We start from the raw sequence: 72,089 nt of genomic DNA, 5'->3' as shown, positions 1-72,089 counted from the left end.
TACTGCAAAAGAATGTTTGGCAGGCATTGACTGAATTGAGTATTTTTTTTTAGGGATTTAACATCGAAGAATATATCATGTGCCTATATGATCCATTTGGGGGCAAAAATACCCGTCATTCTTTGCAAACTTGAACGTATATTCCTACCTAGTATTTTTTATTCCATGGAGCACTTGTCGATCCACTTGCCTTATGAAGCACGCATAGTTGGCCCTGTTCAATATAGATGGATGTACCCATTTGAAAGATTCCTACGGAGACTTAAAAACAATGTCCGTAACAAAGCTAAGTGTTGCGTATTTTTGTGCACAATGTCAAGTTTTATTAAAATGTGAGTAGATTATCGTTCTCACGAGGAGTCTATTGAAAATTACTTAGTACTTGTAATTAAAATAGTCCTAATTTTATTTAGAAAACCAAATTTTGAGAGATTTGCAGAAAATTTAAATAAGCAAGAACTTTAGCTAGCACGCACACAATTTCAAAGAAAATATCAATGAGAGAATAATGGTCTATAGGTTTAAATTTCACCTGATTTCAACAACAACTAATCCTAATTAACTTTTCTTCATGAATTCCATTCAATTAATAGCCAAAAACACTTAATTGTATTATTTTCCTCTCCCGAGCAACAAATAATATGTATCAACTACAGTTCAATTTCAATATCCCTATTAAGAATCTAATCGTAGTGATATGTGTAAAACAATGTTCTTCATAAAGCTCCATTAATATTATATACTCTTCCGAACTATATAAACAATTAACGGTGTAATTTCTATTGGTCCTATTCAAAATCCACTCTCTCGCGCAATGATTTAGAATAAATATAGCAATTCAATTAGTGATCAATTAATTGAAACGACAATCAAAACTAGAAAAAACAATTAATCTAGAAAAATTCAATCAAATAAAATTAAAAACTCGTAAAAATGTCTACACCAGGTTCCATCATCCCTCTAGACTAATAAAAGTTAAGTTCATAATTAAATTCTGATAAACACAAATCATATGTAAAAATCCAGACATAAATTCAATAATAATAAGTTCAGAAAAAAGAAAACAAATCCAAATATTCGCTCTTCCGTGTTCGGTCTATCGATCTTCGTATTTGTTCTTGAAGCTCTTCATGTTGTTTTTCCCATATGTAAAAAATCGAGACATAAATTCAATAATAATAAGTTCAAAAGAAAGAAAACAAATCCAAATATTCGCTCTTCCGTGTCCGGTCTATCGATCTTCGTATTTGTTCTTGAAGCTCTTCATGTTGTTTTTCCCAGAATTCTCCTCTCCAAATTCACGATCAAGATCTCTCGATTTCTCTTGTGTTGTGTGATGGCTAACTCCCTTCAATTCTCACGTTTAAGTCTCTTTTATACGTTGCATGAAAAGCCCAAAATCAAGCCCACTGCTTTGAAAGTTTCCTTCCCGAGAAATAAAAAACTCTGATAGTAGCGATGGCGCGGGCGCGCAATAGGAATGGCGCGGGCACACGTTAACTTCGCACTTTTATTTTCCAAGCTTCTCACATCAAGCGCTACTGTGCTTCAACACTTCTCTTCCAGTTCTATTGCGCTCAAAAGTAGCGCTACAACGTTTCATCTACTTTTCTTCTTGCCTTGTTTCTGCTTCTGCTGTTATTTTTCCTCTCTTTCAATCTTATTTTTCTCCTTTTTCTCACCAACTTAATAATTCCCCTACATGCACACAAACAACAACAACAACAACAACAACGCATAAATCCGCTCGAAACAAAGCAATTTGCAATTAAAATCATAAACATATTAAGTGCAGAAAATGCACTTATCACTAAGGTCGAGGGGTCTATATGTTAACACATATTTGGTTGAAGAAGCGTCTCCATTTTGTGCTCATTATTTCAATGATAGTGTGAGAACAAGACATATAAAACTTCCAAGAAATGATGACGGTGGGGAAAACTCTTGCACAAGCTAATCCATTATTTAAATTTTCATATCCTGGACATGCGATGGGAGCATCACGTTCTAGATGGTTGGATGATGAAGAGTACAATGCTGCTAGGACATACGTACTACTTAATTGTGAGGAGATAAAACCATTTATAAAGTAAGTTATAAATGATAATTTAATTATTGTTTGTTAGTATCATTTTTATGGTTTATATAATAGATCTTTCTATGATAAGTTGTTTGAAGCAGAAATACATTTATATAATCTGCACAAGATGGATCGAAATTGGACAAGAGACTGCATACTGATTTTGCTATGTAGTTTGAACAACATCTAAGTATTTTAGTACATTGATAATGAGTTACTATTGGAAATGATGCTCACAAACTATTTGTTAATTTTATTAGACACATTATCCAACTCAATCGAATGTAATGTCCAAGATTATGAAAGATCTTGATTTAGTCCCTTTGCATAAGATGAAATCGTATGCTGGTTATATTATTAATGGATTTAGATTCCACACGGAGCAACTTAGTTCAATGAGAACAACCAAGAATTCAGGTGTCTGCGTCAACGGTTCAAGTAATGGTAGCAGTGAAGCTGATTACTATGAAAATTTGGTGGAAATCATTGAACCGGAATATCCAGCATTACCTATATATCAAACGAACTGCGATATTCAAATTCTCATGGTTTGACCCTACCCCCAAGATAGGTACTAGAGTGCATGTAAACTACCAGCTTGTGGATGTCAACAAGAATAGAAGGTTCAATGTTTACGAGCCATTCATTTTTGCTGTACAAGCACTTCAAGTTTTCTACGCAACATATTCAACTATTAGAGGAGGTTCGAATGAATGGCTTGCCGTTTCTAAAGTTAAGGGAATGTCTTACATTGAACAAGAGATGACCAACATATTAATCTAATGGATGCGTTTCAAAGTGAAGAAGTTGAAAATCATTCGATTGCTAGTCAATGTATAACAACCTCGGATGTTCTTGTAGATGTAAATGTTGTTTAATTATGATGAAATAGATGATATGGATCTTAGTGAAGATAGCGAACATGAAATTATGATAGATTCCGACGAAGATGATATTGAAAATTGTGTTGTGTATTTTGATGATTTCTCTGATGAACTCATTAGTTGGTTTTCAATTTTATATATGTATTTTATGTATTTTTTTATTTATTAATTTAGTTTGTTGCTTCTACTCTCTATGATAGTTTACTGCAGGTCAATAGCATCAGATTCGCACTCGCAGTCACTGAAGACCGAGACTAGATCCCCATCGACGTTGAAGCTGGGAAGTATGGATACACACACACACACAAATTTTACTTATATATATATATATAATTTAAATTTTTTACCTATCAATTTGAGGTAATTAACTGGTTCAATATTTATATTTCATTTACATTATCTTCATGTAGGTTTACTCCTCATGGACATGCAGTTGCATCGTATATTACGGAAAAATTTTCAGAAAGACAGTGTGGAGGGGGTCACACTTGGAAACATGTGGATGCTAGAATGAAAAAAATCTACTGAGACGAGTTTGTGATAGAAATTTATAATTTTTTCATTTATTAATAAATATTATGTTATGTCTTAATTGATTTCAGTTGTTAACAATTATTTTTTTTCTCATTTATTGTTATAGAAAAATTATAGTTGGTCACTTTAGAAAAAAGAAGCAGTTAAGACGGCATGGGAGAAAAAATGTAAAAATTTGTATAGAAAGACTTTGTACACATGGCGAGAATCATCCCGACCACCTAGTGGTGTGAATTCGACGGTATGGACCACATGGAAAAGAGTTTGGAGAGTTCATGAATGACAAAAAAAATCTGAGATTGCAAAAAAGAACAAAAATAGTGAGCCAACCGGTGCAGGAACAGGTATGGTAAAGCATACCAGTGGCTCACGTTCATATGTTGAGCATGTTATTAATTCAGATGGTAAGTGAAATACTTTTTTAACTTTAGAAATGTATTATAAGTTAGATTTGAAACGATACAACCATTTTGTAGAGGAAGAATTTGAAACGGGATATAAAAAGTTATGATATTTCCAAGCATACACACATAAAAAAGATGGAACTTTCGTAGATGTCACAAGCCCTTGATGTGAGAGATTCTTATACTCTTACTCTATTTTCATGTACTTATGAATAGGGCTAGGATACCGAACCAAAATACCGACGTTTCGGGATACCGTACCAAAATTTTTTCGATGTATATACATTTTTTTGGTATATTGAATTTTTTTTCGGTATCTATAGGTTATTAGTATGAATTTTTTCCATACCAAAATTTCAAAATTTTGATATCAGTATCGATATGAATTTTTTTCATACTAATAATTTTGATACGATATACCGAAAATCCACCCCTACTTATGATTACTTTACAATAACAGTTAATCGACAGATATTGCTATAACGAGAAAATATATGTTAAAAATATAATTCTAAAAAATACGGTTTCTGAAATATGACGGCAGTTGCGTCTATCTATTGATTTATTGTAGAAAATGGCATTCAAGTGAAAGAATGAATTCTTGTATTACACTTGATAGATGGTGTTGGGCTGAATATAATCTCCATATCATTCTCGTGTTTCTGAATCCCACCATTTTTGGTAAAAACTAGAATATTGCATTATCTGTCTTTTCATCACAGTTTGCATTCCCTGTTCTCGTAAAGTTTGTTTGTGGCTGGAAAAAATATGTGGGTTTTGGTTGGTTGTTCTGTTTTGCTTTATTGGTTGAACTTGCTGATCTTGCTAGCTTACAGTTGATAGATGGTGTTGGGCTGGAATTCGAGGGGAAAAATATCACAGTTTGCATTCCCTGTGAAAGTATATTGTATTGTTTTATATATATTTGAATGTGAAATTATGTTGTGTAAAGGAATGGGGGTTGCACATAAATTATTTGAGGTGTTGTCACAAGGTGTTGACAACACCTTCAATAACACCTTGAATAATTTGCAGTTGAATATAATTAAAGCGTAAATAAAATAAACAAGCAACCAAATAAATAGACCCAGATAATTAAGCAAGAGTATAAAATACTCTTGCAGCGCCTCAGGACAAAACTTCACTAGAAAATAATTCAAAGAGTTTTACAAACCCTAAAACTAGTGATTATTGTAAAATTCAATTTCTCAAAACAAGTGAGAAAATAAATAACAAACATTTTTCTAAAAACATTCTATATGAAATAGAATAATGAAAACACAGTAAGGAGAAAAACTATATTGAAGCCAAAATCACACGAGCAGCACACTTCTTGATCTCCAATCTTCAAGTGTTTTACACGGCTTCAAGTTGTCACAGCTTTAACTAAGCTTCAGAGAGATCTTCAGCTTTTTACAATGTATGTACTTAGGTTCTCACGTTTTTCTCTCTTTTTTAATCTCTCCCTCTTGTGTACGCCTATCTCAAAATAAATAGGCCAAGAATCCTTCATCAATATGTTTCACGTAGAATTTCTTTTATTTGATCATATCAAATCTACACAAATAAAGAAAGATAAATATTAGATATGATATGATAAAATATACTAATCAACTTATCAATATAGCAAATAAAGATTACTTCATGTCCAAGAAAGGCAAAATATATTAAATAAAATCTTTTTCAAAATAGGATGATTTTAAGAAATAAAATATTCCTTTTAATCTCCCCTTTTTGCCTTTCTGGACAAAACACATTTAACTCACATACATATCAACTAAAACTCCCCCTTAATCAAAACCACCCCTGAATAGATTCTCCCCTTAAGTATATCCAGAGGTGTTGTCGCGAGATGTTGACAACATCTAGCTATGACACCTTAAATCAGAAACCATAAGAGCAAGGAGAAACACAATCAAGAAATCATATTAGAGTTAACACCACATAAAAGAAAGTTTTGATTAGGATCAGAGAACAAAAACAATACTAAACAAATAAACAAAAAAAAATCTAAACTAGCAAAATCAACAAAAACTAAAAACGAAGATTAAAATTGATTGCTCTCAGATTCAGCTTCTTCTGCTTCACTTTCTTCTCACCCTTTTTGTTCAGAAGGGCCAGCTCCGCTTAGTAGTGATTCATAGTGAGCCTTTAACCCTTCATAATAGGCTAGGTCAGCCTTTGCTTGAGCAATCTTCTGCTCAGCATGCACCAATTGAGCTTGTATGAATGCAGGATCAACATCATGAATAGTAGAGGGGAGTACAAAAATAGCAGTGGCAGAGGAGGTGTTGGCAGCACCTGCCACAACACCTGCGACATCAGCAGACTCAGACCAAGGAAGGTCTATCTTCCAATTTCCTTTGAGCAAAGCAGGTGCGATCTTTAGCAGCTCTCTTGGAGCAATAAGTGCTTCATCATAATCCTTCTCAATCTCTTGACATAGCAGCATAGAATAGATGAGTGATGGATAAGGCAGCTTCAATCTTTGTTGTGCACAGTTTGCAAAGGCCATGACTGTGTCAAACACAAGTCGACCATAGTTGAAATTGCTTCCTGTGCCAATGGCATACAAGACTGGAGCCTGATGCTTGGTACCAACAGTGGAATTCCCAGATGGAGTCCATGTCTTGACAGCGGTCTTGTGTAAAACAGAGTAGAAGGAGGTGAGTTTGGCAGCCTGCAACTTCTTAGGGTGTGAGGGAAAAACAATGACTTGACCACCTGTAATGACAGAGGTCATCTCATCCATAGAAGGTAGTGCAGCATCATCTGTAACACCCGGTATTTTTAAATACGTAAATCCGCCTGCATAATTAGGATATTTAATTATTTAAATTTATGATTTATGGGTTAAATAATTATGTGAATTAGTTATGCATGATTTAATTTATTTTTAAGCATTTAACCCATAATTAGTGATTTTTATGATTTTTAGTATTTTTATTATTTAATCGCGTAGACGGGACCGTGGACGGACGAGATGACAACTTTCTAGCCAAATTATTTTATGAACCTTTTTGGAGCCTTAAAATATTATTTTGAGTTTTATTATCTCAAAATTTTAAGTATTTAATTTTATTTAATTTTAGGGGTCATTTTTATCCAAAATTAGTCAAAATATTGACTTTTTAGTATTTTTAAAATTCCCCTAATTTCTAATTTCGGGATTTTATAAATTATAATTTAAGTTTCTGATTTGAACTTTTATTTAGAATGTTTAAATTTTATATTATTTTTTTAAAAAAATTTTAATTATTATTAATTAACCTAAAAACCTATTTTCTTAAATATTAAAACCTAATCTACCCAACCCCACACACACCCACACGTCACTTTCCCATCAGTCGCCATCCCACCCCTCCACTCTCCTTCCTCGACCCAGCAGCTCAAGAAGACACCATAGCCAAGATCTTTGAAGCTCTAAAGTTCATTTTTTTTGTCGCCCCGTCGTCCCGGAACCGTCCCACGCCCGTGTTTCTCGTCGTCTACGGTGAAAGGCATGATCTTTTTCTTATTTTTACGCTATATCAGTATATATATCATGTAAGTTATGGTAGGCATCTGAATCTTTTAAGTATTTTTCAGAAAATCGATTTAATGTTGTTGATTGCACGCATGATTCATGATTCACGAAAATTTTGTTGGCATGGCTTGGTTCGTTGCTGAGGGTTCGGTCAGGTAAGGTCCTAGGGTGCCTAAGGATCGAGCCATGGCAGGTTTTGGGGCTGAGAAGGGCTCGGCCGAATGGATTTAAGCTAGAAAGGTGCAGACGGCGCAGGCTAGGGTTCGGGAGAAGAGGGCTTCGGGTTCCTGGTTCCTGGCTGCATGGGGGCTGGGGCCTGGTCAGGTTAGGTCCGCCCGGACGTGGGCTACGTCCGGGCGGCGGCGCTCCGGCCAGGGGCGGCCGGAGCCGGCCGGCAGCAGGCCAAGAAGGCCTGCTGCTCTCGGCCGAGACGTAACAAGAGAGGGGGAAGTCGGGCTTAGGGTTTCTGGTGGTTTCCGGGTCGGGTCTTGGGTCCGGGTCGGGTTAGTAGGTTAGTGGGTCGGGTTAAGTGGGTCCGGGTCTGGGTTATTTTAATTGGGCTCGGGTATTTTTATTTTTAAGTTTTTAAGTTAATTAGGAATTAAATGGGCTAATTAAATTCCCAAAAAAAATTAATTAGTACCATTTAATTTATTTGGGTTCCATTAAATTATTTTGGGTTATTTTATTTATTTTTGGGCTTTTAATAATTTTTATTTAAATTTTTAAGTTGGCCAGAAATTTTTATGGGCTTGGGAGCCCATGAAAGTTATTGGGCCTGTTATTGGACTTTAGGGCCCATTGGGCCAGGGACAGTGTTATTGGGCCTAATTTAGTCTTAATGGGCTTTGGTTGATTTATTGGGCCAAGTCTTAAGTTAATGGGCTTGCATGTCTAGGGCCAGCAGCTGAATCAAACCATGAGAAATTTGCATGTGTCCTGAGTTTATATTTAATTATTTTTATGCATGAAAAGTTATTTGAATATTTATATGATATTAGAAAATAAATTAAATATAAATGAAGGACACACAATTTATTTAAGTACATGCATTCATGAAATCAATTTTTATGCTATGATTGAAATTCTATGGTTGAGCAAATAAAAATATTTTAGGTGGAAATTGAAGTAGTGTGGCCATTTATGTATGGGCAGTTTCTGCCATTTATGTATGGGCAGTTTTCTGCCATTTATGTATGGGTGGTTCGCCACCAGCCTCGTACGATGGTTTCTTAGACTGATCAGTCGCACTATAAGTATGGGTCACACTTACGGATAGGACCATTCGATGTTAAGAAAATAAGTGCTCAACAACTCAAATATGTATGATATTATGTATGTTATGTATTATGTTTTTTATGTTTATTTAAGTAAGTTATGTTATGTAATTTTAAGCATGCTCATTCATGTATATGTATGTATTAGTATTAAATTGATTTAAATTATTTTAAACCCTTGTTAGTATGCATGTTGGGCCTCTAGGCTCACTACACTGATATGGTGCAGGTGAGTACGTAGAGGAGCAGGTTACTCCTACCGGTGGTGAGGACGTATGAGCAGTGCTGCAGTAGCCCCGTGACCGTGACAGCTTCTGAGTCACCATATATGTTATGTTATGATACATTTTAATATTTTCATGGGTTGAGGTGATTGAATATTTTATTAAATATTTTAGTGCATGCACACTTTTTATTTATTTTATTTATGCAGTACATTTTGAATTATAGAGGTTGACTCAGATAATTATTTATTTCAAAGATGCATTTTACTTAAGTATTTAATTGTTTATTTATTTAGTCATGTATCTATTTTAAATATTTTATTCTGTGCATATATGTATGGGCATATATGTACATATTTTATTTAGTAGTAAAAAAAAAAAAAAAAAAAAATTTCCGCATATTTATTTATTATAGAGTTAGGGTCGTTTCAGTTGGTATCAAAGCACGGTCCTTGGAGGGGTCATTACTGCTATGCTAGCTCAAAAATCCACGCTACCGGTCTGTAAGTTTTAAGTGTTTATAGCATGATTTAATTCTTTGAATTTAAGTTAGCATTACTTTTAAACCACTTAGTTATGCATGGCGATTTACGTAAAGTAATATGTGGTGGTGCAGAATGCCTCCCAGACCAGTGAACCGACGTGGGGGACCTCCACCTCCACCTCCGCCTCCACCGCCACCTCCGCAGAATCCTTTATCAGCATTGGAGCAGGCCAATGCTAATATGATGGCGGGTATTACTGCTCTGTTGGAGCAGCAGGCTGCACGTCCCAGACTGTCCCATGAGGAGGACGTTGCTGAGAGGTTCCAGAAGAAGGGGCCCAAGGAGTTTGTTGGTACCACCGATCCTTTGGTGGCTGAGGGATGGATTCGCTCTCTTGAGTCCATCTTTGATTATATGGGGATCACAGACGCCGACAGGGTGAGCTGTGCGACGTACATGATGCGAGGCGATGCAGCCCTTTGGTGGAAGGGTGCAGTTAGAGGGGTCCATTTACCTACACTGACGTGGGCCGAGTTCAGGCGTATCTTCTACGCCAAGTACTTCACTGAGGATGTGCGCAGTTGCATGATCCGGGAGTTCATGAGTCTCCGTCAGGGGGACAGGTCTGTTGTGGAGTACGTGAGCCAGTTTGAGAGGGGCTGTCACTTTGTGCCCATGATTGCTGATAGTCCGCAGGAGAAGCTGCGGCAGTTTGTGGAGGGCCTGAAGGCTGAGATCAGGCATGACGTGCGTATGGCAGACGTCTTTACATATGAGTCTGCAGTCAGCAGGGCCTTGCGTTCCGAGGAGGGACGGAGAGAGATACAGAGAGAGCAGCAGGGTAAGAGGCAGTTTCTGCAGACAGGGTATCAGCGACCATCTTCGCAGCCACCTGCGAAGAAGCAGTCTACAGGGCCATCTAAGGGCCCGAATCAGCAGAGGCCTCAGGGGAAGCCACAGCAGCAGACTAGGGGCGGGACCCCTACTCCAGGGAGATATCCAGTATGTCCGAAGTGTCAGAAGATGCATTCCGGGCAGTGTCTTATGGGAGCAGGAGTCTGCTATCGTTGCAAAGAGCCGGGGCATCAGATTGCCAACTGTCCGCAGAGGCAGAACGTCAGTGGGCGAGTATATGTGATGCAGGCAGAGGAGGCTGACCCAGATACCTCCTTGATCACCGGTATACCTAACCCCTAGACCTTTTTCAATTCTTTGCTTTTGTTTATTGCGATTATATTTGAATGCCTGTTACTTGAGTTTAACTATCAGCATGCTAGAATAAGAATTTTGTTTCTTTGTGATTAGAATTAAGGGTTGTAGTGTTTTAACCTTGGGAGCGTAGTGGTATGAATTGTTGGGAATCTTCTGCGTGCAGGGAGAATTCTAGTTGGAGGCAACTCCACGTTTGCGTTGCTAGATTCAGGAGCCACGCATTCGTTTATCTCCCGAGATTTTATCAGACGGATAGGCATTACACCGGAGGTTGTCGACTGTGGTTACGATGTTACCATGCCATCCGGACAGACTATCACTACCACTAGTGTCATCAGGGATCTGGAATTGGAGTTGCAGGGACACTCCATTCGAGCAGATCTAGTGGTTCTTCCATTGACCGGGTTTGACTTGATTTTGGGTATGGACTGGCTATCAGTTAATGGAGCTTCGATTGATTTCCGACGTAGGACAGTGTCAGTAAAGCCAGCGGAGGTGAGATGTTTACTTTCTTTGCATCTCAGTCTAGCAGTATTCCTCAGATGATATCACTTGTTCGTGCGAGGAAATTATTGCGCCATGGATGTCAGGGCTTTCTTGCTAGTGTGGCCACTACCTCAGACATTTCTAGCAGATCTTTATCAGATATAGAGGTGGTACGTGATTATCCAGATGTTTTTCCTGACGATGTTGCAGGAGTTCCACCAGTGAGAGAGGTGGAGTTCAGTATTGAGTTGTTGCCGGATACTGTGCCTATCTCTAAGGCACCGTATCGACTTGCTCCTACAGAGATGAGAGAGTTGAAGGAGCAGATTCAGGAGCTGTTGGAGAAGGGCTTTGTTCGTCCTAGCTTTTCTCCATGGGGAGCTCCAGTGTTGTTTGTGAAGAAGAAGGACGGCAGCATGAGATTGTGCATCGACTACCGAGAGCTCAACAGAGTCACAGTGAAGAATAAGTATCCACTACCGAGGATAGAGGATTTATTCGATCAGTTGCAGGGAGCTTCGGTATTCTCCAAGATCGATTTGCGATCTGGTTACCATCAGCTGAGAGTCAGAGATTCAGACGTGTCTAAGACTGCCTTTAGGACACGATATGGGCACTATGAGTTCTTGGTGATGCCCTTTGGGTTGACCAATGCTCCAGCAGTTTTTATGGATCTCATGCATCGTGTCTTCCAGCCGTATCTAGATCAGTTTGTCATTGTATTCATTGATGACATATTGATCTACTCGAGGAGCATTGAGGAGCATATACAACATTTGCATACAGCCTTGCAGACTTTGAGGGAGCATCGACTGTTTGCAAAGTTCAGTAAGTGTGAGTTTTGGTTGGAGCAGGTGGCGTTTCTAGGCCACATTATTTCTAGGGATGGGATTGCAGTGGATCAGTCCAAGGTGCAGGCAGTGAGGGATTGGGGGATTCCAAAGAATGCTTCGGAGATTCGCAGCTTCTTGGGTTTAGCAGGATACTATAGGAAGTTCATCAAGGGTTTTTTCTCTATTGCAGTACCCTTGACTTCCTTAACCAAGAAGAACGCGAAGTATATTTGGAGTCCAGATTGTCAGAGGAGCTTTGATCAACTGAAGGATGCACTTACTTCAGCACCTGTGTTAGCTATGACAGTGCCACATGAGGAGTTAGTGGTGTACACCGACGCGTCCAAGCTTGGTTTGGGCGCAGTACTTATGCAGAGTGGCAGAGTTATCGCATATGCGTCGCGACAGTTGAAGATTCATGAGCAGAACTATCCGACGCATGATTTGGAGCTTGCAGCAGTGGTATTTGCGTTGAAAATCTGGAGGCACTATCTGTATGGCGAGAAGTGCAAGATTTTCACAGACCACAAGAGTCTCAAGTACTTCTTCACACAGAAGGATTTGAACATGAGACAGCGCAGATGGTTGGAGTTGGTGAAGGACTATGACTGTGACATTAGCTACCATCCGGGTAAAGCTAATGTAGTGGCCGATGCTTTGAGTTGGAAGTCGTCAGTGGTATCATGTTTGACCGTACAGTTACAACTACAGAGCGAGATTCAGAGATTTGGCTTGGAGTGTTATCCGAGTGGTTGTGCACCAAGCTTGTCAGTGTTGACGGTGCAGCCAGTTCTGCGAGATCGGATTAGAGAGGGACAGTCTACTGATGAGGAGTTACAGCGATGGAGACAGAGAGATGAGGCTAGAGGTAATCTCTTGTATACAGTGGAGGATGGTATTGTTCAGTACCGTGGTAGGATGTGGGTACCGAACGTCGATCAGTTGAGAGCTGAGATTTTGGCAGAGGCTCACACATCTCCGTACTCCATTCACCCCGGAAGTACGAAGATGTACAAAGACTTGCAGCTATTGTATTGGTGGCCCGGGATGAAGAGTGACATCGGGAGAGTGGTGTCAGAGTGCTTGACTTGTCAGCAAGTCAAGGCAGAGCATCAGCGTCCAGCAGGACTTCTTAGACCTCTTCCTATTCCGGAATGGAAATGGGAGAATATTACGATGGACTTTGTGGTTGGCTTACCGAGGAGTGCCAGAGGTTGCACAGCGATTTGGGTGATTGTAGATAGACTCACCAAGTCAGCTCATTTCTTGCCGGTGAAGACTACTTATACTTTGACACAGTATGCAGAGCTTTACATCAGAGAGATTGTTAGACTGCATGACATACCAGTGTCTATTGTGTCAGACAAAGATCCGAGATTCACATCTGCGTTTTGGAAGAGTCTGCACACAGCTTTGGGGACGAGGCTTTTGTTCAGTACAGCATTTCATCCCCAGACAGATGGTCAGTCTGAGAGAGTGATCCAGGTTCTCGAGGATCTTCTGAGAGCTTGTATCATCGATTTTCGAGGATCTTGGGAGACTAGACTGCCATTAGTGGAGTTTACCTATAACAACAGCTTTCAGTCGTCTATAGGTATGGCTCCTTATGCAGCACTTTATGGGAGGAGATGCAGATCTCCGGTGCATTGGGATGAGGTTGGTGAGAGGATTTTGTTGGGTCCAGAGATTGTGCAGCAGACAGCTGACATCGTGACGCAGATTCGAGAGAGGATGAGGACTGCGCAGAGTCGGCAGAAGAGTTATGCAGATGCCAGACGACGCGATTTGGAGTTCGCAGTAGGTGATCACGTATTCTTGAAGGTGTCACCTATGAAGGGAGTAGCGCGTTTTGGATGGAGAGGCAAGCTTAATCCGAGATATATAGGGCCATTCGAGATCTTGGAGCGAGTGGGCACGTTGGCCTATCGTTTAGCTCTACCTCCAGGGCTAGCGGCAGTGCACAACGTTTTCATGTATCCATGCTTCGGAGATATGTCTCCAACCCGTCGCATGTGTTGGATTTCGAGCCCTTACAGTTGCCACCGGATCTTGTATACGAGGAGAGACCAGTGCGGATCTTGGCTAGAGAGGAGCGGAGGCTTAGGACACGGGTCATACCGATGGTCAGAGTCCAGTGGCTGAATCACTCGGAGGAGGAAGCTACTTGGGAGACCGAGGAGGATATGAGGACTCGCTACCCGGAGTTGTTCGGGTAAGTACTTTAATTTCGAGGACGAAATTCAATTTAAGGGGGGGAGAATTGTAACACCCGGTATTTTTAAATACGTAAATCCGCCTGCATAATTAGGATATTTAATTATTTAAATTTATGATTTATGGGTTAAATAATTATGTGAATTAGTTATGCATGATTTAATTTATTTTTAAGCATTTAACCCATAATTAGTGATTTTTATGATTTTTAGTATTTTTATTATTTAATCGCGTAGACGGGACCGTGGACGGACGAGATGACAACTTTCTACCCAAATTATTTTATGAACCTTTTTGGAGCCTTAAAATATTATTTTGAGTTTTATTATCTCAAAATTTTAAGTATTTAATTTTATTTAATTTTAGGGGTCATTTTTATCCAAAATTAGTCAAAATATTGACTTTTTAGTATTTTTAAAATTCCCCTAATTTCTAATTTCGGGATTTTATAAATTATAATTTAAGTTTCTGATTTGAACTTTTATTTAGAATGTTAAATTTTATATTATTTTTTTAAAAAACTTTTAATTATTATTAATTAACCTAAAAACCTATTTTCTTAAATATTAAAACCTAATCTACCCAACCCCACACACACCCACACGTCACTTTCCCATCAGCCGCCATCCCACCCCTCCACTCTCCTTCCTCGACCCAGCAGCTCAAGAAGACACCATAGCCAAGATCTTTGAAGCTCCAAAGTTCATTTTTTTTGTCGCCCCGTCGTCCCGGAACCGTCCCACGCCCGTGTTTCTCGTCGTCTACGGTGAAAGGCATGATCTTTTTCTTATTATTACGCTATATCAGTATATATATCATGTAAGTTATGGTAGGCATCTGAATCTTTTAAGTATTTTTCAGAAAATCGATTTAATGTTGTTGATTGCACGCATGATTCATGATTCACGAAAATTTTGTTGGCATGGCTTGGTTCGGGGCTGAGGGTTCGGTCAGGTAAGGTCCTAGGGTGCCTAAGGATCGAGCCATGGCAGGGTTTGGGGCTGAGAAGGGCTCGGCCGAATGGATTTAAGCTAGAAAGGTGCAGACGGCGCAGGCTAGGGTTCGGGAGAAGAGGGCTTCGGGTTCCTGGTTCCTGGCTGCATGGGGGCTGGGGCCTGGTCAGGTTAGGTCCGCCCGGACGTGGGCTACGTCCGGGCGGCGGCGCTCCGGCCAGGGGCGGCCGGAGCCGGCGGGCAGCAGGCCAAGAAGGCCTGCTGCTCTCGGCCGAGACGTAACAAGAGAGGGGGAAGTCGGGCTTAGGGTTTCTGGTGGTTTCCGGGTCGGGTCTTGGGTCCGGGTCGGGTCAGTAGGTTAGTGGGTCGGGTTAAGTGGGTCCGGATCCGGGTTATTTTAATTGGGCTCGGGTATTTTTATTTTTAAGTTTTTAAGTTAATTAGGAATTAAATGGGCTAATTAAATTCCCAAAAAAAATTAATTAGTACCATTTAATTTATTTGGGTTCCATTAAATTATTTTGGGTTATTTTATTTATTTTTGGGCTTTTAATAATTTTTATTTAAATTTTTAAGTTGGCCAGAAATTTTTATGGGCTTGGGAGCCCATGAAAGTTATTGGGCCTGTTATTGGACTTTAGGGCCCATTGGGCCAGAGACATTGTTATTGGGCCTAATTTAGTCTTAATGGGCTTTGGTTGATTTATTGGGCCAAGTCTTAAGTTAATGGGCTTGCATGTCTAGGGCCAGCAGCTGAATCAAATCATGAGAAATTTGCATGTGTCTTGAGTTTATATTTAATTATTTTTATGCATGAAAAGTTATTTGAATATTTATATGATATTAGAAAATAACTTAAATATAAATGAAGGACACACAATTTATTTAAGTACATGCATTCATGAAATCAATTTTTATGCTATGATTGAAATTCTATGGTTGAGCAAATAAAAATATTTTAGGTGGAAATTGAAGTAGTGTGGCCATTTATGTATGGGCAGTTTCTGCCATTTATGTATGGGCAGTTTTCTGCCATTTATGTATGGGTGGTTCGCCACCAGCCTCGTACGATGGTTTCTTAGACTGATCAGTCGCACTATAAGTATGGGTCACACTTACGGATAGGACCATTCGATGTTAAGAAAATAAGTGCTCAACAACTCAAATATGTATGATATTATGTATGTTATGTATTATGTTTTTTATGTTTATTTAAGTAATTTATGTTATGTAATTTTAAGCATGCTCATTCATGTATATGTATGTATTAGTATTAAATTGATTTAAATTATTTTAAACCCTTGTTAGTATGCATGTTGGGCCTCTAGGCTCACTACACTGATATGGTGCAGGTGAGTACGTAGAGGAGCAGGTTACTCCTACCGGTGGTGAGGACGTATGAGCAGTGCTGCAGTAGCCCCGTGACCGTGACAGCTTCTGAGTCACCATATATGTTATGTTATGATACATTTTAATATTTTCATGGGTTGAGGTGATTGAATATTTTATTAAATATTTTAGTGCATGCACACTTTTTATTTATTTTATTTATGCAGTACATTTTGAATTATAGAGGTTGACTCAGATAATTATTTATTTCAAAGATGCATTTTACTTAAGTATTTAATTGTTTATTTATTTAGTCATGTATCTATTTTAAATATTTTATTCTGTGCATATATGTATGGGCATATATGTACATATTTTATTTAGTAGTAAAAAAAAAATAAAAAATAAAAATTTTCCGCATATTTATTTATTATAGAGTTAGGGTCGTTTCATCATCACAGGTAAGAATATGGAGGAATCCATTTATCATCGCAGGACTGAAGGCAAAAATCTGTCCACGCACATACACCTTCCCATACTTTACATATCGCGGATCCTTCACAGATTCAGCCAAATTACAGTAGAATTCTCGAATAATTTCCCTGCAATATGGACCAGCAGTAGAGACGGTGGCCAGCAGATTTCTCACCTCAAAGAATCAGACCAAATTTTGAGCTCCATAGCTCTCCACATCAATATTACGTTCCTCAAGGAACTCACGATCATAATACTTATCCCAACAGTCAGCAATTTCCTTGGAATAAAAAGTAGATGAGTAGGATGAATTTACCCGATATTCTTCACCCAAGGTGTTGTCCAAGGTGTCGGCAACACCTTCCTCAGCACCTTCTTCTTCTTCATCAGAGTCATTGGAAATTGACTCTTCTTCCAATTCTTTCTCAGCATCTGAACCTTTACTTGAATCAGAGCTGGAACTATCAGAGGGTTGTGGGCGGTTATCAGCGTATTCCTGAAGCATCTCTTCATCGGGTTCTTCATCTGATTCATCAGTAGGCATAGCTATTTTCTTTCCTTTTGACTTCTTCATCTTTTCCATGAACTGGGCTATCGACATCTCCTCATCATCGGACAGAGCAAGAGGAGCAGCAGATGATGGTTTCTCAACAATAGGTACAGATACAGGTGCATCTGTCTCAACAGCAGTAGCAGCAACAAGTGGAGTTCCTGATTCAGAGGACTCACTCTCAGAGGAATCACCTGATGATTTGCTTTCAGCGGCAAAAGGAACTGGAATAGCTTCTCTAGACGGTTCCTGGGTACTTGAATTTCCCCTTTTTCGGCGTACAAGCTTGAAGTCTTCATCAGAGATCACATCCCCAGATGTGAATTCAGTGTCCACTAGAGATGGTCTTGATGGTTGTCCTTTTCCACGGAATCGTTTGGAGGCAGTGTAATCTGGGTTGTATCCAGCTTGTCTCTTGGATCGGCGAGTTAAGGGTTTCGTGGGAAACACCTTATTCACCACGCTCATGTCTGGTAAATTCTCTACATCGATGGCATTGCCAGGCTCTCCTGGAGCGATGGAGTCCAGAGGCACAGGTTCCTCGGCAACAGGAATGATTGCTTGCTCAGCCACAGGGTGTGGTGATGTAGGTGTCGTGACACCTTTCGCAGCATCTTTCGTATATCCCATCTCAGAACGAATATCGCATGAATCAAAACCCTTTCATGCCATTAGATTATGAAAGAATGAAGGACACAGAAATTTTGAGCAATTTGAAAATCGGGAGAACAAAGAATACACTTGAGCGATACGAAACAAGGAAGTAGAATATTTTCTTAAACAGATAAGAACACAGATATATTAGGCACCAAATCTTTTCCTATTCTAGCTTGGATTCTGAGTAGGCCCCAACGGTAACAAAATCCCCAACGGTAACTCTTCAAAAACGGTAACAAATCCGATTTAAAATAGGCAATAAATCACTTGATTTTCTCCGATAATCTAGGCCCAAATATTTCACCAAATATTACCAAAATTAACTCCTCATCAGAATATAACACCACTGTAACAAAATTCAATCACTTTCAAATTCAAAAATTCAGAGGATAGGGCAAAAATGAACATTCTTTCCAACTTCATTTACCTCACTGTTCTCATCAATATTCTCATGAGTAGGCTTTTCAACTTTTGATTCTGGATTTTCCGTAGGAGGTGTTGTCAGAGGTGTTGGCAACACTCCTTTGACAGCATCTAAATTTCCAGAATTTTCAAGCAGATCATTAACTTCATCCTCAGCTGTTTTCTTCTTTAGATCTGCAAAGTCATAAAAAACAACATTAATTGACTCAAAAATAGTCCTTGTTCTCAAGTTATACATCCTATAAGCTCGGCTATTTGATGAATATCCCAAGAACATACACTTATCAATTTTTGCATCAAATTTAGCAAGATGATCTCTATCATTCAAAACGTGACATACACATCCAAAAACATGAAAATATTTAAGGTTTGGCCTCTTTCCCATGAGAATTTTGTAGGATGTCATAGCAGTACCATTCCTTAAATAAACTCTATTTAAAATATGATATGCAGTATTCAAGGCTTCAGTCCAAAAACGTTTTGAAATATTTTTCGAACTCAACATCACTCTTGCCATTTCTTGCAAAGTCCTATTTTTTCTTTCAGCAATTCCATTTTGTTGTGGAGTTTTAGGAGCAGAAAATTCATGAGAAATACCTTTCTTATCACACAGACTAGCAAAAGAAGAGTTTTCGAACTCCTTACCATGATCAGTGCGAATACGAATTACCTTCAGATTATGTAGATTCGTAATCTTAGTGAGCAGTTTCTTGAAGGCATCAAATGTGTCCGATTTTTCTCTCAGAAAATTTGCCCAAGTATATCGTGAGAAGTCATCCACACAAATAAAAGAATATTTCTTACCTCCAAATCTTTCAACATCCATTGGATCCATCAAGTCCATATGTAAAAGCTCAAGGCAGCGTGTTGTCACAGATGTTGGCAACACCTCGTGTGACACCCTAGTCTGCTTCCCTTTCTGACACGCTTCAAACACAAATGGAATACCAGATTTTAAGTTAAGCATACCTCTGACAGCATCTAACTTACTTAAGTTATTTAAAGTCTTGAAGTTTGCATGACATAATTTTTGATGCCATAGATCAAACTCATTCAATTTTGTGTGCCTACAAGCCATCTCTTCTCCGAGTTGATAACAGTTATCCGATGACCTTGTACCTGTCATGACACACAAATTTGAATCATCAAAAACTTTGCATAATTTCTTATCAAATTGCACATGCAAATTATCATCACAAAGTTGGCTTATGCTTATTAGATTTGCGGTTAATCCTTCAACATAAAGCACATTGCGAAGCTTGGGCAGACCAGCAACATCCAGAGTTCCCTTTCCAAAAATGTTTCCCTTTGAACCTCCACCATAGGTTACTTTTCCACTTTTCTGTTCAACATAGTCAGTGAGAAACTTTTTGGAACCTGTCATGTGACGAGATCTACCGCTATCAAAGTACCATGCACCTGAAACATTAGTTCTCAAAGCAGTATAAATCATATGACATTGAATATCAGCTTTTGGTACCCAAATCTTTCTTACATAAGATATGTTTCTAGGGATGTTGTGGGGCCTTCGATGCAGATCTATACCTGTAGTCTTCCTGCAGCTTAAAACAATATGGTTTGATATGACCTGGTCTATGATAGTAATCACAGATGTACTTACGTTTCCTTCTAGATTTTGAAGGGGCAGCAGGCTGTGGCTTTGGTTTTGGAGGATCACTTGATGAGGCCTTTTTACTTGAGTTTTTTTCACTGCTACTTTCCTTGACAAACACAGGGTCTTTCGAACTTTCACCAACCTCAAATATGCTTTTTCAAAACCTAAACCAGCTATACCATCTCTTCCATCATGAGTAACGAATCAAGCTTGGAAGTGCTTGAATTAAACTTGGCCAATGTAGCATTTGCTTTTCCGAGTTCTTTCTTCACTTGGCTTAGTTTCATGTCTTTCTTACTCAGCATGACTTCCAGTCTTGACACATCAGCCTTTAGATCAGAATTTTCCTTCGAAAGAATAGTATTCATCTTATTCCTTTCAACCCAATCAGTATGAAGTTCTTCAAACATCATCCGAGCTTCTTCCATGGACATTGTCTCTTCACCTGTATCATTATCACACATGTTATCAGTAATGGAGGAATTCAAACAAACTGACCTTTGGGAGATGTTGCGGCCAGGTGTGGCAACACCTGCGGCAACACCTAAAGGATTGACTTGAAACTTTTTCTTGCTCTTCAGTAGGGCAGATAAGGCAGTATGGCTTTCTTCATCTTTTTGTTCTTCTTCTTCAGACTCTCCATCACTCAAGGACGTGTTCATCCCTTTCCTAAGCGTGTTGGCACACTCATTTTCATAGTGTCCAAAACCTTGACAAGCATAACATTGAACAGTATCCAACTTCTTTGACACAAACTTGTTCTTCCCTTCCAACATCAGTCGAGGCTTAGGAGTATCAACAGGTTTCCTTGGTGATTTTTCTGGTCCAGTAATCCTTAAAGGATTGTTAGAGAACATTGGAGCCTTGAGTTTTTGATCCGTCTTTCTTGACTCTTTCATCTTCTTCAGATAATCATTGAATTTCCTAGTCATAAGAGAGATCGAATCATCTTCCAAGTCAGATTGATGAACTTTTTGATGAAATTGAACATACTTCTCGTATGAGGGTTTCGAGGCTTGAAGGGCTATTGATTTTCCTTTATCCTTCTCTTGTTCTGAATTGTTCATCTCAAAAACTTGAAGGATGCTAATCAGTTCAGTCATCTTCATCTTTGAAGTGTCTTTAATTTCTTCAAGCGCCCAAATCTTCCCATTAAATCTTTTAGGCAAGGATCGAAGAACCTTGTTCACCATAGTTTCACTAGCAATAGGTCCTCCAAGAGCATGTGCCTCTGTAGCTATCTCCCTAAGTTTTTTTTTTTTATCATAATCAGCAATAGATTCATTCTCATCCATCCTGATATTCTCAAATCTTGCGTTTAACAATCTCAATCTTGTTCTTCTCACGCTATCAGTTCCTTCACAATGTTCTTGAAGAGCATCACATGCATCCTTAGCAACAGTGCAATCAGCTATGATTCCATACATGCATACTTATATCAACAGTTGCAAAAATTGCATTGAGTGCTTTAGCATTGTAGCTTGAACTTTGTGTTTCCTCGGCAGTCCAAGTTTCTTCTTGCTTGATGATGTAGTCTCCATCTTCATCTAGCGTCTTTGGAGGAGTCCAACTAGTCAGAATACTTTGCCAAGCACGAACATCCATAGCCTTAGTAGTATATCACATCCTATTCTTCCATAGTGCGTAGTTCGTGCCATCAAGGACCGGAGGTTTCAGGAACGAGTTCGCAACAGACGATGAGTCCATCTTATTCCCTGTAATAAAATAAACAAACCAAGATCAGTTCTTAGTGTATCAAGAATATGGCTCTGATGCCACTTGTAAGGGAATGGGGGTTGCACATAAACTGTTTGAAGTGTTGTCACAAGGTGTTGACAACACCTTCAATAACACCTTGAGTAATTTGAAGCGTAAATAAAATAAACAAGCAACCAAATAAATAGACTCAGATAAATAAGAAAGAGTATAAAATACTCTTGCAGCGCCTCAGGGCAAAACTTCACTAGAAAATAATTCAAAGAGTTTTACAAACTCTAAAACTAGTGATTATTGTAAAATTCAATTTTTCAAAACAAGTGAGAAAATAAATAGCAAACGTTCTCCTAAAAATATTATATATGAAATAGAATAATGAAAACACAGTAAGGAGAAATACTATGTTGAAGCCAAAATCACACGAGCAGCACACTTCTTGATCTCCAATCTTCAAGTGTTCTACACGGCTTCAAGTTGTCACAGCTTTAACTAAGCTTCAGAGAGATCTTCAGCTTTTTACAATGTACGTACTTAGGTTCTCACGTTTTTCTCTCTTTTTTTAATCTCTCCCTCTTGTGTACGCCTATCTCAAAATAAATAGGCCAAGAATCCTTTATCAATATGTTTCCTTGTAGACGTAGAATTTTTTTTATTTGATCATATCAAATCTACACAAATAAAGAAAGATAAATATTAGATATGATATGATAAAATATACTAATCAGCTTATCAATATCGCAAATAAAGATTACTTAATGTCCAAGAAAGGCAAAATATATTAAATAAAATCTTTTTCAAAATAGGATGATTTTAAAGAATAAAATATTTCTTTCATATTGTATTGTTTTCTACTAAATATATGTGATTTATTTACTTTGTTTTATTTTCAAGGATGACATGCAGACGAGAATTCTGCAGATCTTGCAACCTGTTGTTGAGGGTGGGGAGCCAATTAATCCTTCACCTAATGTCATTAACAATATGTATTTTGAAGCTGCTGATGGAGTGAAAAAGAATCAGATTTATGACATAGGTTCACAAGCACTAGTTTTCTTCCCAGATGTAATGTTGAATCATGGCAGAGGATCACATGTTACCGATGCTGCTTGTCAAGCCGGTATATGTCAAAGTAGATGAGTTGACACAACAAAATGCAATCTTGCAAGATCGTCTTGTGTCACTAGAGAATTTAGTAAAAAGATTTGGTTGCTGGCTTGAGAGGTCACACTTCTTCAAATCAATCTGCTAGACCTAATGACAATGATAGTACTGCCCCACCATCCTAGTAGTTTCACCACAAACATTTTGTTGATATGCCACTCCGATAGGGGTCATTTTGTTGCATGGAGTAAACTAGAAGTTATCAGATTGATTTTGGTGGTTGATTTAAACTCAAGTAGAATGCATTTGGTTGACATTTACATAATTAATTTTCTATATATTTTGATATTGTCACTTGAATTTTATTTTTGTGATTGGATATGTTACATATCTGATATTGAATTGTGATTGATCATGTAACTTGTGATTGAATGCATGTTTACACGTTTAGAAACTGACCAGTGCAGATTGGGTATAGAGTGTCAGAATTAGTAGCATAATTTTAAATTTTGTGACAAATTAGAAACGGAAAATATTATTGTTTCTAAAACTAGTGAGAACTAAAAATTGTTGTCACTAATATTAGAAACATAATTTAATTCCGTGTCTAGTATCTGTGACATAAATATTAAATCTGTCACAATTTTTTAGTAACAAATGTATTATCCGTTACAAATATTTGTGACGGAAATATTATATACGTCACAAATCTTTAGTAACGGAACATTTAAATATATTACTAAATTTTGTCACATCTCAATTCTTTAGCGACGCAAGATATACCCACAAAATTAAAATATACCCACAAGATTAATTCCGTTGATAAACCGTACTAATAAAAAGTTGTAATGGATTTGTAATAGATTTTGCCGTTACTACTCTGCGAATTTCTTGTGGTGATATGATCTTAAAAATAAGTTAGTATTGCTTTATTTTTTAAAAAAGTTTTAAGAGTTTATTTATAAAAACTATAGGATTGTGCTTGGATGAAACAATTTGATTTGGGGAGGAATTCGAAGAAAAAAATTTGAACTGACACTCAATTTGTTTTTTTTTTTTCCCGAAAACTATGATAGTTTTTTAGAATTTTATCGAATACTTATAGATATTTTGATAATCTTGGGATATTATATAATTTGAGTAACTTATATGCTAAGATGAACACACTCAATATCTTTTTTGTAATTGAAGATTGAAGTATTTACAATAGGTCTTCGAAAATAATCTCGAAAAAAAAGGTGAGAGACTTTAGACCGTAGTTATCTGATCATAGCTCTGGTGCTGTATACATAATCTTCCAGAGAATTCTTGGCCTCGAATTTCTTTATATGCTCCTCATCATCTAACTTCATTCTCGCAGCTTCCTCCAACAATTTGTCGATCTCATCCTCGGACAGCATGCCTTTCACATTGCTGATTGTGATGCTGTTTTTCCTACCAGTTTTTTTTTCTCGAGCAGTCACAGTCAAGATACCATCAACATCAATATCAAAAAACACCTTTACTTTTGCCACGCCCCTGGGCGCAGGAGGAATGCCATGCAAAACAAATGAACCCAACAGAATATTGTCTCTTGTTCTAGGCCTTTCACCCTCGTACACTTGCAATTCTCCACTAGTTTGGCCGTCGTAGCAAGTAGTCACCTGTGTTTTCTGTTTAGTAGGAACAGTTGTATTTCTTGGGACAACTACACTCATTTCATCTTTTCCATCGCATATCCCAAGAGATAGAGGTGTAACATCCCAAAGTTTCAGGTCTTTAATCTCATGATTACTGTGTCCAGTCAAAACAGCCGCTTGAACCGCTGCACCGTAAGCTACGGCCTCATCAGGGTGAATGCTTTTGCACAGTTCCTTACCATTAAAGAAATTTTGAAGCAATTGTTGTACTTTTGGAATTCTAGTGGATCCACCAACAAGCACAACATCATGGATACTTTTCTTGTCCATCTTGGCATCCTTCAAACAGTTCTCCACGTGGCCAATGCATTCCTCAAACAAGTCCATGTTGAGTTCCTCAAACTTGGCCCGTGTTATTTTGGATTAAAAATCGATTCCGTTGTACAAACAATCAAGTCCAATAGTTGTATGTGCCATAAAAGACAGATTCCTCTTTGCCCTCTCACAAGCTGTCCTCAACCTTCTCAATGCTCTGGGGTTGTCTCTTATATCCTTTTTGTGCTTTATCTTGAATTCTTCAACAAAATAGTTCACCATTATGTTGTCAAAATCCTCTCCTCCAAGGTGGGTGTCACCCGCAGTTGACTTAACTTTAATGATACTCTCCACCATTGTGAGAAAAGAGACATCAAAAGTGCCACCACCAAGGTCAAAAATAAGCACATTCTTTTCACCACTAATCTTTTGGTTGAGACCATAAGCAACGGCTGCAGCAGTTGGTTCGACAATGATACGCAAAACATTAAGCCCAGAAATAATTCCGGCATCCCTAGTCGCTCGCCGTTGGGAATCATTGAAATAAGCAGGTATAGTAATAACTGCATTCTTTACTGTAGATCCAAGATAAGATTCTGAAATCTCCTTCATCTTGACGAGTACCATTGAAGATATCTCTTCAGCAGCAAATCGCTTCTCTTCACCTTTGTAGGTTACCACAATCATGGGTTTATCATCATGACCTGATACGACCTTGAATGGCCAAAGCATCAAATCTTTCTGGACCTTAGGGTCGCGGAATCTCCTTCCAATCAATCTCTTTGCATCTGCCAAGTAAATTATATCATAGAAGCGTTACATATTTACGGACCACAGGAATGAGACTATCTTCCAAATGCATCAACAACAAATATTTGTTAAATGACAAATCCTGCAGTTTCCAAATTGTGCAATATCATTAGCATACACATGGATACAAGCAGAGGCATTAATCATTATCCAAGCATATCTTAACGATTAAGGTAAGCTTACAACCAAAATAATGTCATGATTGAGAGAAAGGTCCAAGACTCCAAATAATTGTCACAGTATCACAAGTCACATATTTCACACCAAAAGCCTTTTAAAATCACATCCGCTCATACGGAACTCGGAACTCGAGAGTTTTCTACAGAAAACAAAGCCCGCAACTTTGCTAACAACCAAATTATAGCATCTGCCGATTGAGCTTTAGAGGAGCAGAAAAATAATAATAATAAGAACCCAAAAGCATCATAATGATATTTCCCAAAAACAGCTACAAGTACCATTGATTAATCTAGATTAAACCCACAAAGACGGCACCGATTCATAATGTAAAAGAATGAAGAAAGTGGGAATCTTGACGCCTCACCAAAAACAGTGTTAGTGGGGTTAAATGCGACAACATTCTTGGCGGCATCTCCGATCAGACGTTCGGTTTCATTGAAAGCTACATAAGAAGGCGTAACCCGATTGCCCTGGTCGTTGGGTATGATCTCCACTTTATCGTTCCGCCACACAGCCACACATGAATAAGTGGTGCCCAATTCGATTCCGATCGCCGGCCCTTCGCTTTCTCCGGCCATTTTACTGTTTGCAGAGTAGTGTATGTATGGCACACAAGATTACAAATTTGCAAAAGCCTCTGCAGTCTGTACTGTTGGGCTTGGGGAAATCACCAAAGGCGGGATGAGGGCTTCTTGAAATTGGGGAATATGTTTGAACATCCAAATTTATTTTTTCTAAAATATATCAAATTAATTTCTATTTTTCTACAAATATCCTTCTATTTCATTTTTTTTGGGATTATTTTTGAAAGAAATAATTATTACTTCATATCTTTCCATGATTATAAAAAATTTACGGTAGTATTTTGCCTTTTCTAGGACTGACTATCTAAATGTTTGACATATTTTAAAATACCGTAGATTGGGTTACAATACCGTAGATTGGGTTAAGTATTAGGGGGATATTATCTAATTTCTATCTACTATAATCTACTATAAAAGTATGAATAATGGGCAAAAATTTTTCATTGTGAATTTATAATTTTGCACTAAAATTGTATATGAATCAAAAAATATGTATGGGCAATTATGGAAAAACGAGGTAAAAAATAAGGGCAAAAAAGGTATTAAAATTTTAGTCAAACTTTAAAGAGACATTTATTACATCATGATTAATATGTTGTATTTAATATTTCATTTATATTAATTATTTATAGCCATGTATAATATATAACATAAAATTTCACAAAAAATATTTGACCACTATATTTATATATTGTTAAATATTTTACTTTTTCATGTATATGTTTGACACAAATTTTTTATTAGTGTAAATATTGCTAAAAAATAATAGTTATTTTTATTGTGATATTGAGAAATAGAATTAAGAATTTCAATAATAATAAAAAGACTATATCAAAATAGTTTATTAATTGGTAGCAGTTGTATTATAATAGTATAGAGATTTAACTTTACAAATTAAATATGATTGTTTTGAAAAAAAAATTAAAATATTGTGTTTGATGGGTTGAAAAAATAGCATAGTATTTTTATTTTCTTTCTAATATAGTTTTCTTTATTATTATATTCAATGTGATATACCATATAGTTTATTCATTAATTACACTTATATTACAATAATATAGAGGGTTAAATTTACAAATTTTCTTATAAAAAATTAGAAATTATAAATTCAATATGATGTTTTGAAAACAAATTAAAATATTATGTTTGATGGGTTAAAATAATTGCATAGTAAATTTACAAATTCAATATGATTTTTTGAAAATAAATTAAAATATTGTGTCTGCTGTGTTGAAAATATAGCATAGTATTTTTATTTTATTTCTAATATATTATTATTATTATTATTATTATTAAATGTGAAACTTATTCTTTACTATATATATATATATATATATATATATATATATGATAATACTCTCTATCCATATAGTTAATTCAATTGCTTACACTTATATTAAAATAATATAGAGGGTTAACTTTACAAATTTTCTTATAAAAAATTATAAATTTATAAATTCAATATGATGTTTTGAAAACAAATTAAAATATTGTGTTTGATGGGTTGAAAAAATAGCATAGTATTTTTATTTTATTTCTAATATAGTGTGCTTTTATTATTATATTAAATGTGATTTATCCATATAATTTATTCATTAATTACACTTATATTACAATAATATGAAGGGTTAAATTTACAAATTTTCTTATAAAAAAATTAGAAATTTACAAATTCAATATGATGTTTTGAAAAAAAAGTAAAATATTATGTTTGATGGGTTAAAAAAATAGCATAGTAAATTTACAAATTCAATATGATGTTTTGAAAATAAATTAAAATATTGTATTTGTTGGGTTGAAAATACAGCATAGTATTTTTATTTTCTTTATAATATATTATTATTATATTAAATATGAAACTTATTCTTTACTATAATATATATATATATATATATATATCCATATATATATATATATCCATATAGTTTATTCATTGATTACACTTATATTACAATAATATAGAGGGTTAATTTTACCAATTTTCGTATAAAAAAGATTAGAAATTTACAAATTCAATATGATGTTTTAAAACAAATTAAAATATTGTGTTTGATGAGTTAAAAAATAACATAGTATTTTTTTTCTAATATAGTGTGCTTAACTTTTGGTAAAGCGACAAACGTTCTATCCTACAATTGGTATCAAAGCAAAGGTCATGGTTCAATTCTCATTGACTTTAGTGAGTGCAATTATTGGGAGAGAGATTATTGGAATCAATAATTGTTCTTACTATGTAGAGTGATTGAACCATGACGTTTGGGCTAATGCGAGATTTAAAAAATTTGAGTTGTATCATTACCATCAGCTATAGCTTTTAGTAAAGTGACAACCGTTCGGTCCTACATTAATTTAAGTGGATACCAATCTTCTCTATTTTTTTTACTATAATTTACTTTAAAGAGTTAAGTATAAATATAAATAAAATAACATAACATAAGTGAAAAAATAAAAGATATATAAAAAATTTAAATAATATTCTACGTTATTTAAAATTTTATTATTTTAAATAATTTTTTAGTTTTCTTTTATTTTTTTACCAATAAAAAAATAAATGTATCAACTATAAAATAGAATATTTATAACTTACAATCACTTTTAAGTTATAAAAATTTCATTATTACTCATACATCTATATGATTATTAGTCTATAATATTATTGATAGTATTTAAAGTAGATGGAAAATGTTAATGTAAAAATGATTTTATTTTTCTCATACCTTCTTGTCATTTATGTATATAATTAAATGGTAATTAATGATTGAAGTTATTATTGGGATTTAAATAGAATAAAAGTTTAATTATATTAATGATTTTTCATATAATATCTCCTCACCATATTACATATAAATTAACTTATAAAGAGAGTTGGACTTTTCGTTTCACTCATATCTTATATTATATATAATAAAACCAATGACGTAGATTAAAGTGATATTGAAAATTTTATAGGGCTAAATATATAATTGTTTTACTCAAAAATATTTTACTTGGTTTAATTTATTATTTATATTTTTGAAGTGTTAGATTTGTTTACAAATATACTACATTATTTTAATAAAATTTGTTAAAAATATGATTTAATTATAAATTATTAGTAACTGTTAATTAAGATGCTAAGTTTAATTATGTTAATTATCATATTAAATTCTTATTATATCCTCATTATAAATTTTATCATTTTTAAAAAGTGTTTGTTTGATTTTTTTTACCAATTAAAAAATTTATGTATCAAATGTAATACTGATAACTAATAATCATTTTAAAGTTATAAAGATTCATTATTACTCATGTCTCTCTATGATTATAAGTCCATAAATTGAATTTATCATTAGTATTTAAATTGGATTGAAAAACGTAGTGTAAAAAAAATTGGAAAAATTGTTTTTTTGATCCGGTATATTTGTCACTTTGCGATTTTGGTCATTTATATTTTCAGATTTCAGTTTTAGTCCGCTATATTTATTTTTTTGGTAATTTTTTCCTGATGTAGCGATGATGTGGAACCAATACAATGTTGATGTAGAACTGATGTGTATTGTTTTACGTAAGTATTTTCGAAGAAAAAAAAACTAAAATTGCAAAAAATCAGAACATGTAGGACTAAAACTGAAATATGAAAACATAGATTATCGAAATCGCAAAATGGCAAATATAAAAGACCAAAATTGCAGTTTTTTCAAAATAATTTTCCATATATCTCCTTTCTATGTTAAATGGTTATTAATGATTGAAATTATTATTAAAAAAATTTAAGTAGAATAAAAGTTTAATTATATTAATGATTTTTCATATAATATCTCCTCTCCATATTAATCATAAATTAATTTGTAGAGAGTTGGTCTTTACGTTTTATAATTTATTCGCCCATATTTGTATATTATATATAATAAAACCAATGACGTAGATTAAAGTAATATTGAAAAGTTAATAGTGTTAAATATATAATTGTTCTGCACATAAATATTTCACTTGGTTAAATTTATTATTTATTTTTTTTTGAATTTTTAGATTTGTTTACAAATATACTAAATTAGTTTAATAAAATTTGCTAAGAAATAATGATTTAATAATAAGTTATTAGTAACTGTTAAATAAGATGCTAACTTTAATTATATTAATCATCATATTAAATAATTATTATATCCTCTTTTTAAATTTTATCATTTTTGAAAGGTGTTTTGTTTGATTTTTTTAACCAATTAAAAAATTTATGTATCAAATGTAATACTGATAACTAATAATCACTTTAAAGTTATAGAGATTTATTATTACTCATATCTTTCTATGGTTATAATTTTATAACTTTAAATTATCATTAGTTTTTAAATTGAATTGAAAATTTTTGTGTAAAAATAATTGGGAAAATTATTTTTTTCGTTCGGTATATATGTTTTAAATTTTGCGATTTTAATTTGGTCCTTTATATTTTTAGATTTCAAATTTAGTCCACTATATTTATTATTATTTTTTTGGGGGGGTGGTGGTGTGAAATATTAGTCTTTTTTCGATATGGCACCAATGAAGTGCTGATATAGAGATGACTTGTATAGTATCATGTAAGCATTTTCGGAAAAAAAAACTGCAATTTTCATAAATAGAAACATGCATGATTAAAATTGAAATATGAAAATATAGAAAACTGAAATCGTAATGTAACAATCATACACATGACCAAAATTACAGTTTTTTCAAAATAATTTTTCATATATTTTCTTGCCAAGTTATGTATATAATTATTGAGTCAATTAATTAAAACAATTAGATATTATGATTTAAGTTGAATAAAAAATTATTTAAATGCATAAATGATTTTCTATATTTGGTCACCATATTACATATAAATTGATTATTAGAGAACAATTGTCTTTTGATTTTATGATTTATTCACTCATACGTTGTGTTATATTATATATAATAAAATCTCGACGTAGATTAAAATATTGTTGAAAAATTAATAATGTTAAATATATAAGATTACTACTTCTAAATGTTTTACTTGGTTTAATTTATTATTTATTTTTTTGAATTTGTTTGTTTACAAATATAATGCAATTAATTGATTAAAAACGAGTTAATTATAAAGTATGTGCATCTTTATAAAGTTTCTCTTTAATAATATGTTGTTTCATCATATTATATTGCAAATAACTCAATACTAATCATTATAACTTTATATTTATATTTATATTTATATTTGACTAAATATATGTAAATTTAATTGAATATTAATTGTGAAATGAAAATATTGAATTATTAATATGATATTTGATTGAATTGACTAAAAACAACTTGGTATCACGTGCGTAGCACGTGTTTTTTTCCTAGTTTTATAAAAAATATGCATATTTCTCCTAAATTAAATTTGAATTTCCTATCTTTGTAGGTGTGAATTACGCTTGACTAGAAGGAGGAGATAAACGAGAAATGAAGAGAAGAAGAATTAAAAAAAAAAGTCTACGGAACAATCTCAAGAACTTTGAAGCAGTGAAGAAGGTCGAAGAGTTACAACCATCGTCACTGGGATTCCCTTTTGTCTTGGAGTGTTGAGAGTACGTGGAGATAACTCTGGTTACGATGTTGGTCAAATATATTATTGTGTCTATCAAATTTTTTCAACTGAGATCAACTCCCTTTGGTTTTACTGTTTTTGTCAGTCGTTTGTTTTTAGGGAATTATTTTTGTTTTCTCACATGTTTTCTAGAAAACTGATTTTTCATAACTTTGACTAATATTGATTTTTTTTAATACAATTTGCAACTTTTCTAGTGAATATTTATGCCCTGAGACATCGCGCTTATACATAATTTATTTTTTGTTCGTTTTAGTTTTTATTTACGCTTTAAATTATTTCGCTGCATGTTGTCTCAAGTGTTGACAACATCTAAAGACAACATCTTTTAAAATCTAATTTTTGTAAAGTGTCTATCCATGTCAAGGGCAAAAACCACCTAACAAGTGGTATCGGAGCCCACTCTTGACGACATTAAGAGAGGTTCTGGTTGATTTTTTTTTATTTTTACAGTACACTCAGACCACCGATCTTAGACGGGACCAACTATGGAATCTGGAAAGTAAAGATGAGAATCTACATAAAGTCCATAGATGTTAAAGCATGACAACGTGTTCTAGATGGTTGGTCTCCACCCAGAGAAACGGATGGAGATGGTGATATAAGGATTAAATCTAAGTCTGAGTGGACTGTGGATGAAACACAAAGCTCAAATTATAACGCTAAATCTTTGAATGCTATATTATCTTCTATTGATGTTAATATTTTTGGTTTAATTACTAATTGTGTTTGTGCTAAGATGGCTTGGGATTATCTACAGATATTGTAGTGACCCGTGTTGGAATCACTAATTAAACAAAATCTTAAGCATGCAATTAACTTAAATACTGAAATAAAATAATCCAGCAGAAACTTTATTAAAACAACTAAATAATACCGGCAGAATACAACCGGTTTCCAAATAAAAATATAAATTTTTATACAACCCAATTGAAATATACTAATAAAATCCCATAACAAAATAACCTGGTACAGTACAATCCGCACTGCTGCTCAACGACCGCTGTGGGGCCTCGGGTTGCTAATATCATTCTTAGGGCAATTAGTAATTAAACATCATAACTAAAACAAGTAAGGAAGAAGATCAAACAATTTTTTTTTTCATTTAGGGGTGCGCTCGAGCGGTCAAAAACCGCCGCTCGAGCGCCCCCCAAACCAAATCTCGGGTTGGGGATTTTGGGCTGCGCCCGGGCTGCATTTTTTTGCAGCTCGGGCGCTGATCTTGGCAGATTTCTGCTATGTTTTCCAACGGCAAATTTTGATTCTTCCAACTCATTCCAATCCATGTTTTATAAGTCTAGAACATGTATAAATACAAAGAACAAGATCTACACATGTTTATAACTAGTTGATACATCAAACTACCAGTTTGGAATCCAACAAAAACATGAAACTACACAAGTGTTCATCAACTTCTTAAGAACAATAATCTCAAGTGTTCTCTAACATGCTTGCTAGGACTAAAGTACACATGGATTCATCTATCAACAACCCGAGTCCACATCTAATCTTCTCTCATGAGCTACCCTCGTCGACTTTGGCCAGCTCCTACCCCATCTGTCGTCATGCACACATTCAAAACAAGACTACAGCCGGATAACTCCGGTAAGAATATAATTCTCAGTATAATCAACATATACATGCGTTAAGTAAATTCACATAGACTCTAAACATTTCGACTCAAGAATAGAGTAAACGCATATATAAAGAATTGATTCCTATCACACTCTTTGCCATCAAGATTCGCATACGATCTTGACATGGATATCCATCTATCGTCGTCTCATCAGACTCAAAAATAAGGTCCATATGACATTGACATAAGAACCAATTCATATCTCATATCATATCATATCAAATAAAGATCCACTACCTAAAATGGATCGACAACATCAATAATATAAATACAAAAGATAAACAAGTATGTGATTTTTGCGGAATAACTCAAGAAGCATCATTCTTGAGTATTGAATTCCTGACTCTCGATGTTGTCTTATACCTTCTCGTTTCATCTCGGTTCTTGAGGCTTCAACTCTGAAACATAACAACAAGAACACATATATCAACTCTATTCAATCTCACAATTCAATCTTCATTACATCTTTACTATCAAATCACTTCAAACCTAGCTTAACTTCTTCTTCGGTTTGAAATCGAACTTCTCGAGTTTGTCAATCTCTTAGCTAGCTGAAACAAGGTGAACATAAGCTCAATATATCAGTAACAACTCAAGGAATACTTCAGCTCAATCACACAATATCAAAACAGACTCAATCATACACCGGTGACATAACGATCACAAATCAGTAACCGAAACAATATCGAACTTGAATATCAACTTCATATACCACTTCTAACCAACATATCGGTATATACATCAGCGTAAACCAGCATATCAGAGGCTATAATTTTGACATATACGCTGGAAAATCATAAGAAATACAACCACTATCCGTTCTTCGATCCGGTTTTGAACATACAAGATATATAAACTTAAGAACATCTATTCATGCTCATAATATGATTCCTCCCACATAATAATTTTGAAACATGCTAAATCACAACAATACTTACATTAAATCGTAGCTTGTGAAGAGAGGATCTCAGCGCTATATTCGGAATTAAAATCGGATAACCGAAACCCAAGATATCAAAGTTTGAAATATCAGAAATGGTTTAGAAGCTGAAGTTTCAACCCTAGCTGCTAAGTTTCTGACGAAGATAGTGTTGTACACGTTGTAAGAAAATTAAATAACAATTGTCCAACCCATTTAGGCCATATTTGAACTTTGGCCCCTCAAGTTTTCCATATTTGCAATTCGGTCCTCAACTCTTATTTAAATTCAATTTCAATCCTAAATAATTTAAGAATATTAGAATTTAAATCTAAACTCTAAAAATTCTCAAATTAAATATTCCCAGATTAAAATTAAATAATCTCGGATTAAATCAAATAATCCCGGGCCTTACATTTCTCCCCCTCTAAGACATGAGTTCGTCCTCGAATTCATAAGCAATCCATATAAACAGTCTGTATAGACACATAAGATACGAAATAACAAAAATTGAATAAGAACTCACATCAATGGAATAGATAGGGAAATCTCTGTCTCACGTCGTCTTCAGTTTTCCATGTCGCTTCTTCCACTCCATGCCGACTCCATTGAATCTTCACCAATGAAATGGTCTTCCTTCGGAGTTGTTTTTCTTTTCGATCGAGAATCTGAATCGGCTTCTCAAAGTAACTCATAGTTTCATCGAGTTCAGCTTCATCAACTTGGATAATATAAGATAAGTCAGGCTGATACTTCCTCAGCATCGATACATGAAAGACATCATGAATACCAGATAAATATAGAGGCAATGAAAGTCGATAAGCTAGATCACCTATCTTCTCCAGAATCTCATACGGTCCAATAAAACGTGGAGACAATTTCCCTCGCTTGACAAATCGAACAGTACCTCTGAAAGGTGAAATATTCAAGAATACTCTGTCTCCCTGCTCAAAACTCAAAGGTCGACGTCTCACATTTGCATACTTCACCTGTCTGTCTTGAGCTGTCTTCATTCGCTTCTGAATGAACTACACTTCTTCAGTCATCTCTCTAATCATATCAGAACCAATCTCAGGTACCTCTGTAACATCATCCCAGTACAACGGTGATCTCCACTTCTTACCATGCAACGCTTCGAATGGAGTCATCTCAATACTAGTCTGATAACTGTTGTTGTAAGAGAACTCCACGAGTGGTAATGAATCTTGCCAGTTAGTACTAAAATCAAGTACTATAGCTCTCAACATATCCTCAAGAGTTTGAATCGTTCGTTCTGACTGTCCGTCAGTTTTAGGATGATAAGCAGTAATCAAATTCAAACGAGTACCTAAAGCTTGTTGCAAAATGTGCCAAAAATGAGAAGTAAATCGAGGATCTCTATCAGACACAATATACTTCGGCACTCCATGCAGTCTTACCACTTCCCTGACAAGGGCCAAGGACCGAATTGCAAATACTGAAGAATTGAGGGACTAAAATGCAATTTGGCTTGAATAAATATGATTTCCTTGCTTAGTCATCTACTTGCACGTGTACTTTGCATATTTCATTCAGAAATTCAGAACAAAGTGCCGAGATCTTCTTCTTTTCATTTGATTTTGATTTTCAAATCCTCGTAACTTTTGATCCGGTTGTCCGAATTTAATTCCGAATATAGATCCGGAATCCTTGCGACGAGGGATTCAATTTTGTGTAAGTATCTCCATGATTCCATCTGTTTTGATATGTAGTATGTTGAAGAAATCAGTTTATGAGCATAAATATTTGTTCTTGAGGTTTTATACATTCCGATATCGAAACCGAATCGAAGATTGAATGTCGTATGAAGTTATGATGATTTTTAGAAGTATTTTTTATTTTTATAGCTGCTGGTATGCTGATTTATGGTGTTATATTTCTGGTATATCATGTATATGAAGTTGTATGAATGATAGAATGATTTCGATGTTTTGTCGGTTATCGATTTTCAATCGCTACGCTGTCGGTTTATGATTTGAGGCTGTTTCGGTGTCCTATGATTGAGCTGAGGATCTCATAAGGTCATAACTGATGTTTCTTGGTTATAATCATTATATTTCAGATTAGTAAGATCTTGATCAACTCGTGAAGTCCGCCTTCGAACCGAAAAAGATTTGCTTGAGGTTTGAAGTTGTTCTTTGAAAATGGAATAATGAAAGTGAGTAAAATTTTATGTGAAGTTGAATAGTTTATGATATATGAGTTTTTGTTGTTATGTTTCAGATTTGAAGCTTCAAGAACCGATACAAAACAAGAAGTTATAAGACGACATCGCAAGTCAGGGATTTGAAACTCGAGAATGAAGCTTCTTGAGTTGTCCCGCCAAAATCACAAACTTGTTCATCGTTTTGATTATGTTATGATGTTGCCGATCCATCTCAGGTAGTGGATCTTTAATTCGATATTATATGATGTGAGGATATGAGATATTAATTGATTCTTATGCCAAGGTCTGAGGCGACCTTATTTTCGAGTCTGATGAGACGACGATAGATGGATATCCATGTCAAGATCGTATACGAATCTTGATGGCAAAGAGTGTGATAGGAATCAATTCTTTATTTATGTGTTTACTCTACTCTTGAGTTGAAATGTTTAGAGTCGATATGCTTCTATTTAACGCGTATATATGTTGATTATACTGAGATTGTATTATCACCGGATGTTTCCAGCTGTTGTCTTGTTTTGTATGTGTGCATGACAATAGATGGGGAAAGAGTTGGCCAAAGTCGACGAGGGTAGCTCATGAGAGAAGATTAGATGTGGACTCGGGTTTTTTGTAGTTAAAACGATGTATATTAAGCCTAGCAAGCATGTTAGAAACACTTGAGAATATTGTGCTTGAGAAGTTGATGAACGCTTATGTAGTTCTTGTTTTTGTGAGATTCCAAACCTATAGTTTGATGTATCAACTTCTTGTAATCATGTTTAGATCTTGTTCTATGAATGTATGCATGTTTTTGGACTTCAATATGATATATTGGAGTGGTTGGAAGGATCATAGTTCACAGGTGAAAAACAGAGCATGAATCTACCCACGGCAGCGCCCGGTCTGCAGAAAAGAGCAGACCGAGCGCAGCTCCCTTGTATCCAACCCGAAGGTTGGATATTTTGGGGGCGCCCGATCGGCGGTTTTGAACCGACCGAGCGCACCCACCCTTGAATAAAAAAAATTGTTTGATTGCTTCTTTTCCTTGGTCCATTAATGAGGTTTAATTACTAATTGCCCTAAGATTGAGATTAGCAACCCGAGGCCCCACACTATGGCAGTATTAACTTTGAGAATCTTCATCGGTCCATTGGTGATGACGTACCCTATGTCATCATCTTGAGCAGAAAGGTGTGTCTGCATATGTATTTTCCAGTCATCATAATCTTCCTTAGAGAACATAGGAATTTTATTTAGAGAAGTCATGATGAATAATTATCAACAGCTAAGAGAAAACCCTCTCTGATACCACTTGTTGGGGATCGAATATGTGTGTAAAGGGGGGTGAATACATACTTAGTAAATTTTATGACTTAATGTAATATGATTAAGCAAATGTTAATCTGCTCAACCAATTTTTCTTATCTTCCTAGATGAGTAAAAGCTACTAGAGTAGTGCGGAAACAGCTCTCACTAAACTAGGTGATAATAATGAAGTGTAATGTGATGCAGTAATGTAAGTAGACACAAAAATGTTTATGGATGTTTGGAGATCAATCTCCTACGTCACCCCTTCTTCCTCACGGGAAGGATAGACTGTAAGACTTTGGCTATTACAACGTCTTGTAATACACCCGATCCAAGTTAGGACTTATCAATCGCCTAAAATGGAACTCCTATATTTACACTGATAAGATTCTATGTTCTTATCAAACTTTCTTCAGTTGATGATGATGAATATCTAAGCTGTTTGAGAGCTTAGAGTCTCAAATCTGTGTATCAGTAGATGTTATTTAGACAACAGCTTGGATCTGAGTAATCTTTGAGTAGATCTCTTCGTAGATCAGATATTCTTTGAGGAGAAGGGTTGAATGAGCGATAGATTTTTTAGAACAGCTTCAAGTGCTCGAGTGAGTAAATCTTCGTAATGGTTGTATCTTTATTTTTGATATGATCTGAAACTTATATCAAAGCCTTCAACGTCTTTTTCTTTTTTTCAACGGTAGGAAACGTCCTATATGTCAAATAACATTCCTTGTTTTGTGAAGTGCAGTCTGTTTACTTCAAAAATATTTGTACTAGAGACTCTTTAGTAGTCTATTCAATGTGTCTTCACATTAAATTCTATTAATAGCCTTTCACCTTTTGTCAGACGGCTCCTTAAATGCTTCGTCCTTTCTCATTAAATTGTCTTGTCAAGGATCCGTTACTAGGAATTCGTGACCTTATGAAGTCGGTAGGCATCCTTGAGACTTGTGAACTTTTAGTTGACCTTTATTTTGATTGCCGAGATCAGTCGTACAATGGTTAGGTGATATGCCGAGATTGGTTGACTATAAGCTGTTGATATCTTTTATTTTCGGTTGTCAAGCTTAGGTCAGCTGATATCTCGAATCTTCAGTCGATATCTTCCAATGGTCAGCCGATGTGCTAGAATTAGTTTTCCTGTTGTACATGTGAACGACGGTTGTACTATACCAATGATTTATTGTTTTGTTATCACCAAAAGTTAGGATTCAACATCTTTTTTCACACATATTAATAATTTTTTTGAAAATCTCAATTGGTAAATAAATTTTCAAGTTTACACTTATTTAATGAGTACTTATGCCATGCAAAAATAATTATAAAAAAATCAAAATATTTAATGACAAGCCTAATTAAATATGAGCATATTCATAAAGACGTAGAAAAAATATTACTTATTATCGTACAAATCTATAAATTTTGGACCAAAAAAAATAAAAATGATTTATATATGAGATAGAGAGAGTATAATTTTAGAGAATAAATTTAAAAATATCAATAAATATATAAATAGTTTAGATATTTGGAGTTGTCTCTTCAATTAATATCTTATCTTCTTCATTTTATTTGTTATTATAAAATCATTTAATTTTATATAATTTAAGAGAATAAATTTTAAAAATTTTAGTAAATAAATAATTTATCATTAATTAAAACATAATAATAATTTAGATATTTGGTTACATTAAAGGAGAAGAGAGAAAAAGAAAACAAAATACAGAAGAGGAGAGGAAAAAAAACAAAAAAAAAAAGAGAATATACCATTCTGGAACCAGGAAATATGAATCTAATTATTATAGGAATTGTTACAAATCATTGAAGGATATTAAAAAAATCATACATATGATATTATCAAATATTTTGATTATCAGTTCTAAAAAAAATCGCTCAAGAACGACTAAACGCCAATCCACGGCTAAAACGGCTAAAGAGCTGAAAGAGAACTTTTAATCAAATATTTGGACCTGTGATTTCACCTACTCATTTTATCCATAATAACTTGATGTATGTTTTATAAATCCATAAACAACATGTAACGCCCCAAATTTATCTTAATTAAGTTTATTGAGCTGCTCGGTTCACGATCATTGATGGAGAACTGTATAAAAGAGATTTCTCTTCACCTTAACTAAAATGTCTAACGCCAGCCAAAGGAAACTATGTGCTCCGTGAAATTTATGAAGGAATATGTGGAAATCACTTAGCTGGTAGAGCTCTCGCGGGGAATGCATTACGCCAAGGGTACTTTTGGCCAACGATGAAACAAGATGTTATTGAGTTAGCAAAACATTGTCACGCATGTCAAGAGCACGCTAACATCCATCACCAGCCGGCTACAATCTTACAGCCCCTGGAAATTCCTTTATCTTTTTCTCAATGGGGAATGGATTTGGTAGGCCATTTTCCTCCTGCTACCGGACAAAGAAAATTTCTGATAGTTGCTGTGGATTATTTCACCAAATGGGTCGAAGCTGAACCATTGGCCAAAATATCCGAAAGAGATGTAATCAATTTCTTATGGAAGAATATAGTATGCAGATTTGAAATTCCTCAAACCTTGGTTTCAGACAATGGAACTCAGTTCTCTGGAGCGAAAATAAAAGATTGGTGCAAAGGACTTTCCATCAAGCAGATCTTCACTTCTGTCGGGATCAAGCGAATGGGCAAACTGAGGTCACCAACCGGACCATTCTACAGCACCTCAAAACACGCCTAGGAAATGCCAAATGGAAATGGGTAGATGAGTTGCCAAGTGTTCTATGGGCATATCGATCCACTCCACGCTCTTCAACTGGAGAATCTCCTTTCAACCTGGCCTACGGAGCGGAAGCTGTGGCTCCTGCCAAAATTGGAGAGCAATCATGGCGATTGAAACAATACACTTCATTTGGAAATGACCAAGCCCTCCGAATTTCATTAGACTTGGTGGACGAATTGAGAGATGAATCTTCGACACGAGCCGAGAGATATCGAGCTTGTATGACTAAAGCATACAATGACAGAGTCAAACCAAGATCTTTTCAAGTAGGAGACTTGGTTTTGATAAAATCCAACATCTTGAAGTCTGTGGGTAAATTGGACCCAAAATGGGAAGGCCCGTACAAAGTAATTGAGATTGTAAATATGAAAACATATCGCCTCCAACATTCAGATGGAAGAATACTTCCCAGACCTTGGAACGTGGCCAACCTGAAGAAGTTTTATGCATAAACTGCAACTCTCGCGAATAATAGGCTAAATTTACCTTTTTTGTTATTAGCATATTTTCTTTATGTTTGTCAATTACAATTTTGTGATGCAGTTTTCAACTAATTTGATTATTTTGTTATACAAGCAGATTACTTTGTCGAAATCATATCATATCTCATCTCATATACTAACGCTTACTTACGACATAAACGTCATAGACCCTAGCAATCATAAAAAATTCCCAACAATAAAAGGTTTGGCCAGCCTCATGGGACATTTGAACTTATGACGCTGTAAGAGGTCAGGATGACATAATAATATTATAAGTCCCGGGATATCTCACCACGCCCCAAGTGGGTTTAGGAATTCCCCATGAGACAAAATCTTGGGAGATTGATCCCCTCCCAAGTACTCCAATATTAAAGCAATAGTATTTTATTCATCAAACAAGTATGCAATAGCAAATTCAAAATGCAAAAGAGATATGATAATCGACAAAATTGAATATACGTATATGAATATATGTATATGAAAAGGAATTATTGTTTTTCCTTTACCAACTACTTACTAAAAAAGAACAAAAAAAGTCTAGGACTTTGACTTTGTTACAAAAAAAAAAAAAAATTTGCCCAAAAGTGGCAAGAAATAATAAAACTAAACTGCTACACGGCTCCAAAGAGTAGTCTCCACGTAGCTGCGGCACACACCCGTCGTTATTGATTGTATAAGCTAAAAATTTGAACGCAAAGCTTCGATCATCTCCTCATCACCCAGACCTCCCAATAAATCTCCTAAGGGAGGATCCGAGTCATCCTCAACTCTTGCAATACTAGGCTCCGGAATTTTAGGGTGAATCATCATAATAATTTCCTCCGAAACTAGTTTAGTATCCCGTAGTTCTTTGCGACAATCCACGACAACTTCATCATGAATAACAATCGCCCGCTGAATCACTTCATCTCTAAAAGCTGTGGATTCACGATAGCCTTCAATTTCTTTTTCTCCAGTGCTTCGCAAGAGATTCTTGCTTATTGACGAATTGAGAAAAATCTCACCGGTCTCCGATTCATGGGAATATTTTCCCCTAAGTAGGTCCATCTCATTACACATTGCATCATACTTTTTGGATTTCTCTTCAAGCTCCTTTTGCGACTTGAGAAAATCATCTCGAGCCTTAGCACCTTCCTCACCGAGTCTTTTGCACTCTTCCCTTAATGACGTTACTTCTTCATCCAATCTCTTATCAGAATTTTGGGATCTCTCTTCTCGAAATTTAAAAGTATGGGCAAGCGATAAAATCTGCAAAAACCCATAGATAAAGAATATTATTTACTACGTAAAAATCATAATAAGTAATAAGCAAGTAATTATATACCTGGAAGGCGGTTGAAGCAAGATAACGAGTTAACACTTCGGTAGGTTGTGGCAGTTGATGCAACCTATCGTGGTCACCAAGGAGGTTAGCTCCAGTTCTCCAACCAATCTCCGGATCTTTCAAATCCCAAAAAGATCCCGCATTAGTTTTCTTATTCACGCCCTCCACAAACAAGTGGCGACCTTCAAGAGTGTTGAGAGAGACAGCTCGGTGATCATCAGGTCTTCTTTTTGGATTCCTTCTACCATTATCGCACTCCCTAGTACGGGCGTCGACGTCAGTTCTTATTGGAGAATCATTTCTTATACCATCATTTCTTCTGTCATGAACGTCAGTATTTTTTGATGGTGGACCAGAACGATTGGCACGATCGGATGGCCTAGTAGAGTTCCTCCTCCTTGGAAGCCCTTGGGAATTATGCATAGCGCGATCCATCGTGGATTCTTTTCTCGACATCTTTGATGAAATCTTCTCGTTTTTTTCTATGCAAGAACGAACCTCCGCCAAGTTTATTTTGTAACCTGCAAACGAAAAACATAGAGAAAAGAGATAATGATCAATAAATAAATTTAATAAATTTTTAAATAACACGAGTAGAAGAATCTCAAGAAGACGCAAAATACAGTTATCAAAATTCAACATGGACAAAACATTACCAGTAGGTACCAAACTCCTAGGATCGACTATTTCGTCGAAAAGACCTAAGGATCGACAGTCAAGCTGCAAAGTGCGGTGAGTTTTACCAAGTATGATCTTTCTAGGCCCCGGACTCCAAGTCGTGGGCACCCCCCGTCATAATCCCAAACATAAAAAAAACTCCGATCTCCACGCACTCTTTGGAGAAGCAAATCGGGATAAAAACTTACAGTCCACCCGAGGCTGGAAATAAATATAAGAGTCTGGCATGGAACGATGCACCACGAAGAGCGAGAAAAATAGCTCCGACATCGGACTCAATTGAATTTCGCTCATTCTACGAAGAAAACATGAAAAAACAAAGATAGCCCCCGGGGTCAACTGACTAAAACTCACACCAAGCCTACAAACAATTTCTATCAGAATTACATTAGGAAGAAGCGAAAACCCGTAATTAAAATACTCCAGTAAACGGTGAAATATCCCGCGGGAGGGTACTGACATGAATCTTCTTTTTCGGAATTTTCATAATATGTTTTGTCAATAATTCAAGTTTCTCGCATGAGTTTGAAATTTTTGAATTCCCCAATACACTTCGTCAACCCCCTCCGATAAACCTCCGGATCTACTCCTCTCACAATAGTAAGGTTCACTAACAATTTTTAAGGGAGTCGGACTCTCCGGACCACATGGCAAAAGGGCATCTAAATCACTCAAAGGCGATAAACAGTCATCACAATTTATATTGTCACTAGACTCCGTGTGCGGAGATAGATCGTTACTCCGATTCGCCATCAACAAGGATAATATCTTACCCCGAGATGGACAACCTACAAAAATATATATATTTTTTAATATATATATATATATATATATATACTTCATTCTTCTACAACTTTCACGCAAACAGTTAATCAAGTCATAATATTTAAAATATTTGACAAAAGATATGAAAGTTAAAAAAAACAAACAAACAGACAGACAGAGTTATCACGATTTTATGTTAAAGTAGGTGTTGACACAGACATAATAATTATCATCAATAATTCACACATGACAACAACAATATATATGTATATATGTCTATCCAATCTCTATCACGGCCCAAGACTTCATCGTCACCACACCGCCGCGTCATCATCGCCGCCAACTCGTCGTCATCTTGCCACCATCTCACCACCGAATCGTCGTCGTTCCGCCGTTGACCCGCCTCCGGAAGCATCTGTGGCCACCACTCTTCTTTCTTCTGGAGCCGCCGTTGATATGTCGATATTTTCCTCTGTTTACTTGGATTAAATTGTGATGATTAGGTACATTTTGATTGGCTAAATTCATGTTATAGTTCCTAATCATTGTATGTGATTTGTATAGGAAAAGAAAAGAAATGAAACTAAAGATGGAAGAAAGAGCCGAGATAAGAGAAGAATTACGAAGCAGTAATGATCATAAAATCATATTTAATTTTAGTGAATTCTAAATCCAATCTTTACCATTCAGAATAAATTTCAAGGTGTTTTGAATCAGCTATCCAAATTTCAGCTCAATCCGACAGCTAGATCTCCGTATATGAATATTTAAAAATCGCTGCTCGCTGAAAAAAAGTCGTGCTCGATCCTACCAACTCACAGGATCGAGCGCGAGAAAGAATTTTCAAACAATAAGTTGGATATTTTTGCACGCTCGATCCTACCAACTCGTGAGATCGAGCGCGCCCATGAGAGACGCAGGCAGTATGTTCACCATTTTCTTGGCGCTAGATCCTACCAACTCACAGGATCGAGCGCACCACTTTTCCGAGAAATCCTTTTAAGTTAGGAAACTTATTTCTTTAGGACTCTAGTCATATTTAAGGGTTTTGATCTCGTTTTTTGATGGGATTATCAATCTTCTGGACGGCTGAACACGAAAAAAAACATCTGGCGGCTAGGTTCTATCTTCTCTGTTCTTAGATTTTAATCTTTCTAGTTTTTGTACTTGGTTGAGGAAGACAAACCCTTGATTTTATTTATTCATGAGATTCGAATTTTTCATTGTTTAATTCCAAATTGCGTATCAAAAGTTGTTTTGGATTGATTGCCATGATGGTGTATGAGATTTTCGTATTGGCCATCTTAGGATTTCATTATACAATCTACTGCTAAATTAGAATTCAAATCCGTAATTATTTGAATCAACTAATTTGCGAAGCAACTGCGTTTAATATTTTATGCTGTTGAATTTGTTAAATCTTAGGAATAACTCTTGACTAGATTAAATACAATCGCTGGTATTTGTGTTGTCTAGATTCATCAGTTTTACTCATTTGAATGCTACCTTAGATTTAAATCTAGATCGCTGGTATCTAGGTTGATTTATTGGTAAGGGTTAATCTAGAACGCTGGTGTCTAATTAACTAAATTAAGGTGAAACAAGAATTTGATTTCCAACGATGAATATTCAATGTGAATTAATTATTTTTAGGGAATCGATGATTGAATGAATGATATCAAGGGTGTAGTCGACCGATACCAAGTCTCGTTAGTTTATTGATCTTTCTTATTTTAATTTTTGCTTAGTAGTTTTCAAAAATCTAAAATCCCCTCTTATTTATTTCCAGTATTTTTAATAACACAAATAAATTTCACTTTCCTCGTGGGAACGATTCCTACTCTCGCTACTACATTTTTATTTAGTTAATCTGATTTGGGTTAATTTTGGCGCGACACGACTAAGCGTTACCAAATTTTGAGCCGCCGTCCATCGCCGCCGCTGAATCTCAGCCGATCCGCCACAATCACGCCCACTCCAACTCTGAAGCCGCGGCTCCTCTTCTTTCTTCGCAGAGATCCGCAGCGCCGCCTCCTCCATCCCCTTGCAGATCCGTCGAGCCGCTTTCTTCCTCCCCCTATAGATCCCATTGCGCCGCTTCTTCAATAACTCTGCAGATCCGCCGCAGCATCTGCAGATACCTTTGGGGTGCATGATGCCGTCTACAGCCCTCCAACACCACTCGTCGTCGCCGCCAGATTGCCCCCAGCCGATGAGAGGATAAAAGTTCTTGGAGATGGTGTAAATTTTTGGATAGATAGAGATATACATACATACGTCACACATAGATACAAGAGTCCAAAACAAAATTCACGTTTTACGTGACAAGGGGAGAGGAGAGAGAAAAGTCTAGTATAAAGAATAAAAACAAAACGTGAGAATTGATTTTACCTGACATATGGATTAACTTGGTTGTCTTTGGTATGTTACTTTTCTACACGCAAATACTGCAACAAAAAAATTCAAAAACTTCGTAAGTTGTGCTGAACACATACTGCGGTGCTGAATTTATAATGACAGTAGTTGATAGAGTTCTACTGGGTTTCTACAATTAATATTCTGGCAGGACTTTGATTCCTATCAGTTACACTGTAATTATTATTCTGCCAGGATTTTAATTCCATTGCATCACAGTCCTACTACGATTTCTCCATCATGGTATCTCCATATCTGAAGTGGCAAACAATATTCGTCCTCGACAACTAAACAATATTCTGGCAGGTCGATCCCCGTAATTTTTGCAGTGGCAAACAATATTCATCCTCGACAACTAAATTTTTTACAATACTCAGATAAAAATTTAACTCTCGGTCCTCTCACCGCACGCGACACGCCCGAGAGTGGGGGGCCTATGATCGGTTACACCTAAAAATTCAACTGGTTCTGAGCCCAATCATAAAGGTCCACTCCAAATATTTTTGAGGCCCAAGCTTAATTAAATATTATATATATTTAATTTAAGCAGGCCCTGAATTCTACAAAAGCCCATAAGAGGTTCAAGCCCGTGAAACTCTCTGAATCTCTATAAATAGCTCAAGTCACGTCATTATTAAGGTACACACTTTCTTAAGCACTATATCGCTCTACTCTCGATTATTATTCCTTGAGTAATAACTGACTTGAGCGTTGGAGTGCTATCGCCGGGAACCCTCCCGGCTCCTTTGACTTTGTTTTGTGATGTAGGAACAACCCACTGAAGATCTCCACCGGGAACATACCAGGATTCGTTGATACTCCGGACTTTGCGGAAGCAACGTGTCATATACAAGTGATTTTTGGCTACATCACCTCTCTTATTCATATGCCTAGAATTCCATCTAAAATTAACCGAATTCATTTTCAGTTGAACCAACCTTTTTCCTATCATCCTAAACTATTTATAAACCCAAACCATTGACCAAAACCTGAGTTTAACCCTGCTTTAAAAATTAGTTTCCGGGCAGCCCAAACACTAGACGAAATTATGCTCAAGACCCATTTTTTATACCCCATCAAAACTCAGCTATAAGACTCCCATGTCCCGAGCCAACAAACTAGGAGCGTGACCAACACTTAGACTCATCCCAATCCCTAAGAACTCATCCTTAAACAACTCGACTTAGCTAAAAAATGGCAGCCCTTAATTTGAAGCGTTCTTCAACTCTAACTTACAATCTAACTTCAAGACATCCTAAGCACTACCATTTGAGCTACATTCTCACCCATGGTAGCCCCTATCACCATCCAAGCATCACACAAAAACAGGGCAAAGTTTCGAAATACACAAGCTCCATTTATGAAATTTTTGAACACAATGACATGGTGGAGACTTCAACCAAGCTTTTGCCCAACACATTTCAAACCATAAGAAATCATAATGGCCATCCTTAAGCAAGAACATAGCAACATATATATACTGAAATTTTCGAAATAATGGCCCTAAAATTTCAGAAAAAATCGAAATACACACAATAGGACAATCACATGACATAATAATTTACTTGGGTTCAAATGAAAACCAAAATCTTGCCTAGCTAGAGAGAAAGACCGAAATGAAGAGGAGCTCGAGAGGAAGCTGAAATGAAATTTGAACAACACACTCCTCAACCTCAACATATGCACATGGAAAATAATAATAAAGATAGTTCAAACCCATTACAAGTGAGCTGGAAATAGCCGAAGAAAACTTAGCATGGACTGTTGGAGCAAGAACTCGACAATGCAAGCTCCCAATATTTTTTTTCTTTCAAAATTTCAAAATACAAAATAAACACAAGCATACACATATATCATCTACTTGGTGAGCAATGAAACCATTTTCTTGCCTCTTATTCGAAATACTCAAGAAACCCAAAGAAATGAAGATTTGAAACAAGCTGGAATCCACGTCCAGTAGCTAGAAAATCCTCCAAGGTGCGAGCTCCGATTGGCTATGGTGATGGCAGCGGTCGGCGGCGGCCGAAACTTCAAGGGGAAGAACACCGATCGATTTCTTGGAGAAGGGGAAGAATGAGGCGTGAATTTGGGTGTGTGAAATGAGTGAGATTTGAGTGCGAATGAGTGTGAGAGTGTTGGGATGCGAGGGTTAAATCTAAGTTTAAGGATAAATTTGAGTGTGTAGGTGTGTGACTAGGATTAAATCCTTGAGCTCAAGTGTATAAGTAGGTAAACCCTAGATAAATGGGAGTGTAGGAATTTCATGAAAAAGTGCAACACACTTTTAAAAAGTGTTAAACCAACACTAGTAATTAGGACTCTAAATTAAATCGCACTAAATAAAAATACAAGCTATAAAAATCCAAGAATCAAACGCTTTAAATATTCTGATAACACGGCAACGAGTAAAATATTTAAATAACAGGCAGAGCGATTAAAATAATTTAAACAAACCAGACTAACGTTTAAAATAATTTAAATAAATACACTGGCGGAAATAAAAACCTTTAAAATGATTTGGACAATTAAAAATATTTTAAATAAATAAGCTAGACATTTAAAATAATTTAAAATAACTAACCTCTAAACTTAGGCTATTTAAAATAAACAAGCTGGACACTCGAACATATTTAAACAAATAAGTTGCACAAAAAAATCATTTAGACAAATAAAATTAAACAATTAAAATCATTAATTAAATAGTTAGTAAAATAAAATCACTGAAAAAAAATAAAAAAAATATTTATTAACACATAATTCACATAAAGAAATAAATCAAATAAACCTAAAAATAATAATCCTAATATTTATTAAATTAATTCATGCGATTTAGTAGATTGGATTTTAGGTACTACAATTGTGCCTCCAAACGTGAACTTCAAGCTCCTGATCTCTCGGTTTGCTCGATCCGTCCGTTAGAAATTTAATTCGAAGGCATATTTGCGATCCCGCCAGCGAGAGCTTCGTTCTAGCGTAATTATTTCTCCGATCAGTTATACTTCAATTTTCGGATGTTGTTAGAATCGAATGAGTTTCGGTTATGATGTTCTTGAACTAGTTCTTATCGTTTATTCTCAGTCGGTTTTGCAAAAGAGCGTCGTTCGGAATTGTTATGATTTTTGGACGCATATTTCAAAAAGTGGAGTTTTGTGATGTGTTGGTTTTGAATTGATATTGTTATTTTGGTATTGGTTTGAGTTGATTGTGATGTTATACTACTGTCAGTGTTTCCGGTTTGATCAGAATATAGTCGTTATGCCGCCGCTTTGAGTTTTGGGATTTTGATTTGATTGAATTGTTGAACCTTTGGCAGTTGGGTTTGATTATCGTTGTTGATCTTCTTTTGCCTCCGTACAGATTGGTTTGAAGTTTGTTGAGCCCAGAGTTAGCAGAATTCGAATCGTCGAAGAGTTAGTCGAAGAACGGTAAAGAGTTTTACCTTGATCGTTTGATTTATTGGTTGTTTAGATTTTGATATAAACCTCTTATTGTAGCTTGTCCAGAGTTTGAGCTATTGAATCGAGAAAGGTAGAAGCAGACATCATTTAAGCAGGATAGAACACTCAAGATAGATGGTTCTTGAGTTTTCCCTAAATCACATACTTGCATCAATACTTGTTCTTGAGTGGGGAACTTGTATTTTGTTGATTTAACTCTTGTTATTAATTGAATTATGGTTTAATGTCTTATGTTTTCTATATGCATTCATCTCGAACCTAAATCTTTGATTTCAGCGGGCTGTACGACCCTTTTTGTTTAGACGTTTTGGGGGCTATATTGCGAGTGGCCTGGGTTTTAGAAGTTCAACTAGTGTCAGCATACTTCTTATAGATGCACCAAAGTCTAGAGGATGGAGATACGTAACACCACCTCGATCGAGAGAGTCGGTGAGTTGTTACGTGATCTCATCCTCGGATCCCAAAAGAATAGCAGAAATTTCTTGTTTATCAGAGTTGATATCCCGGTTTTAAAGACAAGCATTTCATTCGTATTAACATTGATCATGTTGTCATAATATCATGTCTTTGATCTATTACTTGTTATTGCATGTTATGTTTCTTTTACTGGGAATATCATTCTCACCGGAGTTATCCGGCTGTTGCTTTATTTTGTATGTGTGTGGTAACGCTTAGTCGTATCACGCCCAAATTAACCCAACTCAGATTAACTAAATAAACATGTAGTAGCGAGAGTAGGGATCGTTCTCACGAGGAAAATGAAATTTATTTGTGTTATTAAAAAATACTGGAAATAAATAAAAGGGGATTTTTAGATTTTACTAACTACTATGCAAGAATTAAAATAAGAAAATTAATAAAATAAGACTTGGTATCGGTCGACTACACCCTTGAAATTATTCACTCGATCATCGATTCCCTAAAAATAATTAATTCACATCGAATAATCATCATTGGAAATTTAATTCCTGTTTCACCTTAATTTTAGTTAACTAGACACCAGCGTTCTAGGTTAACCCTTAACCCATAAATTAACCCGATAACAGCAATCTAGATTTAAACCCACGGTAGCAATCAAACAAGTAAAACTAATGAATCTAGACAACACATGCACCAGCGGATGTATTTAGCCTAGTCAATTGTTGTTCCTACGATTTAACAAATTCAACAGCAGAAAATATTAATCATAGTTGTTTCACAAATTAGATGATTCAAACAATTACGGATTTGAATTCTAATTTAGCATTAGATTGTACGAAAGAATTATCAGGTGATCAATCTAATAATCAAACACACAAGCATGAAATAAACCAGAACAACTCTTGATACTCGATAAAAATAAAACAATGAAAATCTGAATCTCACAAGATAAATAAATTCAAGGGTTCGTTTTCCTCAACCAAGAATAAAAACAAGAAGAATTAAAATCTAAGAACAAGAAAGACAAAACCTAGCCGCCAGATGAATTCTCTGTATGTAGCCATCTAAAGATCTTATGAATTCCTCCAAAGATAGTAATTTTTGCGTTATATGATGTATTTAAAGACTAGAGTCCTTCCCAAGAAAGTTTCCTAATTAAAACTGATTTCTCGGAAAAGTCGGTGCGCTCGAGCGCATGAGTACATGCGATCGAGCGCACACAAAACATCCAACTTATTGCCTCAAATTTTTCAATAGGCGCGCTAGGGCGCACGAGTTCATGCGCTCGAGCGCGCATCTTTTTTCCCAGCGAGCAGCGATTTTAAAAAATTCATATCCGAAGATCTAGCCATCGGATTGAGCTGAAATTTGGACAGCTGCTTTAAAACATCTTGAACTTTATTTTGGATGGTAGAGATTGGATTTGGTCTTTATAAAATTAAATATGATTTTCTGATCATTGCTGCTCCGTAATTCATTCTTGCGCAATAGCTTTTCCATCTTTTACTCGACAAAACGCTACGTCCTATACAATAAACACGGGAGCGTGTAATGTAGACACAATGTATTAAAAATCAACAAAAACTTAATTAAAACAAATGAATGCACGCACAAATAACAATAGAATGATAATAAAATATGCAACACAAACATACCCATCAAATACCCCCACACTTAATCCTTGCTCGTCCTCGAGCAAGTTATACAAAAACAAAATGAAACAGAACAAACACATAAGCAAGGACGAATCACGTATATCATAGCCTCAGAGAAAACCACTTTCATCTAAAACAAGTTTATAGTTACCCTCAATCATCAATGATATACCTGCAGTCGAATGCGAACGTGTGTGTGTGTAATGTTACCCCAGTTACATGCAACTTCAAAAGAACAAAGCTTCAAAACTGTTCGCCGACCTATAACAATTCAGTGCAAGCCTCACCATCAAGAACTCTCCTCCCAACAATCCTTCAACACAACACAACTTCCTTGAGAATAATTACGCACCGTCGGATTTTGCACCCGACATTTTTTAAAAGCCCCAATAATTACCCGCAGACTTAGCTATAACTAGATAGGATTCGTATTTCAATCCCCTCGTCTATAGCCCGGATGGAACTAAAATCCCATGAAATCCGCAAACTTAGCTATGAAATAATGAATAGAATTTCATTCACATTTCACGCCCGGATGGAATTGTTATATTTTTTTTTCAAAAGAATAACCCCATGTAATCCGCATACTTAGCCACAAACAAGATGAATAGGATTTCAAACATCTTGCTCGCAACCCGGATGGAGTTAATTGGTTTCCAAAAAAACTTCTTTTCTTTTTCATAAAACAAAAAATTTTATGGTGCGCCCAAGAAAGTGTATGCCATATCAAAAAAAAAAATCATCAAGATTCAAGCACTATCAAGTTTCGCACACCTATTGTCGTGAAATGGTCCAACAACCATCCACAAAATCTAATACATCACTACACTTCACTCGTTAAACATGCGTGCTTAAGAATATTCAACAATCAACCTATGGTTTCTCATGTCCAATCAAGAGTACAATTTTTTTTTAAAAAAAAATTCAAAATATTTTCAACTTCATCTTCATAGGCTAGAAAGGCTAGAAATCATCCTTTACTTATGCACACAAAACACACATGAAACAATTTACGAATTATATGCAAATACGAAACAAAAACAAATGCAAGACAAAATACCAAATACTGAATGCACCAACCCACACTTATCTAAAGCATTGCCCTCAATGCTCTAGCACTAAAAACACAACACACAACACACAACACAAATAAAAAAAATGATAACGAGATGCAAAATTAAAACAGAACTCCCCTGGTTCAAGTGTTGGCGTTGTCGTCCTCTTTGGCCTCAGGCTAAATAATGAGAGACTCATATTGACAATTGGTCTGCAGATGGGGCGGCTAGGTTCCTGAAAACAACGAAAATAAAACTTAAGAACTAAATGAAAGATAAAAACTAAATAAAAGAAAGAATACTGGGTTGCCTCCCAGCCAGCGCTTGATTTTTAGTCGTCGGCTTGACCCTCAGAAGCACTCCTCAAATAGCGGCTGACGCCCAAAATAAGTGTCATATGACACCACAAATGGGTCTTTGTTCCATGTACCCTCAAGCTTGGCTAGATATAAACAGTTTAAGCTTGTCACCTCAACAACACTCCATAGCTGGTAAACATAGGAAGAAAACATCTCTGCGGGATCTCGGAAGCCAAAATCTTTTGAAACTGGTACTAATGGAAAGGAAGGATCTTGGGGATGTGTGTATGATAATACTATCGATGAGCTCATATCGATAGACTCTTGAACTCCATCATCCTCAAACTCGAATGGAAACATATTCCCATCATACCCTGTATCTTCCAGAACATCTTCTGACTGAGGTTCAATAAGAAGAGAAGACTCAAGCAACTCTAAATCTTCAGCATGATTTGATTCGCACTCTCAATCCCGGTTCTCTGAGTCATCATTATTAAACCAAATTGGGTTGGTCACTGCTTGAGTATCTTGCTTCACTTCATGTTCTTGGTATTCATGGCAGATTGATCTCTTGATATTCTCTATTTTCTCCACAAGGTGACATCTAGAATTTTTTAGATCTTCTACAGTTTCCACAGTCGATTCCACAAGCTTTCTCATGATATCCTCCAGCGGATGTAAGATAAATTGCGAACAACTTTCCTCCTCCTTTTGAAGCTCGAATGGTTGGTCTGTAAAATCTGGGTATTGAGAGTGTGAATACCGGTAATAGTCAAACTCGGCCATATCATCCAACAGGTGTCTCATGAAATCATCATCTCGGCAAAATATTGAAATACCGGTTGTGAAAGCTCCATCAATTACCCATTTTCTTGTCACTGCATCCAAACCATTAATAAAATATGTAAGGAGAGAATATTTAGAAAACTCATGATACTGGAAGATGGTTTCCAAATCTTTGAATCTCTTCCACGCTGCGTAGAATGGCTCTCCGTGTTGCTTGATAAAACTTGTGAATACTTGTTGACTTGACATCTCAAAGTATTACATCATAAGAATCCTCCTTCGCCTATGCAAAGTTCTTTCTATCTCTGGGTCGTATGAAAATTCTTCTTCTTCCGAAGATTCACCTGCACGCACGAACAAACCAGAGTAGCACTAGGAGGAATAATAAAAATAAAACAAAAACAAAAACACAAATAAATTAAACGCCTTTCCCCGGCAACGGCGACAAAATTTGGTAACGCTTAGTCGTATCACGCCCAAATTAACCCAACTCAGATTAACTAAATAAACATGTAGTAGCGAGAGTAGGGATCGTTCCCACGAGAAAAGTGAAATTTATTTGTGTTATTAAAAAATACTGGAAATAAATAAAAGGGGATTTTTAGATTTTACTAACTACTATGCAAGAATTAAAATAAGAAAATTAATAAAATAACGAGACTTGGTATCGGTCGACTACACCCTTGAAATTATTCACTCGATCATCGATTCCCTAAAAATAATTAATTCACATCGAATAATCATCATTGGAAATTTAATTCCTCTTTCACCTTAATTTTAGTTAACTAGACACCAGCGTTCTAAGTTAACCCTTAACCCATAAATTAACCCGATAACAGCAATCTAGATTTAAACCCACGGTAGCAATCAAACAAGTAAAACTAATGAATCTAGACAACACATGCACCAGCGGATGTATTTAGCCTAGTCAATTGTTGTTCCTACGATTTAACAAATTCAACAGCAGAAAATATTAATCATAGTTGTTTCACAAATTAGATGATTCAAACAATTACGGATTTGAATTCTAATTTAGCATTAGATTGTACGAAAGAATTATCAGGTGATCAATCTAATAATCAAACACACAAGCATGAAATAAACCAGAACAACTCTTGATACTCGATAAAAATCAAACAGTAAAAATCTGAATCTCACAAGATAAATAAATTCAAGGGTTCGTCTTCCTCAACCAAGAATAAAAACAAGAAGAATTAAAATCTAAGAACAAGAAATATAAAACCTAGCCGCCAGATGAATTCTCTGTATGTAGCCATCTAAAGATCTTATGAATTCCTCCAAAGATAGTAATTTTTGCGTTATATGATGTATTTAAAGACTAGAGTCTTTCCCAAGAAAGTTTCCTAATTAAAACAGATTTCTCGAAAAAGTTGGTGCGCTCGAGCGCATGAGTACGTGCGATCAAGCGCGCACAAAACATCCAACTTACTGCCTCAAATTTTTCAATAGGCGCGCTAGGGCGCACGAGTTCATGCGCTCGAGCGCGTAGCTTTTTTCCCAGCGAGCAGCGATTTTGAAAAATTTATATCCGGAGATCTAGCTGTCGGATTGAGCTGAAATTTGGACAACTGCTTTAAAACATCTTGAAATATATTCTGGATGGTGCATATTGGATTTGGACTTCTATAAAATTAAATATGATTTTCTGATCATTTCTGCTCCGTAATTCATTCTTGCGCAATAGCTTTTCCATATTTTCCTCGACAAAATGCTATGTCCTATACAATAAATACGGGAGCGTGTAATGTAGACACGATGTATGAAAAACCAACAAAAAATTAATTAAAACAAATGAATGCACGCACAAATGACAATAGAATGATAATAAAATATGCAACACAAACATGCCCATCAGTGTGCTTAGTAACATGTGGGGCAGGATTGAGTTAGAGGAGACTTGGTTAGCATCGAGATCGAGGGATAGAAGTGGGACTTCGGTTTAGAAGTTGAAAAGCATGTCAATCTATTTTATGTTTTGCAAGCATATTTAGAAATCGAATGTGTTTTATGTTTGTTGTATCAAATATTCGAATATTGAGGATTGAATGTTGTTGTTGCATGTATTTTATACCTCGTTATGTATTGAATAGATTCGAGTTGGAATTTGGTTTGTAGAGCAAAATCAGATTTTTGACTCCAGAACTGGTCTTGCTTGAGCGGAGGTTTGTGCTCGCTCGAGCGAGCGTTTTTATGATTGCAAGACAGAGTTTGGCTCGCTCGAGCGGGTGTGTCTTACCGCTCGAGCGAGCGATCTGTTGAGATGCGGGCAGAGTTTTGCTCACTCGAGCGGACGTCCTTTACCGCTCGAGCGAGGCTCTGTCCAAATGAAAAAAAAAACTTTATTGTCTTTCAATCTTGATCTTGTATGCTTATTTGATTATTTAATCCGAGAATAGATGTTTAGAATCGAGGTCTCACACAACATAAGAACCAAGCTATAAATAATTATATTGTCAGATCACGATTTAGTACAAAATAGCTTAGCCTGCCATTCAGGCTAAATTTACAAATATTAAGAATTTAAATAACAAAACAAAATTTTAAAAGAACAAAGAAACTTACAATAAAACCAGTAGTAGTTTTATTTCCAAAAGCTCCGAGAGAATAATTACAAGAGAGTTTACAATAGAGAGTAGTATCAGGATTTTTTTTTCAGTGTATTTACAAAACAAAAAACTATCTTATTTATAGAGGAAAGAGCCGGACATGAAACCCCAGAATCTAAAATCTAAATAAAAACAGTATAACCAATAATACAACTTTACTTTATAAAATTAAATAATTACTACTTTATTAAAGTAATGATCACAAAGATCACAAAGTCTTTGTGGTCCTTACCACTTTGAGTGGTCCTCAATTTAGTGGTCCTCGATTTCCATCATAGCCATTACAAAATTATTAAAGTTAATGGCCATCACATCACATCATGTCTCTTGGCAGTTGTTGATGAATACATTTTGTAGTTTTCGGATATTTTCTCATACAATGCTGAAATTTAGCATTATGATGTTTGATTGATTTTTTGGTTTCTTTGAGAATCTTTTTTCTCTGTGGATAGGAGTAGTTTTCTTCAAAACTTTTCTTCCTCTTATCATGGCTGTCAATAATGATTTGTTCAAAATTCTTTTTCCACTGTATGTAGCAGAAACATCTGGGACAAATATCTTTGTGTTCTTCCATTATAAACCACTCTTTTTAATATTTTCTTTTAATGACTCTTTTAAAGAATCAAAGACTTTGTCAATGGAAAAGTCTATAATTTCTTCCTCAGGATCTTGCGCATCCTGTAACATTTGACGATGGAATTTAGTATCACTTGATTCCGAAGTCATAGATGTATCTGATTTTGAATCTGAGTAGGAAAGATTCCTGCATAAATCTTTCTTCATTTCTTCAAGATATAACTCAACCATTTTTTCTTTTGAATAAATCTCTGAATATTTTTTAGTAATAATCTTGAAGGGACTAGGAGTCACTTTCTCTTTTATATTTTCCAAATCATGCTTATAAGCTTTGATTTTTTCATCAATATTTTGAATGGTTTCATCACCATATATTTTTCCTGTTTCTGGGTCCTCTCTCATTATTTTTTCCCAGAATTCTGTTAAACTCTTTCTCCAGAGACAAGGAATTCCTCTGTCTGTATAACCTGATTGGGGTTTCCATTTCCAAATCCATGGAATACCAAATTCAATACAGAAATGCAAGTTGTCTTGCCCTCAATATTTTGTGAGGATAATTCTTTAATTTTTGGAGAACAACCAATCCATTATTCCATTAATCCTTTAAGGATTTCAGGCAAAATTTTCACCGAGGGACCAAATATCTTCCACCAGTCTAAAAACCAGTTAGAAACTGGATGATGAAAAACATTTTCGCAGACTTTTAAAAACCATGAATGTTTTTTTCCATAAAATAAGGTTTTATCAAAACCTTCTACATAGTCCCAATAATTGAATTTAAAATTCATTTTATTGTAAGAAAATTATTTCTCAACTAGTGGAGATATTCCCCATTCTTCAATAGATATGATATTTTTGACAATAAATTTTGAGAAGTTATAAACTCCTTGTTGTTGGGTATTACCAGAAAAATGAGTAATTTCCACTGTATTAGTGGACAAAAGGAGATTTTCATAAAATCCTCTTTTGTTTATGGTATCCATTCGCATATGATGTGTTGGACAAATATCTTTACATGATAGTCCACGGAGTTTTCTTCCATTGGATATCTTTTTCTTCTATGAGAAGAATCAAATCTTGATATTCACTCTCAATATATTGAGAATCACTTTCATTTTCTTTCATAATATTGGCATATGATGCCGAAGATTCAGGAATATTACCTTATTTTTCTTTTTTCAGTTTCAAGAATTCTTGAAATTCACCATATAATGGATCATTTTTTTTCTGGAGTATGACTCCCTGATGAACTTGTAATATTCTGAGTTATAAGCTTCTTATTGCCATGTTGAGCAATTATCTGAGGAGATGCTCCTCTTCCACCTATTCCTCTATAAGAGAAATATTTTTCCCTACCTAGATTACTCATACCTATAAACATGGCAAGCATTCTCTAGTTAAAAAATCAGGCAGATTATTATCTTTACCTTTTTTATATATAATATCAAAATCAAAAGGCGCTAAATGAGCTTGCCATCTAGCAAACATTTTCTTAGAGACATCATGCTTAAAATATTTTTGAAACATAAATTTAGCAGATCTACAATCTGTTTTAATAATAAATTTTTGATTATATAAATCATCTTGAAATTTTAAAATACATCTAACAATAGCAAGAATTTCTTTAGCTATTGTAGCATAATTCTTCTGGGCATCATTCCATTTTCCAGAATAAAATCTAATAAGATATTCTTGTTTTGTATCAGGATTAACCTGTTTAAGAATTCCTCCAAAACCTATATCAGAGGCATCTGTTTCAATAATTTTTTCCCATTGGAGATTAGCCAGCATAAGACAAGGAAGATTTTCAACCTTTTCTTTAATCTTTCTAACAGTCTCAGTATGTTCTATAGTCCAAGGAGATGGATTCTTTTAATTCTATCATATAGTATAGCATAATCATTAGTAAGATTTTTAATATAGGAAGATATATAATTAAGACTTCCTAAAAATCTTTGTGAGTTTTATCAGTTATTTCATCAGAAAATTTAAAACCAAATTCTATACTTCTCTGTATAGGAATAATACGACCTTTTTCTATCATATGACCAAGAAATATGATATTGGTCTGAAATAAAGATATTTTTGGTTTTGATATAACAAGACCATTTTGAATAACCACTTTTATAAATATTTTCAAGTGTTTAAAATGACATTCAATATCTTTAGAAAAGACTATAATATCATCAATATAAACAATGATAAAATTACTAAAAGGATAAAAAATATCATTCATAATTTGTTGAATTTCTGAAGGGGTGTTCTTTAGATCAAATGACATAACTGTCCATTCGTAATGTCATATTAGAACATTAAAAGCAGTTTTATATCTATAAGATTCTTTTATTTGAATCTGTCAATATCCTGATTTTAAATCAAAATTTGAAAATATTAAAGCACTAAAAAGTCTATCGAATAAATATTTTTTGTTAGAAATAAGATGCCTAATCCAATTCAAAACATTATTAAGAGGTTTGTAATTTATTACTAACCTGAGAACTCATCTTTCCTTTTATGAATGCTTATTAACATAAAAAACAATACAAGACCAAGGAGATTGAGAAGGAGTTATTAAACTTTTATTTAATAAAGATTTTATCTCATTCTTACATAATTCTAAATATTCAGAATTCATTTGACAAGGATGAGCCTTGCTAGGAATACTTTTTTCATCAAAAGTATCTTCATACGGAAGAGAAACAATATGTTTCTTTCTATATATCCCAAAAAGCATTTGGGTGATCATTACAGATTTCTAGAGAAAATTTATTTTGAACAAATTGGATTTTTTCCTGTAATTTAGGATTCTTCATCTTTTCTTCAATATTTAAGGAATTGACTTCTTCTTTTAAAGAATTTATATGAAAATTTTTATGTCAATCTTATCTTGTAATTCATTTAAAACCCTATTAATAGGTTTTGTTATGAACTGAAAAGAAACAGGTTTCCCTTCAAGGTACCTGTAATTCCTTTTTCATCTATGTGAGTTAAAAGATAATTTTTATAAATAAAAGGAAGACCAAGTATGAGTTGGCTAAAAATATTTTTAGCTAATGAAAATCTTGTAACAATACAATTTTTATCCTTGCAAATATAAGCTTTAGGTAATTTATAATTTATATCAAGAGGTTTTCCTCCTTCATGAGATAAAGAATGAGTAGTCTTATGAAAATATTTTTTGGAAATAAGATCTTCTTGTATAACATTTAAATCAGCACCACTATCAATCATAGCAATAAAATTTCTCTTATAAGAGTTATCAATTAAAAGGGTAATATTAGTATACCATTTTTGAGATATAATCATACTTAACACAGAAAGGTGATTGTCCTCAAATAAAGATATTTTTTTGCAAATAATCTTCTTGATCATAATAATTTTTAGTATTCTGAAAATTCCCTTGATCATACAATTTATATTTTCTTGTATCAATCTTATTGATATGTTTATGAAGAACTAAATTATCATTTTGTAAACTTTTTATCTCTTTTTTGAGATTATTAGTCTCGTGAACTAAATCGTGAATAGTTACAGGATTCTGGTTTTCATACTTATGTTTAAGAAGTTTTTTGACTTATGTCATGGAATAAGTAGGATTAATAAGACTATCTGTCTTATTACTAGTAGATGGATTTCTATCCATTTGATCAATGATACTAGAACGTAAACTGAGATCCTCAATCATTTTAAGAAATTTTAAAATATTATTATTGTCTAGAACATTAATATTAATATCCTCAAATTGAGACATGAGCTTATAAAACTTATCATTATCATTATTTTTCTTAGTACATACTTGTCCTTGAATAAAAGCATCATAATCCTCAGTATCAGAATATGAGATAATCGAATCATTTTTTAGTCATTAATGTCCTCAGAACTATAATATTCTTATTCCGAACTATTATCAGAATCATAAGTTAAAAAGATATTAAATAATTTTTCTTTAATATTATCATCTATTTCAAGATTTTTAATCTTTTTTTTGTCCAACACTTATTAGAATAATGACCTTCTTTGCCACATTTATGACAAATAATTTTATATTTTTTCTTAGGATATGTCATTTTCTTCCTACGCAATTCTTTTCTTTTTTCTTTCTTATCTTTTTAATTTTCAGATAAGTGACGGTGTCTTTTATAAAATCTATTAGATCTACCAAGTTCAGGTATTTTTTTTCTTATCCTTAGGCATATCAATACCAAATTGGTCACAAAATTTACCAAGTTGTCTTGTTTTTAATAAATTTTGTCTTTTTATTTGTTTATCTAGCTTTAATTCATTGCAAAGAGCTAGACCTTCTTGGACACAAGTGCTAGCTTTAAAATCAGTAAGAGTTTTGCAACGTAAATTACTAATAAAAATACGAATATTATCACTATTATCAGTAAATCTACCTGAAAAATTCTCAATCATAGTCATAATTAAAGTATAAACTGCATGTTCAGTTGGAATATTATTCTCAATTTTTATAGTTCCTAAAATTTCATCTATCTGAGATTGACATAAATAGTTATCCCACCAACCTTTAAGTTGGCTAGTAAAACATGCTGTAAGTATTTTAGCAATATTTTTATCAGTATTACTATTATTCTTACAAACAGTGCTATACATAAGCATACAATGAGCAATATTATAAATATGCTTATCCGCAAAACTATCAATATTCTATTCATATATACTTTTACCATTATAATTATTAGAAATAATATATTCTTGTTCTTCATTAAGAACATCCATGAGAGTAGGTATACTATAATAATACTTATTATGAGTAGGTCTATCAACCCATTTTAATTTATTAATCTCATTATCTGAGATAGAAGAATTATCATCCATCTTTTCATCTAAAGTGGAAACATTAATTTTTTTTTAATTTTTCTTCTATAAATTTTCTAATTCAGACATGGAAGATTTTAATTTAAAATCTTTTATTTCAGGAGATGACTGAATAGAAGAAGATGCTATGGAAACAATATTAGTCTCTTCCTTCTGATGTATAAGAACATCTGGTTTTATTTGATTTATAGCAGAAATAATCATTTCAACTCTATTATGTAAAGAAATAATTTCTTCTCCTAAAATAGTTAAATATAAATTAGTGTAATTTTTTTAAAAAAAAAATTGGTTAATATGTTTAATAGTAACCTGTAAAGCATCATTTTCAAGCAGTTTAGAAAAAGAAGTAAATTTAAAATTTTATTATTCTTTTCAATTTGAAAAGATTGCTGAGAGGATACAAGGATTTCTGTATAGATCCAGAAGAAAGTTTATAATTTCTTTCAATAACATTGATATAATCAATTACGTAAGTTTTAATAAACCAAGGAACAAAAGGAATTAATTTATTATGCTTTTCGCAAAAAAGAATAGAATTCATATTTTATTATATTATATTCTTTTTCAGAAAAATTTTTAAAATACCAATTTCTAAAAAGATTCCATTTTGGAAGATAAAATTCAGAATTAATCTTTTGTCTAACAAAAGATCCTTTAGAAAAATCAATTTTTGGTGTACTATCCATAAAAATCATATCAAATTCATTTCTGATATCGTATCAGTTTCTTTAATGTTTTGAACATTATGAATACCATGAACAATATTATTCTTGTTGATAATTAATTCATCAACTACATCCTCTTTAGAGGACTGAAATCCACTATCTTCTCTTATTTGAGAAATATATGCTCTGGATGATTGAGGTATATCAATCATGTAATCTAAAGATGAAATACGAGAATACATATATCTAGTTCTAGAAAGAGATCTAACAGAAGATGACAATAATCTTCGTTGTTCATTATGAAACTGTATTTCTACAGATCCTTCATTATTTTGAATTATATTTTTTAAATCACTATTTATAATAGGATTTCTATGAATAACATGTTCAATTATCCAATTTTCAGGAAATATAATTTCTTTCCATTTTATAGATCTACGAGCGAGTAGTGATCTTAGATCTACTAAAATTGGTTTCTATAAGAATTGTTTCATTCAAATCTTTATCTAATATTTTACACATAGGATTTAAAGTAAATAAAGGTTTAAAATATATTCTATAACAGATACATATAACTTATGTTCCAGGAATATAATTATAACCATGAGTTTTAACATTTAATGTTAAAGCATCAAGAATATTTATATCAGGTAAAGATAAAGAAAGATTAGGATAAACATCAAAATATACTGGTCCATGAGCTAGACTAGACTGAATGATTTCCATAAGGGATTGTTTCCAGTTTAATTTCTACCATCTCTTAAAGCTACAAAAAAACATTCTGGTAGTCCTTCTAATGTTAGAGGTTTAAAAGCAATTTGCACTAAACCGATATGTAAAAACTTATGAGTTTTGTGAAAAGGTAAAATATCTTTTTTGTTTAACAAACCAATTACCATTTCATTAATTCTAAAGATGAATAGACTCTTCAGTAGTTTTGACTACTTGTTTTAAACCTAATCTTTCAAAATTTCCTAATTTATAAACCAATTTAGGTTCTACCTTAAGAATAGTTCATTTATTCAATAATTCTAAATTATCTGGAATATCATATTCTTCAATCATACTGTTATGAACAGTATCATTATTAATTTTAGAAATATTCATTTCTATGTAAATTTTGTACTAAATCAATCACTAACAATAACATTAATTTAATTTTATATAATTTAAGAGAATAAATATTAAAAATTTAAGTAAATAAATAATTTATCATTAATTAATAATTTAGATATTTGGTGACATTAAAGGAGAAGAGAGAAAAAGAAAACAAAATACAAAAGAGGAGAGGGAAAAAAGAAAACAAAAAAAAAAAACAGAGAATAAGAAGGAAAAAAATAAAATACAAAATTCAAAAGGAGGAATGAGATTCGAACTGATGTCCACAAAAATGGGTTTAGTACATGCCGCCCGCAGGGCACTACCCTGCGGGTGATGTGTAACCCCATGATTGGTCAAAATTAGTGGGTTCCACGTGGAGCCCATTAATTTTGACCAATCATGAGCCGCCACATCATACGAAGGGCACTACTCTGCGGGTAGCACAAAAATGAAGGAACCTTTAACCCAAAGCTACACGTTCTTTACAATAATTTATGGGGCCATTTATTTATATATTTAGTTTTATAAAAATATAAATTATATAGTAGTAATTTTTTTTAATTTTTGGGGGTATATTTTTTGTTATTAATTATTAGGTTTGTCATTTTGGTTATGTAAGAAAAATTTATTTTTAGTTTATAATTAATTTATATAGATGTATTTTATTAGATGCGCGCACAATTATATTTTTAACGATTTTGAATAAAATAAAACTCGAGCTCAGTTGTATGCTTGATAAACTCGAAAATGAGTTCGCTCAACGAGTCAAAAAGCAAGCTCGCTTAATAAGCCCGAAAAATTAACGCTCGTTTGAACAACTTGTTCGAGTTAATCAAGATACTTTTGAATTTCAGAGTTATTGATACTTTTGACGTAAAAAATAATATATTATCATGAGTAATCCAAATTAGGATATCCGTCTCACAAGAATTTTTTTGTTTGGAAAAATAGCAAAATAGTTTTGTAATATTTGCTCATTTTATGTTTTGGTCTTAAAATAATTAGAAATACAAGGTTAAATACAATTTATATAGATCGAATAGTTCATGTATATAGTCTGAGTTGTCTATCTATATATCTATATACATGTTAAATTTAAGACTAAGTTGTTCTAAAAATATCCTAGTTTCGTTCCCCAAAAAAATAAAAAAATCTTTAGTTTATGAAGTATATGAACATTTGACCAATAACTAAAATTTCGAATCCTCATATCGACACTTTAACTAGTAATGCTATTTACAAGATATTGCGAAACATATCATGTGTGGTCTACTTAATAGTTAAATCAAAATAAGGGTGTTCATTCGGGCGGTTTGGACCGAACCAAACCGAAATTTCGGTTCTCCGAAAAGTCAAACCGAAAACCGAACCGAATTGGGCGGTTCGGTTCGGTTTTTAACCGAAATTATTTCGGTTTTTTGGTTTTTTTTTAAAAAAAATTTGAATTTTTTTTTCTATAAAAATCGGTTTTTTGAAAAAAAATTAAAATAAATTTTTTTTTAAAAAATAAATATTTTTAGTTATTCGAATGATTTTTTTGGAAAAAATTAATAGTTAAATCAAATATTTGTGATTTAATGCACTTAAAACAAAAAAATTGCTAACGTTTTTAATTTCAATAATAATAATTTATGAATTTATAAAAATAATATAATATATAATGCAAATATGTGTATATATAATATAAAAAAATAACTTCATTAATTTTTAATTATTTTTATTTCAAAAATCAATATTTTTTAAATTCACTTAATCAATACATTTTTCAAGTTGAATCCACAATTCCAGTATGTTTTACTAATTAGATAAGTAATTAAATCAATTATGTTTTTTTTTTAAAAAGAACAAATGGTGACTTTTGTTCTTTCAGTTTTTCAATAAAATTTATTTATGGGCACACAATATTGATGTACATATTAATTGATTGATAAAAAAAATTCAAATTCAAAAACAAAAAAAAAACGGTTTTTCGGTTCGGTTCGGTTGACCGCGAAAAAAAACCGAACGAACCGAAAATCCGAAAATCCAAAAACCGAAAACCGAACCGAATTTTCGATTTTGATTCGGATCGGGCGGTTATCCGAACCGTGAACACCCCTAAATCAAACAGATTAATATTGGGCCTTTTGTAATGGGCTTCAAAGTTAGAATTGGGCCTCGATAAAAAACCCTAACTCAATCAAAGTCCACTCCAACGTTGGAGTTTGCCTTCTACCTTGGAAATGTCTTCCGAAGAAGCACCCCCACTCATCAGCGACGAAACTTCCGACAAGAAACTGTCTAAGAAAGAGGCCGCCAAGCTCGAAAGACAGCGCAAACGTCAAGAAGCCGCCGCCGCCTCCGCCATTTCCGCCGTGGCAATCGAAGCCGACGATCCCTTGGCCGAAAACTACGGAGAAATCGCATTGAAGGACCTGCAATCGAAGAAAATATCTGGGAAGAAATGGACGGAATTGAAGAATTTGACAGATTTATTGAAGGACCAGGTGGTTTTGATACGTGGCCGCGCGCAGACTATCCGGGCTGTTGGGAAGAAAATGGCATTTATTGTGGTGAGGGAGCGTGGATTTACTGTTCAATGTGTCCTGAATGTTAGCCCTGGTGCGGTGAGCCCGCAGATGGTTAAGTTTGCCACTGGCGTGAGCCGAGAGTCGATTGTGGATATTGAAGGTGTTGTATCTGTTCCCGCTCAGCCAATCACTGGTGCCACTCTGCAGGTATTCGCTTGCTTTTTAAAAAAAAAAAAAAATTATTTCGTTTCTCTTACAATGCTTTGATAACGTGAGTTTGAAGTCTTGGAATCTGAATTCGGGAAATTTTCTTGCTATGGATTTCGTATTTCCTAGTGTATATTGATAACTTGGACACGTGATGGATTAGTTGTGACTCAATCCCCGTGTTGATTCGGTTATAGTTTGTAGGGAAAGGTACTATAATTATCTGTTTTATTTTTTATTTAAATTTGGTTGAATTATTTGACTGCTATAGGTGGAAATTCAAGTGAATAAGCTTTATTGCGTCAACAAGGCTGTACCCACACTACCTATTAATATTGAGGATGCAGCAAGAAGTGAGACTGACATAGAAAAGGCTTTGCAGGTATTCTTGCTGCTGTTCTTAATTTGACTTATATAAAATCAAATTGATGCTTAATTTTGCTGTCTCTTTGTATGAATATTCTGAGTATCTTTTCTAAATGCAGCTAGGTGAACAGCTTGTTCGAGTTAATCAAGATACTCGTTTGAATTTCAGAGTTCTTGACATGCGCACACCGGCGAATCAAGGAATTTTCCGTGTCCAATGTCAAGTTGAAAACGTATGTCTCGTTCTATTTGATTTTGGGCTCTTTTTTCCCCTGATTCTAGCAGTTTTTTTGCTGGACTTCGTTGCTAGGTCCATAGAAATAAAAGCTGCTTGGTCCTTTGAGTCTAGTTTTGGAAATTGTATGCCTTTTACTTGGTGTTCTGTTTGGGAGGTTGCACCTATGATATTTCAGTGAGCCAGTCCAAATATGTTTCCATTTGCATATAATGAGATAATCTGTTTGGTAGTTGTTCCTCTTTGTATGATCATTATATAAGTTTGTGGTGGTATGTCTAGATGGTTATTTTAGTCTCAGAGAAGCCATTCTTTAAAAAAAAACATTTTTCCTCCTTCTTTCCATTTTTGTTGACATTTGATTAATGATTGCTAAATTGAACACCACAATACTATTACTAAAACGTGCATACTGACGAATAATGTTGTTCCGTGAGTTTGTGCAGATATTTAGACAGTTCCTGTTGTCTGAAGGTTTTGTTGGGATCCACACACCAAAGTTGATCGCAGGTTCTAGTGAAGGTGGTTCGGCTGTTTTTAGATTGGATTACAAAGGAACACCTGCATGTCTGGCACAATCGCCCCAGCTTCATAAACAAATGTCCATTTGTGGTGATTTTGGCCGAGTATTTGAGATCGGTCCAGTATTCAGAGCAGAGGACTCTTTTACACACAGACATTTGTGTGAATTTACAGGTCTTGATGTCGAAATGGAGATTAAGGAGCACTATTCAGAAGTATGTATTGTATTGTATTGTATTGTATTGTAGAGTGCTAAAACTTTTTGAATTTGGCGTTGTTGATGATAGCCCGAGTTTATTTCTGCAGGTGATGGATGTTGTTGATCGTTTATTTGTGGGGATGTTTGATTGTTTGAATGAGAATTGTTCAATGGAGCTCGAAGCCATTAATAAACAATACCCTTTCGAGAAGCTGAAGGTACACTATATATTTATATTTCGATATTATTGTTTGATCCCAACAATGTTATCATGTTACGTCATAGGCACAAAATTTTTGGAGGAATAAAATAGTTGTTACACCAAAACAATGATTTAGATATACATTTCTCTTCTGACAAGTATATTTCCCATGTTTTGTGTTAATACTTACTGTTAAATTTGATTGAACATGCAGTACTTGCGAAATACGTTACGTCTCACCTTTGAAGAGGGGGTCCAAATGCTGAAGGTAAGAGAAGAAAATGAGCATTTATTTTGTTCGAAAGGAATTGTTCCCATATTTGTGGCCTCCTTGTTAATGAAAGATAACTGGTATTAGGTAAACATCAAGTCAAATGATTTTTCGAGAAAATAGTTTTCCATGTTTCTTGGGTACCTAACACAGATTGCAATTTTATGGTTCAAAGGGCTTAAAATTTTTCTGTCACTTGATGACATCAAATCTTAAATGTGATGCTGGAATAACTATTGAATCTTGTTGCGAGCAAATCGCCGCCATTATTTTTGTAATCATAGCCAAAGAAGAGCAAGTACTTGAATTGGTTCGCCACTCACATGGGTTTTGATATCTTTTTCACTGATTTTTAAGTTGTGCATTATATTGGAATACGTTGATACTTGATAGTTCATAGTACCGACACATGCTTGCGTAAATGTTCTGTTTTTTCTAGTGTCGTTTTCTTCTGGTTTATGTTCTATGCTGGCTACTGCTTCTGTAATCTTGGCCTCTCATTTTATAGAATTTGATTTAATTAGGAAGCAGGCTTTTATAATTTTCATGTGTTTTCGCTTATGCAGGAGGCTGGGGTAGAAATTGATCCTCTTGGTGATCTTAACACAGAATCAGAGAGAAAACTTGGTCAGCTTGTTCTGGAGAAGTATGCTGGTTTTTGCTTGTTTTTCCTCTTCATTTTACTTCTTCATTCCGATCTGACCATACTGAACATGCAGCTCATAGATAATGATTCATGAACGAGGAAAAGTTTACAGATACATAATCATGGCAGGCTGTGAAAACATTCATTTCGTTATGCATGTTCCTCTTATCTTCTTTGACGTTTTCTTCCTCGTTTGATTTTTGTTTACCCTTCTTGTTGTAGTTATGGCACTGAATTCTACATACTTCACCATTATCCTCTGGCTGTTCGACCATTCTATACAATGCCATGTTATGATAATCCGAGTTATAGTAACTCATTCGATGTTTTCATTCGAGGTAAATCTAGTTCTAGTACTTTAGTGAAGGGAAATAGTATAAAAAATGTTAAACGATTGAAATGCTGAAATACTGCTGATAAATTTGTCAGTTGCTTCCAAAATTAAGTTTTCAGCATTTCTAACTGTCTTCACAATATTCGGTTTAAAATTTGTTGCCATAATTGTTGAAGTTGTGGATTGAAGCACAATACCCCGCCAACCCCTCAGGAAAAGCTATTCATGCTCCATCCTATGGTTTTAAGTTCATCGTTGTTGAGATGTAATCTCTTTCCATTGTCTTCACTCTCATTTTACCCTCTCAGGCGAAGAAATAATATCAGGAGCTCAGCGTGTCCATGTGCCTGAGTATTTGTCTGAACGTGCACAAGCATGTGGAATTGATGTCAAGACGATATCAACATATATCGACTCCTTCAGGTAGTTGGAAAAAACCGAAGTTATATGCCACGGGTAGAATAAGCTAATGATATGAGTCCAAGTCATATTGGCTGTGTGCGGGGTAGGACTTCCTGGGGGATCAAATTATATATAGAATTTGAAATGTTTTTACATGAGGGGGCCAAATAGCCCCTGCTTGTCTCCTACTGGATCCACCTCTTATAAACGAGTCTGAAATATATATAAAAAAGGTAGTGATGTTTTTCATCTATTATAGGTATGGAGCACCACCTCATGGCGGATTTGGAGTTGGTTTGGAGCGTGTGGTGATGCTGTTCTGTGCACTTAACAACATCCGAAAGACGTCACTTTTCCCTCGCGACCCTCAAAGGATCACTCCATAATTCTTGTTATGTTATTGGATTAGTTTCTGATTAATCTTCAGTGTTTCCTCGTTTTCCCATTGCTACTACATAACTAAATAATGAGGTTATTTTGACAATTTGGATGTTTGTATAGCAATGCTGAAGTTGATTATTCTCAGTCAATTGTTCCGTTTGTTACACCGCCACGACAGTCATTCCCATAAATTTCACTGGACGAAAACAAAGTCCAAATTGTATTGAATCCTCAGTGGCCTGATTCGTGTATTGAGTCGAGAGTGAATGAAGATGGGAACATCTTGGCTAATCACACGAACTCCATGTACTGTGTCGTGTAGTGGTTTTTTGATGCTGTACCAATGGCACAAGTATAACGTCTAAGAAGTGCTTCTTAGTACCAATTTCTTTTTTCCATTTTGTTAATTTTTACTACCAAGAAATCACGTTTTGTTAATTTTACACACTCTGCTTCTGCGTAACGTAATTTATATCAGTTGGCTTGAGCCCCAGTTTTGGCCATTTTTTTGTAAAATTTCACCAAAAATTGGTTACTGAAAAAAGAAATATTGTGACAAATTATATATCTAGATAATGTTTTCATTTTTTGTTCAAATTTTGAAATTATATGGATGTTATAACTGTTTTTAAATTTCAGTTAGATTTTTGGGGATTTTAGAGAAAAATCCCATTTTTAAAAACAAAGTTGTGATTCTGTACCTAAAGCAGAAAAATTTGTTCTGCACTCCCTACTACATCCAATTTCTTTTTTATAACTCCATGTTTTCATGTTTTGACTCAAATTTCCTTTTTATTTTATTTTTTCACCAATAATCTCATTTTTCCTTTATTTATTAATTATTTTTTTATTTATATTTCTCATCTTTCTTTCCACCATCTTACCTCCCTCTTAACGCTTCTTCCCTTTGATTATCACGACAGAAATCTCTACCCCTAATCCATCGGCCGACTTTGCCCACCACCGGCCGAATTGGCCAACGACCGGAGAACTTGAGTCTACTTGATTGCCTTTTTCCGGTTCAAACTCGGGATCGCCTCGCCCTGTCTCTCCTCCGCTCTCTGCTTCTCTTCGACCCCTGATGCCACCGTAGGTCGCCGCCGCCGTATTACTCGCCATTAATACAGGCATACACACCCTTCTTCACGTATTATTATCTGTTCCCATTCAATTTTTTCAAAATTTTCTTCTGTTCGAAATTATTGTTCTCGCAGGGGCCTTCGGCGAGCTATTTTTCTTTTACCCGATTTGTGCTCTTTATTAAATCTTACGTTGTTATGTGCTTGTGTGCTTATTAATCTGTGAAGTAGGATTTTGGATTGAAATTTGTTCTAGAAAATGGTATCTAGAGTTACGATATTGGTATTTGAGGTATCTAGTGGCTTGTTCGGTTTTGATTAAATTTTTTGGATGCAATTTTTTGTTCCAATTGCCGCTGCATTGCAATTGATTTTCACATGTTTTTTTTTTTCAATTTTTCGTTTCTATTTTGCTACTTTTTTCCCCTTTGCACTTTGTTAAGTGTGCCATATTTGATTTAATATTGTTTTGTGTCTCTTTATTTTTGTTGATCTTAATTTCTTCTTGATTTCATTGTCGAATGAACTCTCTTGATGATTGGGGTTTGCTTTGTTTCTTAATTGGTATTGATTGCTCAATTGTTTGTTCGGATTAAATTTCTTGAATTTCGATTATTTGTTCGCTTTTTTTTTTTAGTTTGTCAAATCTCATTTGAGGAAAATAATAATAATAAAGTAGTTTCTAAATGAGGATGAATGAAATTGAAAGTATTGTGGTTTGCAAGATTAATACTTTTTATCTGCATCA

At 34.7% G+C, this 72,089-nt stretch overlaps 1 protein-coding gene and 1 pseudogene across 1 annotated transcript; one reads left to right on the top strand and one right to left on the bottom strand.

Moving 5' to 3' along the window:
• Positions 1-24,236: 24,236 nt before the first annotated feature.
• LOC140862845 (heat shock cognate 70 kDa protein-like) lies at positions 24,237-26,582 on the bottom strand (annotated as a pseudogene).
• A 39,584-nt stretch (positions 26,583-66,166) lies between these two features.
• LOC140864044 (aspartate--tRNA ligase 2, cytoplasmic-like) lies at positions 66,167-70,406 on the top strand. The gene is made up of 10 exons (XM_073267939.1): positions 66,167-66,704; positions 66,976-67,086; positions 67,190-67,303; positions 67,752-68,042; positions 68,134-68,244; positions 68,443-68,496; positions 69,066-69,145; positions 69,368-69,483; positions 69,788-69,902; positions 70,141-70,406. The coding sequence occupies exons 1-10, from the start codon at positions 66,210-66,212 to the stop codon at positions 70,265-70,267; spliced, it is 1,614 nt and encodes a 537-aa protein (XP_073124040.1). The 5' UTR covers positions 66,167-66,209; the 3' UTR covers positions 70,268-70,406.
• The last annotated feature ends 1,683 nt before the right edge of the window (positions 70,407-72,089 follow it).

This window comes from Henckelia pumila, chromosome 4 (genome assembly GCF_033568475.1).
Source record: "Henckelia pumila isolate YLH828 chromosome 4, ASM3356847v2, whole genome shotgun sequence".
Classification (NCBI taxonomy): domain Eukaryota; kingdom Viridiplantae; phylum Streptophyta; class Magnoliopsida; order Lamiales; family Gesneriaceae; genus Henckelia; species Henckelia pumila.
The sequence above is the reverse complement of the archived record's forward strand: the minus strand, read 5'-3'. Positions and strand labels throughout refer to the sequence as shown.

Coding starts and splice junctions, on each gene's coding strand:
- LOC140864044 (XM_073267939.1), top strand. CDS start 66,210: ATGTCTTCCGAAGAAGCACCCCCACTCATCAGCGACGAAACTTCCGAC. Junction 67,304..67,751: donor TCCAATGTCAAGTTGAAAAC/GTATGTCTCGTT, acceptor GAGTTTGTGCAG/ATATTTAGACAGTTCCTGTT. Junction 69,903..70,140: donor ACATATATCGACTCCTTCAG/GTAGTTGGAAAA, acceptor CATCTATTATAG/GTATGGAGCACCACCTCATG.